At 37.5% G+C, this 72,089-nt stretch overlaps 4 protein-coding genes across 6 annotated transcripts; 2 read left to right on the top strand and 2 right to left on the bottom strand.

The window, feature by feature from the left end:
* Positions 1-15,945: 15,945 nt before the first annotated feature.
* LOC113298307 (protein CHROMATIN REMODELING 19-like) lies at positions 15,946-23,767 on the bottom strand. The gene is made up of 12 exons (XM_026547009.1): positions 23,116-23,767; positions 22,920-23,037; positions 20,594-20,634; positions 20,247-20,497; positions 19,979-20,159; positions 19,632-19,817; positions 19,342-19,515; positions 19,089-19,247; positions 18,523-18,600; positions 17,838-17,974; positions 17,004-17,222; positions 15,946-16,608 (listed from the first exon to the last, which is right to left on the bottom strand). The coding sequence occupies exons 1-12, from the start codon at positions 23,590-23,592 to the stop codon at positions 16,446-16,448; spliced, it is 2,184 nt and encodes a 727-aa protein (XP_026402794.1). The 5' UTR covers positions 23,593-23,767; the 3' UTR covers positions 15,946-16,445.
* A 521-nt stretch (positions 23,768-24,288) lies between these two features.
* LOC113295152 lies at positions 24,289-25,242 on the top strand. Its single transcript, XM_026543501.1, has one exon. It carries the CDS (start codon positions 24,289-24,291, stop codon positions 25,240-25,242), a length of 954 nt encoding a protein of 317 aa, XP_026399286.1.
* Positions 25,243-33,002: 7,760 nt separating this feature from the next.
* Positions 33,003-34,678, top strand: LOC113295151. The gene is made up of 4 exons (XM_026543499.1): positions 33,003-33,074; positions 33,154-33,234; positions 33,324-33,470; positions 34,265-34,678. The coding sequence occupies exons 1-4, from the start codon at positions 33,003-33,005 to the stop codon at positions 34,676-34,678; spliced, it is 714 nt and encodes a 237-aa protein (XP_026399284.1).
* A 26,992-nt stretch (positions 34,679-61,670) lies between these two features.
* LOC113298306 (protein bfr2-like) lies at positions 61,671-66,187 on the bottom strand. Of its 3 annotated transcripts, none has more exons than XM_026547007.1 (5): positions 65,567-66,187; positions 64,439-64,626; positions 63,139-63,811; positions 62,337-63,055; positions 61,671-61,731 (listed from the first exon to the last, which is right to left on the bottom strand). In XM_026547007.1, the coding sequence occupies exons 2-3, from the start codon at positions 64,576-64,578 to the stop codon at positions 63,358-63,360; spliced, it is 594 nt and encodes a 197-aa protein (XP_026402792.1). In that variant the 5' UTR covers positions 64,579-64,626; positions 65,567-66,187; the 3' UTR covers positions 61,671-61,731; positions 62,337-63,055; positions 63,139-63,357. The 3 variants fall into 3 exon arrangements, with proteins under 3 accessions (XP_026402792.1, XP_026402793.1, XP_026402790.1); XM_026547008.1 differs by having other exon boundaries at positions 64,439-64,560; XM_026547005.1 differs by having other exon boundaries at positions 64,439-66,187.
* Between the last annotated feature and the right edge of the window lie 5,902 nt (positions 66,188-72,089).

Raw genomic sequence — 72,089 nt, 5'->3', positions numbered from 1 at the left:
CCTAATTAGGCGAAATCTCTTACGACCGCTCAGTATAAAGTCTTCTTTGGGATTGAGAAGCTCTATTAGTACCGTTGGTGGGAAACTAGATAATTGCGGTTTATCTTTTTTTTTTCGATTGATTTGATTGACTAATGGTGGTTGAACTTTGATTGCACCTAGTTTGTTTATGCTTGACAATCTTCTCTTCTGTTATAAGATTCACTCAAACTAGATCGAAGTTTCGACGAGGATCTTTAGACTGTTTGTAGATCTAAATACGTCTTGTGATAGTCCATTGTTAACAGACTCCGTTCTGTGCGTGATTGATTACAAGAGATTCAAGTTGATTGTGCGCAGGTGTTTATTGAAGATCTAAGAAGATTTGATGACAAGAAGACTTTGAAGATTTCTGATTTGGGATTCATAATCTTTGGTGTGCACAATACTTGTTTAGGTAAAAGAGGACCCAACTATAATCGATTTATCCTTGTGGTAGATTAGATTGGTTAGTTGTGTATATCGGCATCAATACGATTCTTTATGATTAAAAGTATTGACTGCAAAATCTTAACAATGACTTTGATAGTTGATAATAAGATATATCTAAGAACATGACGAAAGAGTTTATTGAGATAAACAGAAGAGCCTTTGTCGAACTAATATCACTTGGTTGAAAAGAGTTGATACCAAACAGTTGTTGTTCCTTTACTGTTTGGAATACGAACTAAAGGAATTGTTCCAAGTACGTAACTTATTACAGGTCGGAGGCGTGGTTATACAGACGAAACTAGGTGAACTATAGGTTTAGTTGCTTGGTCTCAACTATACGAAGTTGGTTTGATTTTGTATAGAGGCTTAGTCCTGAGAGTATTCAATTCTGGACAAGGTCCCGGGGTTTTTCTGCATTTGCGGTTTCGTCGTTAACAAAATCTTGCTGTGTCATTTACTTTTATTTTCCGTAATTATAATTGTTGTTATTATAATTTAAAGTAAATTACACAAAGTTTAATTCCTATTTACTTGATAAGCAATCATATTGTGTTTGGTTAAGTCCGAACCTTTTATCAAGTAAACATACTTCGTTGTTGTATTGTCTCGATCTCGTATCCATAGACGATCACACGAAGTGTGAATCGATTTGTTGTATTGCCTATACTCAGTCCATAGACAATCACTTTCTGAGAAAGGACTTATAGGTGGAACAGTTTTAGATTGAGGTATATTTGGGTACCCTCGTCTTTTCAGTACGCATACTGGAGGAAGTTTTCGAACTGAAAATATCTGCTGGGTTTGGGAATTACAAACTCCTAAACTAGTCACCTTAAGTATGCGTACCCGTATGCATACTAGCGGAAGTTTTCGAACCGAAAATTTCTGCTGAGTTTGGAAACTTAACAAACTCAAATCTGGTTACTTAAGTACGCATACCCGTACGCATAATTAAGCTGGTTACTTTGTCAAATCGGTTAGTTCATGAACTTAAATATTTAAATCATAAGGAATGCAATCTTAGCAAACCGTGTCTATAATGTTCATGATTGATTCAAGTGAATCAAACCGATTTGGTTTCAACTGTGTTTTCTATAACAATTGAACAACTCTTTAACTAGTTTCATTTGAGTCATTTGAACTAGTTATGGTTGAGATGAATAAGGTTGATATGAGAGTAATCATATGGATAACCTCGGTGAACTATTTGAGAACCAACATGGTGTACACATTTAGGTACGGTTACATAAACCCAAATGAGGGTACATTTCATTTGTGTGTAACAAGCTAAGTTCGATAATGGTTGAAAGATATTAGCTTGGTTGAATCAGGTTTTCATCTAACAGTGATTATTGAATGCTTTGTTAACAAGGTAACTTGGATTGCAAACCCAGATTTGAAAACTATATAAAGAAGAACTCTAGCAACTGGGAAACCTAATCCCCACACCTCCTGTGTGTTACTAGATGCATAACTAGAGTCGATTCTCCTTTAACCTTAGGTTTCTTCTCGAGACCCTGTAGGTTAACGACTTGAAGACTTCATTGGGATTGTGAAGCCAGACCCAACTATTCTCTTTGTAGTTGTGTGATCCGATCTTTTTGTTTCTATCGTGTTGAGTGCAATTGAAATAATTGGCTCGAGATTTAATTTCTCTGATAGGCAAGATAGAAAAGTAATCACAATCGTTTGTGATTTCACAATAACTTGTTTCGCTAGTCGATTAAGTTTATTGTGAGGTGATTGATAATTCTAGGATGTTCTTCGGGAATATAAGTCTGAGTTATCAATTGGTTCATGTTCACCTTCAAGTATTCGACTTTAGGTCGTAGAAAATCTTGGTTGTGGGTGAGATCGGCTAAGGGAATCAAGTGCGTAGTATCCTGCTGGGATCAGAGACGTAAGGAGCGTAACTGTACCTTGAATCAGTGTGAGATTGATTAGGGTTCAACTACAGTCCATTCCGAAGTTAATTGGCAGTAGGCTAGTGTCTGTAGCGGCTTAATACAGTATGGTGTTCAATCTGGACTAGGTCCCGGGGTTTTTCTGCATTTGCGGTTTCCTCGTTAACAAAATTCTGGTGTCTGTGTTATTTATTTTCCGCATTATATTTTGTTATAATTTGAAATATCACAGGTTGTGCGTTAAGATCAATCAATTAGAATATCCAACCTTGGGTTGTTGATTTACATTGATTGACATTTGAACATTAGTCTTTGGTACCGTTCAAGTTACTCCTCTTATTCAATCGGGCTTGCAGATTTCTATTTGCTGATTGCAGATTGAATTAAGAGTTAAAGATATTAAACTCTTTGATATACTTTACTCTAGATTGAGTCTGACTGTCTAGTTGATTATCTAGAAAGTATATTGGAGTAAGTCCTCTCAGATTGCCAAACGAATTGTTGGGTGTGGTTGTTAGACCCCCGCATTTTCAAACTACATAAACAACACTTTAAAATATCAGTTTACCAAACAGAATTTACAGTTTGTTAATTTCTCAATGCTTTTTAAATTATAGTTTACCAAACGTCATGCTTATTTATTTCCACAGCACAACAGAAAAGCACTTTTCTAAAACTCACAGGAATACCAAACTAGCCTATAGTGGAGTCAAAAAAACCTATGTAGCTGGAGTGATTGATCCTGAAGCCGAAAAATGCATGGTTGTGATGGAAGCATTGAGCTGGATCAAGAGTCTAAACATCATTGAGACTCATCTAATAGTTGATATTGAAGTAGTGGTGCAGTTTATTTATCGACATTGTTGGTGTCAAATGGGAGATAATAAGCTTATTAGAGATGTCAAACTTTTATTCAATTCTCGGTTTTTGAAAAATTTCGCAGATTAGAAGAGATGGTAATTATATATCGCTGATGAGGATCACGTTAACTTTCAAATGATAATGGAAAGAGAAAGAGCGCAAATATCTTGACAGAATTTTTTTTTTCGTTTCAATGGAGGCGATAGGAAACACAGAAGGGGACAGAATGGAAGAAAATAAGCAAGGAGGATTTGGATCATGGATTCACTTTTCAACTGAATCAGCGTTTTGGTTACTGGATGTGATGACGGAAGCTATGGAGGTGGATTGTGAAAAACGAAGATGGCCAAGAAGAGAAGGAGAAAACTCATATCTTGTTGAGGTGAAGGATAATGAAGCAGGGAGATATCTTAGGTCATCAAGAGTGAGAAGAGGAGATGGTCCAAGATCGTATGCCTTATGCATTCCTTGTGGAGATAGATCATATTACTGGGGTGTTTTATTCAAGGAGATACATAAAGTTCATAAAGATAATAATTTGCATAGGAGGCGGACCCATACTCCACCTGTTAGATCAGACTTTCTGAACAATATTTCAAAGGGGGTTAAAGAAGAAGTTTGCAGAGGTTTGATCAAAGTAGATGGAGTGGTGAGATGGCAAAGAGTGACTAGGGAGGTGTTGAAGTAGATGCAATGGGAGTCATTTGTGGATCTGGAAATCATTGATGAACAATCAACACATATTATTCTAGTCAAAGACTATTGGTTATACCTTTGGAGGACTAAGAAGCTAATAGTAGATGAGGTGGTGGTTACTTTAACTCAACAGGCTTCTCCTTCTGAAGCTTCAATGCATAATGAGGTTGTTAAGACCAATATATCTCAAGATGTCATTATACCTATACAAGCTATGTCGAGGTATGGGAAATGGCTAAAAATAAGAGGTATTCCACATCAATACTAGAGTTATAATTTGTTCAGGTCAATTGGTGACTCTTTAGGAGGTTGCATGGATGTCGCAGACAACACCTTAAGGAAAGAAAATATGAAATTCTTCAGAATTTCTGTCAACGGGGATTTTTCGAGAATTCCGGCGATTCTCATGGTGGAAGAAGATGACCAGAATTGAGTCGTTTCGATTGAATGGGATTTCAAATTCAACCCAAAGAATAAGGCAAAATTACAGGAGTATCAAATACTTTTAACTGAGTTTGAATGCATGCAGAGCAATTTGAATTCAAAGAAAGATACTTCCATTATTCTTGTGGCGAAATCAGTTCGAGTCGAGGAATCGGTAACAGAGGATTTGACTCAAGTGATTCGTAAAAACAATACTAACTTGTCCTACAAGCCAAATCCGTTGGAGATTTGGAATACTGGTCAATCTTTTTCTTCAGATAGAGAGACACAGGAGGTTGTGCACTCTCAATCTGTTTCTCTTGGTATTAATAAGATAGCAGGGGGGAGTCTTAATCTAAATCATGAGAAAGGTAATGGTAATTCAAGTTCTGGGAATGGATGTGTAGGTGGTGTACCCATGGCTCAAACTAGTTTTATTATTCCTACTAGCAATAAGTTCTTAACTTTATATGATGGTGGATGTCAAAAGAAGTTGCCTACCTCATCTAAGTTGGATCTTATTAATAGTTTTTTAGCTGCAGAGTCTCTGGGTTGGAGGAATGAGGTTGGTTGTGATGTGGGAGATCCCAAGAATTCTAGCAATCAGAGTACTCCAGTCAGCTTGAGTGAGCCTTTAAAGGTGAATGGCATATGTGATGAGGGTGTGCCTGTTGTTACTATAGAGAATCACTCTCTTGTTGATGATGTAGACAATATGTCTTTTTCCTCAGGTACGCCTGACGACCTACAAGTTGTCTTGCATGACAAGGAGTTGTTTGATGGTGCTTCTCTTGAGCTGGTTAAAGACACTTTTCCTCTGCATGTTTCTAACTTAAAAGAGTTGTTCCATGTTATGGAAGACCAAATTTTTATTAATCTTGGAAACCTGCATGATACAGATATAAACTCAAATGAGGTAATCTTCTCAACCTCTAAGATGGTGTTTGAGTTATGCTGTAATTTAGGAGGTATTTCAAATAAGGATGAAGGAAAGACAAAGGCTGTGATTGATGAGATTGTCTTCAAATATAGAGACAAATATAGAGCTCTTGATGAAGGGAAACATATTCAAGATAGTTGTGAATCACAAGACAAAGAAAATGACATGGAAGAAGTTAGCTCAAGGGAATTGGTAATGGCAGATGGGTTCCAAAATCATCAGCTGGAATATAAGGGGTTTGAATGCTTATAACAAGCAAATTGCTGTTAAGGATTTAATTTTGTCTCACAATGCTTGGCTTGTGTTATTCAAGAAACAAAATTGGTAAATATTTCAAGCTGGTTTGTAAGGAAACTTTGGTTTCATGCAGATTTTGGATGGGAGTTCATTCCATCTCAAGGGAATTCTGGTAATAGTGGTGAATTGTTAACTATTGGGACAATTCTTTACTGGAGCTGTTAGACAAAAGATTGGGTGTTAATTCCATATCTTGTTTATTTAGATTCAGAAGTAATGGATTTAAATTCATTCTCACTAATTTTTACTCACCATGTGATTACAATTTGAGAGAACTGTTTTGGAGAGATTTGGTGGAAGTGAGACAGTGGTGTTCTGAAGCTTGGTGTTGTGCTGGTGATCTAAATGCAATCAGGAGTGATGCAGAAAGAAATAAAGTTGGTGGTGATACAATAAATATGAATTTTCTTAATGAGTTTATTCTGGAGCAGGAGATGATTGATCTTCCTTTGCATGGTGGAGTTTATACTTGGAGTAACAAGCATGATGAACCTTTGCTTTGTAGACTTGAAATATTTTTGGTATGTACTGCTTTTGATGCAAAGTTTGTTAATGCTACTCAAACTGCTTTAGTTAGAACTCTGTCAGATCATAATGCTTTAATGCTGGATTTGTTCACTAATGTCAAGCATAACTCAAGTTTTAAGATTGAGAATCATTGGCTTAAGCATCCAGATTTTATTCAGTTAGTGGAGCAGTGGTGGATAGCAATGAAGTTTGAGGGTTCTCCTGATTATATTCTTTTCAGAAAACTTCAAACTTTGAAATTCTTTATTAAGAAATGGAGTAGAGAAACTTTTGGTAATGTGAGGAAGGAAGAGGAAGATTTAACTAGTAAGATTCAGACTTTAAATCTAGCTGAGGAAGCTGCTAATCTTTCAGCTCAGATTGAAGAGAGAGCTAGTCTTCTAGTTGATCTTAATATTGTTAAAATAACTAGTGCAAGAATGGATCATCAAAGAGCAAAAGTCATGGGTTTCAGAGAGGGTGATAAAAACACAAAATTCTTTCACAAAATGGCTAACGCAAAAAGGAGAAGGAACTGCATTACCAAACTGGAGGCGGCAGGTGTTGATGTTTTCAATCAGGATGTTACTAAGCAAGAAATTCAACAATATTATATTTCTCTTTTTACAGCAAATGCAGCAGTAACTCCTTCTTTTGATAATCTGGATTTCAGAAGTATTGATGCAGTTCAACAAGATTGGTTAGAAAGACCTTTTGATGAGGACGAAGTGGTTGGTGCTATCAAGAATTGTGGTGCAAATAAATCCCCTGGACCAGATGGCTATAATATGGAATTCTACAAAGCTTGATGGAGCTTTTTAAAGGTGGAGGTAATGGCTGCTATGAATGAGTTTCACTGCAAGGAAAAACTAGATTGGAGATTGAATATGTCCTTCATGAAGCTAATTCCTAAAAAAGAAGATTCTGCAACTATAAATGATTTCAGGCCTTTGAGTCTAATCAGTAGCTTCTATAAAATTATCTCTAAGGTGCTGGCTAAGAGAATTAAGGTGGTGATACCAAATCTAATATCAAATGCTCAAGGAGATTTTATAAAGCATAAGCAAATTCTAGATGGAATTCTTATTGCTAATGAGTGCATTGATAGTAGATTAAGACAGAAAAAACCTGGAATTTTATGCAAAATTGATATGGAAAAGGCTTTTGACAATGTCAACTGGCCTTCTCTTTTTACTATCTTGAGGAAGAATGGTTTTGTAGAGAAGTGGATAAAATGGATAGAATGGTGTGTCAAAGGAGCTCAGTTTTCTATATTGGTAAATGGGGAGGCTACAAATATCATTAGACCTTCTAAAAGAATTAGACAAGATGACCCTTTGCCACCCTTTTTGTTTCTTCTTGTGGTTGAAGTGCTTTTAATGTTACTAGATGAAGTTGTAGCAGTCAACAGAATTGGTGGATTTCAGGTTGTGGAAGGTGGTACTGTGGTTTCTCATCTGCAATTTGCTGATGATACAATTATAATGCTTAATGGTTCAACTGCGGAGGTAAGGAGATTGCTTATTATTTTGTTGTTGTTTGAACTGATGACTGGTTTGAAGTTGAATTTGAATAAAAGATCAATGACAAGTATAGGTGCAGATGAGTATATTCAAGAGTTGGCTTTAGAATTAGGCTGTAAGATTGATTCATTGCCTATTACTTATTTGGGAATGCCAATTGGTGCTACTAGAAGAAGTGTGGCAATCTGGGATGTGATAATAGAAAGAATGAAGAAGAAATTGTCTCCTTGGAAGAGAAAATTCCTCAATAAGGCGGGTAGATTAACACTTATCAGAACTTCTCTTGAGAGCATTGCAACTTATTTTATCTCTGTATATCAGCTGCCTGTGTCAGTGGAGAAGAAACTAAACAGTATAAAGGAATTTTTTTATGGGGTGAGGATGAGGAGAAGAGAAAAATGAGTTGGGTGTCTTGGAAAAAGATATGCAAGTCTAGAAAGCAGGGAGGACTGGGGATCATAAATCTAAGACATATCAATAGATCACTACTAGCAAAATGGCATGGGAGATACTGTAAAGAAAAAACAGCATGGTGGAGAAAAATTGTTTGTCAAAAAACAAATTATGATGAGCATTGTTTAGTTCTATTGCAAACTAAGGATTCGTGGGAAGAATTATGTGGTTTGACATTCTGAGAGCTAATAAAGATTTCTATATGGCAGGCACAATTCAAGTTAAGAATGGCAGGAGTATCAGATTCTGGCACGACTGGTGGAAAGAAAAATATTCTTTCAAGGATAAATATCCAAGATTGTACAAGCTTAGTAAGCAAAAATTTGACACAGTAGAGGGTATGGAAGACAACACATGGAACTTTGTGTTCTCAAGAGAACGGGATCCAGCGGAACGTATTAATTTGTTGGAGATAAAGTTTGAGCTAAGAGATGTTAGGTTGTCACCTGGAGAAGAAGATACACTTGAAGGTTTATGCACTTATAAAACTTTATATGCAAAGATTGTAGAAACTAAAGAAGAATGGGATTATAAGAATGTAGTGACAAGCAAATTAGCGCCGCCAAAGGCACTTTTTTATTTTGTGGGATGCAATGCATGAATCAGTTCCAACAAGAGTTATGTTACAAAACGAGGAGTGGAGATTGCTTCAAATCGTTGTTTGCTGTGTAACAGCCAGGTTGAATCACAGGATCATCTTTTTTTACAATGCGATTGGGAAAAATACTGCTGGGACTTATTCATTAACTCTCTACAAGTGAAGTGGGTATTGCAGGATACTTTAAAAAGATCTTTACAGAGCTGGAGCATTCACGGTTTGTCAAAGAAAATTAAGACGATATGGCATCTAATTCCTATAGTTGTTTGTTGGGAATTGTGGTTAGAAAGGAATCGAAGGGTGCATGGGGGAAGGCACAAAACAAAATATGAGCTGATATGTGCTATGAAGTTGGACATTCACTTATGGAGCTCAAGTAAAGATATCTTTAGAGGGTATTCAATGAATCATATTCTTTTTCATTGGGAAGAAATTATGATATGAGATAGGAATTCTTGTTAGATTTTGTTGGTTTTGTAGCCTATGGCTGCTCTGATTTTTTACATAGCCTTTAAATACTTTTTTTCTTAATATATATCCTGGCGTTTTTAGGGGCCACTCAAAAGGATTTAGGGGCCATCAATTTATACCCAGCCAAAGACTCTAGTTAAGGGGTACCCTATATGATATTGAAGTTACATAAATGCCCTTCTGGTAAAACTGTATAAAAACCAAATCAAAAACAATTCTACTCATTTCAACTCTTCTTCTTCCAGTTTCATATTATCTTCCGATTGTGGAAGAAATTTTTTTTTTCCTCGTTCAACCGAAACATCGCCGCGAATCGTAAAATCAAAACATCGTCGATTCGATTATAAAACAATGGATAAGAGAAATGAAACCCACAGACCTAGAACCAAAAATGTTGCTCGGGGCATCGATCCAAACATTGGAATTTTAGCAAGAAATAAAGAAATTCTTGCTGCAAATGAAGAAGAACACGAAGAACGCGAAGAACAAGTACCCGGCAATGTAGTCGGTGGTGGCGATTCCGAGACTCAAACACTTCGTCAACTTCAAATGCCCCAATTAGGTAAGAATCTATCATTTTTGGGGTTTATTTCGCTTTAATTCGTCGAATCGAGAAAAAAATTTTCTAGGGTTTTCGGTTATTTATCCAGATTCGGACGATATGCATGCTCATTTACTTCCGAATGTAGTCGTGTTCTTCATTTTTCAAGAAAATCGACAGTATTCGGGAGAAAGATTTGATGATTATCTGCCGAATATTGGTGACCATATCTTCCTGGATACAAACTGCTAATAATCGGTAGTTTAATGAATTTTTTGGCTACCGAATATATTTAAGTAGACACAAAGTATTCGGAAGAACACTCACTACCGAATGTATATATTGAAAAAATCTCAAAATTTATGATATAGGAAAAATCCCATTTTGGGGCCAGTATTTATTCGGAAGACAATATAATGTTTTATACCTCCGATTGTGTAGGATAAAATTTTAGAGTTTCTGAACTCCAGTTGATGAATATTCGGTTGTAAACGTGTTTAGTTATATTCCGATTGTTTTTCATTCGGAAAAAATATGTGTCTTCTTACTTCCGAATTTGTACATTCGGGTTATAGAGGTGCACTTTTTCTTCCGATTGTGTAGGATGAAAAATTTACAGCTTCTGAACTCCAATTGATGTATATTCGGTTGCAAATATGTTTAGTTAGCTTCCGATTGTTTTGTATTCGGGAACAATATGTGTCTTCTTACGTCCGAATGTGTATATTCGGGTTATATTTCCATACTTTGTCTTCCGATTGTATAGTTTGTAAATATTGTTACTTTCTTTGTTGTTTAGACAAAGTCGAGAAGGGAGGAAGAAAGTGACAGCTAGTGCTAGGAGGGAAAGGAGTGCCAAAGATAATTCAGATGCTCAACAAAGCGAACAAGAACAAAGCAGTCAACAAGGAGTGCAACCAACTGTTGAACAACAAGGCAGTGAACAAGGGGTGCGACCAAGTGTTGAACAACAAGGAAGTGAACAAGGGGTGCGACCAAGTGTTGAACAAGACGCTCAACAAAGTGCAGGACCAAGTGTTGAACCAGTTGATCCAGTGGCAAGAGTAGAAGAAGAAGGACAACCAAGTGGTACCCAAAAAGCCAAAAAAGGAAAAGATGTTGTAAGGAAGGATATTGCTAAGAAAGCATCACATCTTGTCCCTCAGCACTTGAAGAAGAAGGGTATTCCAGCAGGCACAATCCTTGGACTACCAGCGGATGGAGGAAAATTGCTATTTGGATACAAAGACTCATGGGTCAGAGAAATATATGAAACCGAGGTAATAAAATTACTATTTTTTATTAATGTATTGTCTATGTGTTATATCGTAATACTTGTATTAATAGGATCATCAAGATGCGGTCCGTCTACTCAAACCTACCGCCGCACCAACAAAAATGCTTGCGTGGCCTTTATCCGGTGAATGTGAAAGGTTCAAGACAATTGTTGCCAACTCGGGGTTAGCTAATGCCGCCGAGAATTCATTGTTGGAACATGATCGTGTGGCCATATCGGCGTTCGTGGAGAGAATGTATCCTGAGACCGATACTTTCCATATGCCGTTTGGGGAGATGACGATCACCCCGGATGTTGTTGTGCAGATTCTTAACCTTCCCGACCAAGGCACAACTGTGAAGTTTAACTACACAAAGCAGTTAAGTTGGGCACAACTTTATTCTCTAACTAACAAGTTCTTAGGTTGGGATGAAGAGACAACAACAGCAGAGTTTAGGAGGCATGCAAGTTACAGAACAAGACAGATCAACATTACAGCTTTGATGAATATGTTTCGAGGCACCTTGGAGAAGGAAAAGAATGGAACGTTAACTGATGAGCAAGTGAACCACGCTGCCACCGCATATCTCCTTTGTGTATTGGGATGTGTCATATTCCCCAATACTTCTGGCAACCGGATCGACGCCAACCTTATACAACTTTTGGATCCTCTCCATGAAGTCGGTGACTATTCTTGGGGCACGGCATGCCTAGCATTCTTGATGGAAGAGTTGAGAAAGGATTCGAGGCTAGGAACCTGCCAAGTTTCCGAGAATGTGGCTCTATTGCAGGTTTTTTCTTTAACTCTATAACTCACTCTATAGTTATTCAGTAGACAATACATATGATGCATATCCATAACTCCAAATGACGCATATTCGGTAGGAAATTATCCATCTCTTTTCCCGAATGTTGGTTATTCGGTGGTTAAGTACTTACTTTGTTTTCCGATTATATACAATCGGAAATATTCTTTTGATATTAGAACCGAATATACAGGCCAGAAAAGCTATAGGTTACTGAACTCCAAATGACGCATATTCGGTAGGAATTGATCCATATATATTTTCGAATGTTGTGTATTCGGTGGATAGCTACTCAGTTTTGTTTCCGATTATATATAATCGGAAATTATGTTTGGAAATTACTACCGAATATACACAATCTATTTACTAAAACTTGGTTTCTTATGTATATAGGCATGGATCTATGACCACTTCCCTATCCTGAAGTTGGCCGGAGAGAACCCGGGGTGGTGCAAAGATACTCCTAGAGGAACAAAGTATATATTTGAAGACAATCGTTCTAGGACAAAGGAGCAGCAGCTGATTCGCATGAGGGAGATTTTGGACCAATTGAAGGCCTCAGACGTATGCTTTGATCCATACAAGGAAAATTGAGTCAGTGGGCATATAAATGTTCGGTCGGACTTGTCCCTTTATTTTGGACCATTGTGGCACCCCACAGGATATGTGATGTATAACCCCTCTAGGGTGATGCGACAACACGGGTATATACAACATCAACCTCTGGAGAAAATGGGGGATTACTACAAATTGGAGTTGGAGTTGTGTTCTTCTAGTGGTGACAATCTCACGATTGTTCACACAGGCCCACCTACTGTTCTTGATAACTGGGATAAGAGGAATGACTTCATTATCGACACTGGTAGACGAACCATCCGAGGTGATGAAAATTCTCCAGACTATATGAGTTGGTATAACAAGGTATCACATCCTTTGGTTATTCGTGAAATCAAATCCAACACTACTGCGGCGGGTTCAAGTTATAATTGTATCATCAAAGACAAACCAGCTGGTTATGATAGACTGGTGCGTGTTCTTATATTTTTGTTCATTTTATATTATTCCTATAAATCATAGGTAATTACCGTTTGATGTTATGTCATTACGTATAAAAAACAGGTGAATAGGTTCAAGCGTGTTTCCAAAATGTTAACTGCATGCTTGAAGAGCGGAGATCCCATGCCAGCTGAGAAGATCAAAGAGGCTAGAGATCTAGTTGATAATATGGATAACGAAGATTATGCTTCCCAGTTTGGGGAGAAAGTCACGAAGAGGCATCAGCCCAAGGTGGCAGTATCAAAGACGGGTAAAAGAACTCGAGCTTCATCGAGCGCTGAAGCTGCTCCAACTGAAGCTGCTCCAACTGAAGGTGCTCAAACTGAAGGTGCTCAAACCCGTGGTCGTGCAGCACTGGGAGGTAGTCACGGTCGTAAAGTAAAGAAGAGCAGATAAATGACAATGATTTTTGTTGTACATTCGGAAATTTGTTTGGGTAACTAAGTTAGACAAGTTCAAATGACAATGATTTGTGTGGTATATTCGGAAGTTTTGGTAACTAATTTAACTTCCGATTATTTCAAAGACAAAATTTGAAAAGTATAAGTTTTTCCAAATTCTGATTTTTGGGCCATCGTACATTCAGAACTTTATAAAAAACCTATCCTCCGAATATCACAAGTTCAAAACAAACCACGCCATGGCTCCAGGTGGTTCCAAGGGCCAATATTGAAGGTTAGACATCCCATATTCGGAAGTTTTGGTAACTAATTTAACGTCCGATTATTTCAAAGATAAAATTTGAAAAGTATATGTTTTTCCAAATTCTGATTTTTGGGCCATCGTACATTCAGAACTTTATAAAAAACCTATCCTCCGAATATCACAAGTTCAAAACAAACCACGCCATGGCTCCAGGTGGTTCCAAGGACCCATATTGAAGGTTAGACATCCCATATTCGGAAGTTTTGGTAACTAATTTAACGTCCGATTATTTCAAAGACAAAATTTGAAAAGTATAAGTTTTTCCAAATTCTGATTTTTGGGCCATCGTACATTCGGAACTTTACAAAAACATTATCCTCCGAATATTACAAGTTCAAAAAAAACTGTTTCCTGGAACCAAACAACACCATAATCGGAAAGAAAGTTGACTCATAAAATAACCGAATATTACAATCGGTAGGTTGTTTAACAAAATAATCTACCGATTTCGTATAGTCGGCTAGTTTTTATATTAATAATACTCCGATTACATCCATTACATAAAGTTCAAACGGCCTTAAGCTTACAATTTCGTCAAAAGCACCTAAATCCATACTCCTAATTGACCATAAAAGTATTAAAACAGATCATAACTTCCAGTGACCATAGAAATTGTCCCTCTTGATTTTGTAGCATCCTTCATGTTCAAATCGTTTCCCGTAGAGGTCCACATACCGGCGATCCGCAAGATTTCTCTGAAATTACGAATGAGTAACAAGTTAGTACTAACTTTTGTTAATGTGAATTGGAGTTACAGAGATACTTACTCGTTTTTCATACGTCCACCAAGGAAAAGCGTTCCTAACAAACCGTTCCTCATCTTCAAGTTTGTCAATCTCCTTATCTAGCGCATTCTTTCTCATCTTAATGTCATTGGATGATCTTCGAATTCGATTACCATCTAAGGCCTCAAATACCATTAAGATACGGTTCCATATCTGCTCTTCGGATTCCGATTTGTGGAGCTTGTGAACACGATCATGAGTAGTTACCACAACCCACGCTCTATAAATAGCACAATCTTCTTCTTCGGCAAAAGCAATATCCATGTTTTTTTTTATGAAAATTAAAACTGAAGAGAGGAAAGAGTTTGGTGCAATTGGGGTGATAGATATGAGTTTCTTTATATAGGTTTAGGGTCCAACGGCTCTTTTTGTTTTTCCCAAAAACTCCAACGGCTAATTTGACGAAAGTTGAATGTGGAGAAACTAATAATCGGTAGGTATTGGATTTAGCATATCTACCGATTATGGTAGCTTTCAAAATTTGAATTTGCGGCAACTTATAATCGGTAGGTTTTGTAATATATTTAACTCCCGATTAACGCTGAATCCAAAACACGAACCAAGAAATACTGCACCTCATATAATCGGACGTCTGGCAAATATTTTGGCCTCCGATTACATTCGGAGGGTAACAATGTTATCATATGCTCCGAATATATAAGGATAATTTCGCCATTACGAATTACGCGAGATAAGGGCTGGCTACATTTTCCCTTTAGATGACCTTTTTTGTTTTATTGTTGGCCCCTCCAAATTTAAATCCTTCTTCCTTCAAAAAAATAAATAAAAATATATGGCTGATGACATCTCTAAGAAGTTAGGAGGGGAAAACTTGTTATTGAGTACATATGACTTCGGTCCTTTAATTACTTTTTCTATAAAATTATTTTTACTTCGGTCCTTTAATTACTTTTTTTATAAAATTCTTTTTATCTAAGAAAAGGAATCACACCCCTGGAATTATCATTCCTTTCTCATCGACCAAACACGCACGAGGGAATAACCATATCTTGTAGTGGTGTGGCGCCTTAAAAGGACGAGGGAATAAGCGTAAGTTATCTTGTAACAATAGCCAACCTTAACAAGGAACTAACAAGTCCGAGAAAGGAAGGATACTGTCCTAATGATATTTCATCTTTTGAGACACCCCTGATTTTAACCTGATTGAGACAATGAGGCCAGAAACTGCTCCAGAACCCCTCAGTCTCGTCGAGGGGATTCTACAATTGGTGTTACAAGCACTCCATAGCATGCCGGACATACGGCTTATGGGATTTGTACGTCCAAACTCCAATTATACCTATTGGCGAATGAAGGAAAACATAAATCAAGAAAGTCTGTTAAAAACCCCATTTTGCCACCCATGGTATTATTTGTGTGAAACTTACTCTGAGGTAACACTATCAGGAACTACCCACCCATGGAATAGATAGAAAAAAAAAATTCAATCATGCACAGCTGCAATATCCATATCGATTGTAAAACTCCACAGATCTCAACAAGCTAAGTGCGGAGGCTTGATTTTGGTTGATGAATTGACGGTAGCAAAAACACATTAATGCAGTACGAAGACAGCAAGGCCCCAATGAAAGCAAATTGGCATGTAAAAGTCATCAGCATCAATTGTTAAAATTAATCATGAATGGCAACTAAATTAGTGAAAGCATGTAACTTATACACGGCTTCCATCTTTGTATTGAATTGAATACAACTGTACTTAAAGTTACACATTACCTGGCACGCATAAATCTATCTACCACAATCAAAAATTCAAGCTTAAACCCCTAGTGTCTTTTATCAGTACAATATCAGCAATTTTGTAACTGTACTTAGAAAAATACCTTAACAGTTACCTTTTGATCTTTCCATCTCTGATTGACTTTGCAACATTGGAGGATTCTCTTTCCTTCCTGGACAGCTGACCCAGTTTTTTGTCGGAAGAAAGAAAACCATCCTCCTCGCTAAGTTTATGCATACCATTTCATAACCCAGTTGCACTGTAAGTTGTTAAACTTTTGCGATAGAAAAATCGGCTTGTCCTAACCTAGGCTTAGTTTGAACCACCATGATGAACCAGTAACATAGTGACATAGCCTTTATCATCTTTAGATAAAAATGATCTTACTTCCCCATTAGCCCAGCAACAGTGCGGATAATATCTCTCCCATAGTCTTCTCAGGCATATCAGTTTCATCATCCACTTCAATGTCAGACTCGAGCACTGCAGCATCAAGCACCAGTTTCCTCTTTGCAATCTCATATATGTTCTCATCTACTGTTCCCTTTGTCACAAGCCTACAGAAAATTTTCAGTTGCAGGTTAAAATTGCTTTGAGATGCAAATGTTAAAATTTAATACAGAAGCTATACATACCTGTTTAACTATATTAGTATCTAACATTTTTTCATACCAAGGATTTACATAGATCTGCATCTTCAGTTGGATTTCTGTTGTTATCACGATATTATTGATTTCTACATATTCTCATTTTTTTTCTCTGAACTTATAATTTCAGCTTCTACAAAATTCTCACATCCCTTTCAACAAACAAGAAGTTTAGGAACCTAACTAGCATGTATTTATCAAACACCACAAAAAAAATCACCATAGACCAAGCAGGGTAAAAATGCAAGAACTGGGCAAGCCCATGCATTACAACAGTACGTGTTAACAGTTTAAAAGAAGCATACCTAATAACGGTAACAGGTTTTGTTTGCCCAATGCGATGGCAGCGATCTTCGGCTTGTCGGTCCATCTGTGGGTTGAAATCCATGTCATGTATAACTACAGTGTCAGCTCCTGTTAAGTTCAAGCCTTGCCCTCCAGCCCGTGTAGATAGCAAACAAGCAAATATCGATGTGTCATTATTGAACGCATCGACTATATTTTGCCTTTCGGTGACCTGAGTACTGCCATAAAGAGAAAGTTTAAGAATACGTACAACAATAGTAGTTCTTGTTCGTATTTACAGTTACAAAACAACAGTAAACGCAATGTCTCAGTCTGACACAGGTTACCAACATTTGCAGACCAGTGCCACAACTCTTTCTTGGAATGAAACAAAACACTCAAATTCATGTGGGTCCTTCTCATAATAATTATCTCTTTAACCATTTCCACTTCAGGTGCACTTGTTCATTGAACACGCTTAGGGATCAAAAGTAACCTTCTCCTATTCAGGTGCAACTGCTCATTAGACACGCTTAAAGAATGTTGATGTTGATTTTATAATGAAGTTTAATGAATCTACCCCTCAATTAGTCATATATATTGATGAATGTAGACTTGATTATAAGACAAAAAGCAGATAATACATTAGTGATTCCCGCAGCTACTTAGGAATAAATACTCAAAGACCGTGCAAGATGCATACTCGTGTTTTGCAATCGGTAGGATTGTGATAGTACAAGATAAACCACACATTCCCTACTTGTAAGTGAGTAACAGGGATAAAATATACCAATACCCCCAAAACAGCTATCACAGGTATCTGTAATATTTAGCATACAGAAGTACAATAATACCTTCCATCAAGGCGCCGATATGTAACACCAATTACATCCAAAGTCCACTCTAAAATATCAAGCATTGAGGTCCATTGGCTAAAAATCAAAACTCTATGCCCATCTCTTTTTAATGAAGGGAGAAGATCAGCTAACGCCTGCAACACAAACATAGAGAAACAAACTTGACTGTAAGTAGAAATGGCAAGTTTCCTTTCCGCTGTTGCTTTGAGCCGTGTTGTGTGTGAATAGGATGTAGTGGTTTCCCTATCCAGTGAAAGGCTAAATTAGCCTATCTGTTCCATGTTTTGCTAAATATGGACCTATGAATGATAAACCATACAGAGTGAAACCTAGAAACCACTTTCCTACAGTAATTTATTGCTTTCGTGGAGTATTTGGAGTTAAAGAGCTTCCTTTTTTCTCCTTTACCCAATTAATGTTTTCTTCAACTCCCTTTTTCTTGTTTTCACATAACAAAAGGAGAGGAGGTTCCACTTGTTATTTTTCCCAAACATACCAAGCACAAAGAGATTCTAATTTACCGGTTCCTTTTTTTCTTATTATCATGGAAAAAATTATCTTTCTAAAATAAATACTATTTAATTTCCTCAACTAAATGCACAAGACAATATTTCTTGGAGCTTCATAAATAAGAAGTGCGACTCCAGGTAAAATAAGATTTTTGTTCATCAAGTAGAATTACCTGACATTTTGCAGAAAGGAAAACATGATTATCTTCAAGAGCCCCTTTAGATTCGGAGCCGAAATATGACTCTAGAAGCTGCAGAGATTCCGTTGGTACAATAAGAAATCATCAGCATAACCCGAGTGATGCATGAATGTTTGCTAATTCTACGTCCTGGTTGGATCCCAGACTGAAGTTTGAGCTCAGATTGATCTTCTAAAATCTAATAAGGGTGTAAACTCTAGATGGTCATCTTTGCTGCAGCTGAACTAAGAAGTTCACTAAACCACAACTTGAGATCAATTAGCGAAGTCCAGATAATATAAAATACACTCAGAATTAAGGAATATTTTTCCCTAGATAGAGGACAATGGTTTGCACCCAATTGTCAAAGTGAGGTATATGAAAGGGAAGTACATTTCGTTACACGTGTTTAGAGTCTGTAGATCAAGGCAGATAAATTGACAAAAACAAGTGAAATACCTTAAAATCAACATGAAACTTGTTCAATAAAAAAACTTGTCGGCTATCAAACTAAGAAAAGCATGCAAGTGAAGGTTAAGTAACAACAAACAAAGAATTACCTGATGAATAGAGAAATCGTTATAACTCTTAAGTTCTTCAATAACCCTTTCCAAGGTACATTCAAAGCCAAATGCACCTTTTGAGTACAGCTTTCTTGCATGATAAACGACATCCTCATCGTTGTAAATACGTCTCACCAGTAAAGGATGATTAGCTATCTGAGGTAAGCATAAACAGAGGAGTCAGATCAGAAGGATTTCAGAGCATTACACAGTAATTATTTGTACTGGTAAACAATTCAGATATCAGCACCTTACGGAGTTCAACAAAATAGTTGGATATTTGGCGTCGCGGAATAAATTCAGTTATACTCTTGGGAGTAGACGCTGACGACTTCTCCAACCGAGCAAGAGAGGATGCACGATACTCTTCAATTGCTTCTTTATAAGCATCCTCTTGCATCCTTTCCATAGACACATGTCGAACCTAAAAAAAAATATTATTTATCCTCAAAAATTGGCAGTTCAACAAATCTCTAAAAGAAGGTAACTATGAGAACCTTAAGAAACATAAAACAAACTGCGGAGAAAAGTTGTACAGACCTGTTGAATCTTCGGGACCAGTTGCTGCATTACATCAGATTTCATGCGTCTCAAAATAAACGGTCCCAGGATGGATTTTATACGAGCAATCAACTCCTTATCTTCGGAATTCAAAAGCTTTTTCAGGTCTACATCTCCAGTTGCAAAGAGGTCCGGCATCATGAACTCCAACAATGACCACAGTTCCTGCAAACGTTATAATTGTCTCACAGCGGCTAAATTGGGAGGTAATGGTAGATACATAGAAGATTGCTATCAAGCTTTAAACTCTAGATCTCATCCTGACCATATGTTTCATGGTTAGTGGAAAAAATACTGACACATGATAAAACATTTCCAAAACATACATGCAAATCATTTTGGAGAGGTGTCCCTGTCAGCATAAGACGCTCTTTTGCATTTTGTGCTACACCCATTAGGTTTTTCCATCTATAGCTGCTTTTATCCTTTAAAGCATGAGCTTCATCCATTAGCACACAGCTCCAGTGCCAGCGCTTCAGTACCTTGCGGTCATCTTTCTGCTGTGCACTGCAAAAGAGTGTCTCTACCCAATAAATGTACATCCACATCAAAAATATATTACAAGATCATGGAAGGAAGATAAGTTGAGCAAACCTGTGACGCTCAAAGAGTGAGTAGCAAACTAAAAGAACATTAAAAGGAGGTGGCAACCCAGCCTTAGCTAAAGAGTTCAACTCCTTCGAATACATCGCTCGCCCTGCCCCGTGATACTGTAACACAGTAAATGAAGGGCACCACTTTTTTAACTCTCTTTCCCAGTTCTCCAAGAGAGAAGCAGGGCAGACAATTAAATGGGGTCCAGGATCATTGTCCAAGTATTTCAGCATAGTTAAGTATGTGATAGCCTGTCAGATTATAACATCATTACAAACTTATAGATATAAAAAGTATTTGACATCCACATGTTAAAAAGTGCAAGTGTATGATATTGTACAACGTACCTGAATGGTCTTACCAAGACCCATCTCATCTGCCAAAATGGCTGCATAAGATAAAACGGTAAAATTGATTAAGAACCAATCAATTTTAAAAGTATACTTGGTTAGTACCAAGTATACTAACCAAGTATACTGAGTAAAACTAATAAACATTGAATATGAGCATGTTCCTACATGCTGGCTCTGTAAAAGATATGCAAAACAATGGAGAAATGTGTGCATTAAACATATTTTGCATCAAAAGTCAAGAATAAAATTATAAGTACATACATGCTTTATTCTTAAAAGCCTGCATTTATAGTTCCATAACTTCGAGATGCATATGGACCAACATGCACCAAGGGGATATTTGTCCATCTTTTCTTATACATCCCTGGACATGCATACTTGAGTATTTTATACTTCTTTTATCATTTTATTTCTTTATCACTATGTAATAGTTAACCAGTTGCCACTCCTCACCTAATGTGGCCTACCTAGGCTTACCCACATTAGGTTTCATCTCATTCAGGTCATACCTTATGTCAGATGGCACTCTTTTCTCCGCAATATTAGTTAAAAATGGAAAGTGAAAAGAGATTCAATAGCTATACAATTTATCAGCTAATAGATTGGTGGTCATTTAAATATTTATGGCAACAGTGCTTTCTGTGGTCGAACCAACACCTCACAAATTGTGGTTGTGAGAGAACAAAAAATAATTCTGCAAGATGCAAAATTACTGAGGATACGCGATACATATTGAACACCGCAAGATAAATTTTATGTCTTCTGCAACAGACCCTAGGCTTCTAATTTTTAATTCACAATATCTCCAGAAATAAGAAAATCTATTATTCAGAGTACTGGTTTGTTAATGTGTGGAACTAGTCTTTTCAACCAAAGATGGGCAGAAACTGAAAAAACGAAGAAAATAAACACATAAAAAGTAATAATAAAAGAATGAACGGGAACATATAGTTACATAGACACCAGTTATGCAAAGTGACACATGTATGCAACTAACGACACAGACTTTGATCCCCTATACCCCTTGATTCATATCACTTACTAACCCATTTTTTTAACAAACAGGAAAGGAACCCCTAAAACTTTCTCACAAGTTAACATAGTTAAAATAAAGCACATTGTAGAAGGAAAGAAGGCTCAAAGAATTTACACACAGAAAGTAACCATAAATCGCAGGGAACAGTTACCAGATATCAGATTTTTATGCATACAAAACGAAGTAGCTTAAGCCGAAGAAAAGTAGTGAATCAATTTCAAGGATGACAGAACATTGACAGACAATCGTAGAAATGATAAACAACAGAGTTCAAGAGGAAATACGAATGAAGAAGAGAAAACATGGGACCTGGAGTTAGTAGCGAAATTCTGCACAAAGATATTGATATCCTCTTGCTCGAATATATTAAATAGTCTTGATACACCTTCACGTATGTTTTTTAGCAAAACACCGGAGAAGAAAATGGAACTGGTGAGGGTTTTAAAATATTGAGTTTCATTCTTAATGAGCTAAGTTCACGATGAAAGTTGATGTCACATACAATACTTATCGACATCAGTAGTTTAATCAAATCTAGCGCTCTGCTATGTAGAACACTTCACAACATCAGTGATTTAATCAAAGCTAGCGCTGAAACACAGAAGAAAATACTTGAAATGCCAATTAAAGTCTCTCACTTGTTGACTTCAAACCTTCATATTTGCAGTACAATTGGCCCTGAGATGACTTGATTCTCTAGTTAAATCTGCTTAGAATTTAGTTCCGACAGAAAAATAATTAAGAACGAGCCACACAACAAGAAGGACAGGTTTGCAATGAAGAGATGGATACTCCTGCATAGTTGCATTGGCAAGTGTAACCAATTCAATGAGATGGATAAGAAGAATAGAATTTGATTTAGAGAACCATTGCATCTCATCTGAAAACGCAATTATCTTCTCGAGAAAAAACCTGGTTCTGTTTATGTGGTGTCTTCCATTATTTTTTACTGCTCGACTTGATAGACTACATTAAACATGTTGGAGTTCTTTCTATTGGATATTCAATGCTACTGTCAACTGACACATTACAGTGATTCACATGTTAGCACTGAGCCTCCACTTATGCTTATCAACCTAACATGCTTTCTATTGCAGGAGTTAATATAAAACAGCGAACAGTAGCATTGAGCCTCCAGAAATAATACAAACGCTTTTTCAAAGCTTCAAATGTCATAGCATCTGAGAGTTACCTTTATTTTGCATTGTAGATATGGAAATTAAGTGATGTATGAGAAGAAAAAAAATGGTTGATGTCAAGAGAAAACAAAGCAAAAAATCTTACCTCCAGCAATATTCTTCTTATGCAACAGAAGAAGAAAATTGACACCAACTAGTTGGTAAGGTTTAAGGATGGGTTGAAAATCTGATTCTTCAGTTGCACAAGCGGCATTAATATCATCCTGTGTAGATATAACTGAACCTAATTAGTACCCAAAACCAACCCAAACTAAATTTAAATGATAATGTAATAGTTTTACCTGTGTAACAATCCTCACAGAAGACGTTTCAACCTCAGAATATCTATCACAGGCTGACATTGATGAACCATATAACTCTTTTTTTAAAACTGCTGATATTTTGGAACATTTCTGTAAAGCTTTGCCAACAACATCAACCTCTTCTACTTCCTCCTCGTCATCATCATCTAAGAAAATCGGTCCAGTATCTTCTTCAACAACAAAATCTTCGTCACTATCTTCATCAACAACAAATCTTCGAGCTCTATTAGTTTGAGGTCGAACTTCTGCTACATCTGCATCATCATCCTCCAAACTGTCGTTAGTAATTTCCAATAAATCATCACTACTTCCTTCCGAGATTTCGATTTTCTTAGACTGGTAAGAAAAAGATTCAATCAATGGCAGAGATGAAGATTCTTTCTTCGGGAATCTCGGTTTGAACGATGAGTGTTTCTCCCACTCATCGTCGGAAATTTCTTCAAAATCGCGCTTCATTTCAGATATTCAAGTTATGAAACCCTAGAAATTTGCAGATAAAGAACAAATGATAAACCCTAGCAAATTCCTAGGGTTTTGTGCGGATGAAGAAATCCAAATTTTGAGGATTTTATGGGGGGAGAAATAAAAGTAGTAAAATTCTTGTTTCTTAAATTTGAGTTGTCAGGGGAGAGCAACATCCCGTCATATAAAAGACACAGTAGAGATTCTTGACCGTCAGGGTAGAGAGAGAAAAAGGTACGGGCGTCGGGCACTCGGCCCTAACATTTGGTTCGGGTCTTGTAAATCGTTTGCGCGTCAGCAGTTGGGCATCTGTTTGCTAGACGTAAGCAAATATTTCAAGTGGAAGGAGGCAAGGAGCCCGTGAATTTCGGGGGTTCCTTCAACAACAAAAAAAAAAAAGAAAAAAAAAACGTTGAATCACTGGAGCTGCAAGTTCAAATTTGTGTAATCTTATCGTTATCTTTTTCGGTCAATGTTGGCCATCGCCATTCTGACTTAGTCAAGGCGATTTCATTTCATCTTCTTGATGGTTTTATTTCACCATTAGGGTGCTTTTTCTATCACTATCTGTGATTGCTCTCTCTGATGTTAGGTTGGATCATAGGTTTTTGTGAGTTCGAGTGTTTTTCTTTTCTGTCTTGTGTTATTCAGATCTTTTGATTTCCCGGTCGGTTGAGGTTTTGCTCAAGTATGGAATCAACATCAAAGAACAAAGAAGACGGTTTAGATGCAGAAAATACCTTAAACAACTTATTAGTTGAAGACCCGATTACTTATGTTTTTGAAGATGATGACGAGTCAAGTGAAAGAGGTGTAGAGCACAGCAAGAATCTTTTGTTCAAATTTGTTTCAGGAAGAGAGTATAACGTCAACCTTTTACATCAGATTTTAACCAAAGCCTGGAAACCCTCAGGAGCGTTCACGATTTTAGAGCTTGGAAGTGGTATCTACAATGTCAGATTTACACTATTGTGTGATTTGCTAGCAGTTCAACAAGGTACCCCTTGGTCTGTGAAAGAAGACCTCATGTTAATTGAAAAAGGAAATGAAGATTCTTTATTGGAAGATTATGAGTTTAGATATGAGGTCTTCAGTTTACACATATATGGGCTTCCATTAAGTATGTTAAACGCTGAGAAAGTTGCCAGTATTGTTAGTATCTTTGGAACCCCTGAATCTATTCAAAAATCTTTGGCTGCAAAATGGGGAAAATTTGCCAAGCTAAGAGTTAAGATCGATATAACGAAACCCCTCCCCAAGGATATGGAGATTACTTTGAAGTCCAAGAGGAAGATTAAGATAACTTTTAGATATGAAAAGGTCCCCAGATTATGTTTTCATTGTGGTTTCTTCGGGCATTTGATGAAACAATGCCCTCATCTTTCAAAAAAACTGGAAGAGGATAGATCGGTGAGTACTGAAGATATCATGCTCAGAATGAATGATAGCGCTTATGCAAGATACAGTGAAGAGATACGTGCTTTCCACAAGACCTCTGAAGAAGAGATGAATCAATGTATTGATGGAGTGGGGAAGATGAATATGGAGACTCAACAACCGTTGATGAAGGAGATTGATCTGGACGGTGATAAAAGCGACACGCGGCTTCTCAATATGGACTTGGAGGCACTGATAATGAACTAACGGTGAGAACGAAATCAAATGCAGGTCAAGTAAGACAAAAATGCAGCAGGCGAACGGTTACCAGGAAAAGGAAGTGATTGCAGGTGACACAAGAACAGGTGGTCGAACTGGCAGAGAAAATATGGTAAATGACAATACGTTAGCAGATCCAAGGAAATTGTCTGGCTCAGATGGAAAATGTGTGGCAGAGAAGAAGCTGGTGGAGCAGGTTTTTTCGGAGTTGGCACGGTGGGGTTTGATGATGCAGTTGGTGAGACAGGTGTTGGAGATGTACCACAGCCACGTATAAATGACGTGGTATCCACGTATGCAGTAAAAAACCAAAATACGGGAAGCCCAACGGGTATGGATATCACTAAACCAACGGGTAAAGTTAAAACATCAGCTAACTACATAGTCAATAGAAACAAAACAATACAGAATCCCTCTTCTCATTCAAACCCTAATATCCCAATTTCAAGAAACTTCACCACTCAATCTAATCAAAATCAGCAATTCAAGATACATAAGATGATGATTTCAGCTCTTCTTCAATATCCACGAAGGAAAAAGGCGAAAAAGAAGGAGAAAGGATGGAAAAGACAAGCAAGAAATACTAGGGTTGTTCAACATACTGGAAATGAAGAAGAAATAATGAGTGAATTGAAGAGGACAGCTTGTCCTATGGAAATTGATCAAACAGTTAAGAAATTTAACACGTCAATGTATCCTACAATGGGTGTGGTGGCTGCCCAGAATCAGCCACAAGATCAATGTTAGTCTTCTCATGGAACTGTCAAGGTCTGGGAAACACCTCGACAGTCCAAACTCTAAAAAAAAATCTCAGGGCTTGCAACCCTCAAATTGCTTTCTTGACGAAGACATTAATGGGTGAGGCGAATTCAGTTAGATTGTTTAATTCTCTTAATTTCGATTGTTATAAGTATGTTCCTGCAGTAGGGAAAAGTGGAGGAAATGTGTTATTATGGAAAGACTCTGTTGATCTGGAAGTGTTGTGTGCGGATAAGAATGTCATTCATTATGGAATCCATCATATCATTGAGGGGGACTGGGACTTATTATGTGTGTATGGGCCTCCACAACAACAATCCAGAAACAAATTTTGGTATGATATTTCTCATTACACTGCTCAAATTCATAATCCTTGGTGTATTGTTGGAGATCTTAATGTTATCTATTCTATTAATGAGAAGAAGGAAGGAAGCTAGACTCTGCACTATGCTAACAATGGTTTTAAGAACTTTATAAAACATAGAGGACTGATAGATATAGGTTTTTTGGGTCCTGCCTTTACTTGGTCTAATGGAGCAGTAGTGCAAGACCTAATTTTTGAAAGATTGGATAGGGCAATGTGCAATGCCGATTGGTTCTTCAAGTTTCAAGCCAATGGAGTACTTCATTTACCCAGATTATGCAGTGACCATGCTCCAATTCTTGTTAATACCAATATAACAAGTAAGAGGAAATTAAAGTATGCTAATAGGTTTGAATTTTATTGGATTGAACACCCAGCTTTTCAAGATGTAGTCCATAAGGTATGGCTGTCAAACTCTAATGAGACTACTAGGAAGATTATGGAAGTGGGAGCTCAGTTAAACAAATGGAGCAGGAAGACCTTTGGAAATATCTTCAGAGTTGGAGAAGACTTAAAAGCAAAACTCTTGAAGCTACAAATGGAAGCTCATATTAGAGATACTAGAAGGTAAGAGAAGGAGTTGTGTATGGAGATTGAAAAGATAAATGACTTGCAAAGAAGATACTTTGAGTAGAGGAGCAAGGTTAAATGGATCCCTAATGTTGATAAGAATACTAAGACTTTTCATATGTCAGTTCTGCAGAGAAAGAAAGAAGAAGAATCAGATAGCTGCTCTTAGACTGCCAAATGAAATGTGGATAACTGATGATAAGGCTATTGTCCAGTATCTAGTGGAGCACTTCACTAACCTGTTCAAGAGAGATCCAGCTGAGATGGAGAACCCAATTCAGTTCCAAGCCAATGCTAAAATTGACAGCTCAAGTAATATTAACATTTCTATGGTGCCTGTGAAGGAGGAAATATGGAACACAATAAAAAGAATGAAAAGTCTGAAAGCACCTGGACCAGATGGTATGACTGCCTTATTCTACAAGCAATGCTGGGAGCTGATAGGTGATGAGGTAACAAAATCTATCCAACATTGTTATTCTTCAACTAATCTTCCCCTAAGACTAAACCATACCAACATTGTGTTAATACCCAAAATCAAAAACCCCTCAATTCCCTCTGATTTTAGACCTCTTGCTTTAACTAACATCATGTACAAGGTGATTACCAAAATCTTAGCTCAAAGAATTAGAATTCATCTTGATAGATTAGTGGATAAAGTTCAATCAGCTTTTATACCTGGCAGATCTATTATTGACAATATTGTAACTGCTAAGGAGATAATGTACTTTATGTCAAACTCTAAGTATATATTAGGGTCTTTTGCCTTAAAAATAGATATTAGTAAGGCTTATGATAAGATTAGCTGGAGGTTTCTGAGTCACTGCCTAAGAATGTTTGGATTTGAAGGGAAAACCTATGATCTGATCATGCACTGTGTTACCACAGCAAGTTTTGCTATTGTTGTTAATGGACAGGTTGAGGGATACTTCAGAAGTGAAAGAGGTTTGGGCCAGGGGTGTCCATTATCACCATATCTTTATATTCTGTATTCTCAAGGACTTACTTGGCTCATGCGCACAATGAAGAGTAATGCACTTTACAATGGCTACAAAATCTGCAAAGGAGCTCCAGTTGTATATCATCTCATGTTTGCAGATGACTTGATGCTATTTGGGACACTTGACAACAGAACTGTGGACACTCTCATGAAGATTCTACTCATTTATGCTGGATGGTCTGGTCAAGAGGCAAACATGAAGAAATCGGCAATATTTTTCAGCAAAGGAGTACAAGATGAGAGAAGAACAAATATAGTTAATCTACTGGGTGCAAATAATGGAAAACACAGATAAGTACTTGGGCCATCATCTCTTCAAACCATCTCATTTAATATCCTCTCACGACGGTCTTGAGGAAAAGTTTGACACCAAGACAGCAGGGTGGAAGAGAGTTTTCTTGTCTCATGCTGGAAGGACAATGTTGATCAAGACTGAGCTGGGACTCATTCCTACTTACTACATGCCTGTGTCAATAATACCAAAGAAGGTTCTAGCAAAGCTGACAAGAATAATAAGGAATTTTCGGTGGGGGCACGACAAGGATGTAAAGAAGATGCACTTCATAAACTGGAACATCTTTGAGATGGAAAAGGAGGAGGGAGGGTTGGGGGTGAGATCACTGCAGCAATTGAATATGGCAATGACTGCTAAATTAGTTTGGAAATTCTTGGTGGATGAAGACTGTATTTGGGGTCAGATCATGAAAGCTAAATATGTGAGGAATGGGAATTTCTGGGAAGTGAAGAAACAAAATGGATGCTCAGCCACATGGACAACAATGATGAAGGTTAGAGAAGACATGAGAGTGGGTTGTTGTTGGACTGTTGTGAATGGTGAAAATATAGATATATGGAATGACCCTTGGATTCCAGGCATTCCTACAATGAAACCAGAGAGAAGGGAGAATGAAGATTCCAGATCAAAGAAGGTGAAAGATCTCATAGTACAAGGAGAATGGAAGTGGAATGAACTCAAGATGCAGCAGCTATTCAGCCCAACTGAAGTGTCCAAAATTATGGAGATACACATACCTGAGGAGCCAGAGGAGAGGAATACTGATAAAATGTTGTGGATTCACCATCCAAGAGGTGATTTCTGTACTAAATCCTTCCTTAAAACCTTACATGACAGAATCCCCTCAACTTCAACAAATGATGAGTTTTCTTGGAAAAAGTATTGGAAAGTGAAAAATATTCCTCCGAAAATACACATATTTGGCTGGAGAATACTCAAAGATGGACTCCCGGTAGCTGGCAACATAAAGAAACATATTCAGGGCATAAATGATGACTGCAGGTTATGTGATAGAAGTATTGAGTATTTGGAGCATTTTTTATTGTACTGCCAACTGAGTCAGGCTGTCCAAATATTTCAGTTAAAGACATCATCAGAGAGTGGATGGAGGAAGGGGGGGACTATGCCAAATTGAGAATGGGTCTGTGTGTGTTTTGGGAAATTTGGAAAGGGAGGAATGATGTGGTCTTTAGTAAGAAGGAATTCAATGTGAGGGAGGTTCTTCATGAGGCTATGTACTGGTACAATATGAAGTTAGAAGTGGAGATTGATGAAGTGCAGCCAAATGAAAATGACATGCTGGAGGCTCAAAGGAGTATTGGGAACCACCTGAAGGAGAGAAAATTAAGCTCAATTTTGATGGAGCTGCAGGACCAAGAGGCTTTGCATGTGGGGTTATTACCAGAAATAGAATTTCCAAAGTGCAGGGTTGTCAAAACAAGACTCTGGATTATTGCACAACAGTTGAAGCGGAGGCATACAGTGCAAGCTTGGCAGTGGAGCTGGGGATTAGTAAAGGCTTCAAAGACATTATTCAGGAAGGAGACTCTCTGAATGTCATCAATGCTCTGAGGTACAAGCACTATCAACATAACTGGAGGATTCACAACACTGTTAGAAGATCGGAGATGATCTGAAACGTTTTAACTCGGTGGAGTTTAGATTTGTTAGAAAAAATGCCAACAATGTGGCACATAGTCTTGCATCTTTAGCTGCAGATACTCACACTTCAAATGTGTGGCTTTCTTCCCCCCTAGACATTGTTCACCTCATCGAGAGTGAGCAGTACGATCTAGGCTAGGTTGTTTTGTTTTTCTTTTCCCCTTTCCAAAAAAAAAAAGTTCAAATTTGTGCACTATTCTAACCTTGTTTAATTGGGGCCCCTAAAAAAAATTAGGGGTCCTGCACTACAGGACAAAAAAAGGTCATGAAATAGCAATATGGGTTATCCCTTATCCCATTTTTTTGAAATGGCTAAATTACCCCTAAGTCATTAGTGTTAATTAAGTTGTTAATTATTTTAGTTAGATTAAAATCAGATTTAGGGAAAAAAATTGATAAAGGAAAAATTGTGTTTTTGTGTTGTGGAGAAGGAGAAGTTGAGTTTTGGGGGGAAAAGTTAGGGTTTTTTGAATGAGTGATTCTAGTGGAGGAAATGATGTTGGTGAAGCTTCAAATAACAAACATGATTGTGTTGATAGTGAGATTGTCTCAACTAATCATATGGATCGGATGTTTGATGAAGAGATGTTAATAGAGGAAGCCATCAATAATGGTGCAAATGAAGATCTCATTGCTCAAAATGAAGGAACCAACTCTCAAAATGAGGAACCCGAAGCTCAAAAAAATCACGTAAACATCTTATACCCTTCGATTTGTCTGTTTGTTGCTCCAAGTGGTCGAATCATCACCACTATGGAACAACTCAGTGTCAGAGTCGTTATTGTCGGGGCTTTATACCCAAACGACTCTATGGAGTCGTCATTTTATTAAAACCAACAATGGCGACTCAAACCTGCAACTTTTCCAGGTTATGAAAAATCGTCAGGTTGGTGTGATAAACAATGACGACTCCGGATAGCTAGGCCAGTTGGAGGCGTTAATTTGGTTTGTTTATACCCAAACGACTCTAAAACCCAAAACTTCTGTAAATATAACTCTTAGAGTCGTCATTTGTGTATTCCCATTAAATGACGACCCTAACCAACCATTTAAAGTATACCTTAGAGTCGTCATATATGTAGTGATACTCAATGACGACCCTATCAAACAAATTTTTATAATTTTTGATTTCATAGAATCATTTGATTGAATCGTAAAAGGCATACATCTTGCATATCGTTGCATTGAAGGAAATGAAAAACAACAGATAATAACGGTGCACTTAAACACTTAACCATAAAGGTTGTAATTATAGGTAGTGCCTTCCAAGATGAAGTAGCAATCGTCGAACTCAAACTTTTTTCCACGAAACACCTCGTATCGGGCATACGCCTTCCCCAACTGAAAATGCAAAACAAAAACTTAGTTAGTATTTTTCAAAGCTTTTGATAAGTTTTACCTCTTGTTTAAATACTTACTCTTATAGCACGCATGGCTTCCCTTACGGCCTTGATTTCTCTTTTGAAAGCATCACATTTCAATTTTATCTCCTCGAACCGTTCCTTGACGAGTTTCAAAGACCTTGAGTTACAATTTCCGTCTAATGCCACAAAAACGATGAATACACGGTTCCACCAAGCATTCGATGTTTGATCATTGTCTTTTCCTAGATCTTCAAAGTGGTTTGTGACTGTCAACCAATCTCTTGCAATGGCGCAATTCTCTTCGGAAGTGTAGGGAGTAGTCATGGTGTTTCCTCTTCTTTTTCCCCTTGGATGAATATATAATGAGTGAGAATGAATGTGAAGGTTGATAATTATGGCTTGGGTGAGGAATTGGTGATATATGAGTCTCTATTTATAGGAATTAACGACCCAACAGTCATTTTTTTGAATTTATAACCGTTGCTCGACTCAACCACATTGGTTGAATTCAAAATTTGCAATAACTGCTAAATGGGTCGTTAGAAGATATATTAACAAAGTGACGACTCTTGCACATCAAAAGAGTCGTCTTTCTGTTATGTTTATTGGCTGACGACTTTACCAAATATTTAAAATAAAATTTAGAGTCGTCATTGATATATTTAAAACCTCTGACGACCCTTGTTGGGAATATTTACTGAACAAATATTTGAACTCATTTTATTGAATCGGAAAAAAACATACATGTACTATGAAATAAAATAGAAGGAAAAGACATAAAATATTTCAATACATTGCGCTTGAAAACCTAAACGAGTTTAATTATATGCGGCGAATTGCCATTCGCTTTCCTCCAAGAGATTATAGCAGTCCTCGTACAAAAACTCATGGTTGTACTTTAATTCGTATTGGCTCCGACCCAAAGAGTACTGGAAAAATAATTTTTTTATAAGTTAGCATTGTTGAATAAACATAACCAAAGAAATAATTTTTTATGAACGGCCTATTGATTCACAAACTTAATTTATCCATTCAAGGTTCGCTGGGAAGAGCGTCAGCCCGAGCTTCCAATTCGTCTCTCAGCAATACGCATTCATTGTATAAATAATCGTACCTTTCCTTTATCTGCTGGAGCGTCCTTCTATAACGATTTCCGTTTAGTGCTTTAAAAACCTTAAATACACGTTTCCACCAAGCATTGGATGTTTGATCCATGTTAAGGTACGGATTTATGGTTGGGTCTTGGTTACTGGAAACCCATTGTGCTCTTTCAAAGTCGTGCTTCGTGAAAGTGGTGTGTGCTCTAACAATAACAACATCTTCTTGATTATTGAACGGAGTTGGAGCCATTTGTAGTGTTTGAAAGTGATGGGTGACTGATTTGGGAAGATGGAAAGTGATGGGTGAATAAGTTTGGAAGAGGTAAGTCTCTATTTATAGGAAAAATGTATCCAACGGCTAGTTTATTTTGAATAAAACCGTTACTTTTTTTCAAAAAAAAAGCAATAACTGCTCATAGGAATCAAACATAAATTTGATTTTCAAATTCTGCAATAACTGCATGTAGAGTCGTCATTGGCGATATTTATAACCTAACGACTGTCTAAAAAAACTGAACATAATTGTGTGGCTTTGTATGTAAAGAGTCGTTATCATACTGTTAGGGTCGTCATTTTGTACCAGATTAGTCGTTCGCCTGCAAAAACAACCCTGACGACCCTAGTCAATATAAGAATGTCCAGAATTTCTAGGCTACTGAGTCGTCAATCTGCAAGTTCCACAAGTGATGACTCTAGAGTTGCCAAGGTTAATTGACAGAAAAGTCGTCATGGTGTTATTTTAAATAGTGACGACCCTATAATTAAGTTTTTGTGTTATGTTGTAGTTGGTGGTGCAACCAAGCTCTCAACCAGAACCAGTCTCTACTATGGGTCCAGATACCTCCCAACACTATATGACTGATTTGGTACGTTTCCCTTAACCGTTTAGTTATATTTAATTTTAAATTATTTAATTAGTGATCTCATGGATGTGTAATTTCTTTGGTGAATGTAGACATGGAAACACAAGGCTCAGGCCAAGGAATGGCTTATCTCAAAGGCAAAAGAGAAGATGTGTGTGGCTTTTCAAAGCAAACACGTCGATTTTAAGAAGATGGAGATGGTATGCGAGAGAGGGGGGAAAAGGGAGAAAGTCACAAAGGTAAGAATTACAAATATGAGAAGAAGACGACTAGGGTCTACAAAACTGCGTCGAAGAAATGTGGATGCCCGTTCAGGATTTATTTCAAAAGGCATCACGAAACTGATCCATGGAGATTGGATAGTATTCCGGACGGTCGTCACAACCGTCCTCCACCTAAAAGTTTATATGGACACCTTGCATATGCCCGGTTGAAACCGCATCAAATGGAGAAGGTTCGACAGATGAAGGGATGTAGGCCTCTTAAGATCCTAAATTCAATAAGGGCGGAAGATAAGGATAACTTGTCTACCATTTCCATAATCTACGCTTCCAAAGCAACAATCAAGAAAACCGAATGGGATGGTAGATTAATTATGCAACAATCTGAGTGGTTAGCAGAAAAACTTAACTACGCCATGCAAACAAAAGTTGGTCTGGGAGACAAAGCGACTCATATTTTTCTTGCGCACCCAAGGATGGTGGATTTGGCTCAGTGTTTTTACCAGGTTCTATTCATAGATTCCACCTACAAGACAAACAGGTATAACATGCCCATGTTGAACGCGGTGAGTCATACTTCGGATAAACAATCATTCATTGTGGCATGGTGCTTTATGGAAAAATAAGAAATAGAGGACTATGTTTGAGCGTTGGAACAAGTGAGGTTGATTTACCGTGGCCAAGAGACACCGCAGGTTATATTTACGGATAAGGATTTTGCAATCATGAGTGTCGCCCGTCAAGTTTTTCCACTAGCTCAAAATTTTCTTTGTACGTGGCACATCCAAACCAATCTTTTTTCTAATTGCAAGAATCAAATCCAAAATATCCATACTAAGAAGGGTAATCAACATTCGAAGGAGGAAGACGAGCGTCTAAGTCAACTTTCCAAAAATGAGCGAGCGGAAGAGAAAAGGAAAGAAAAGGAAAAATACGATGAAGAGAGGGATCTATGGAAAGATTTTTTGAAAGATCGGGACCATTTGGATCATTCGAAGACCGAGGTTAAGTATTATTCTAACTTGCAGAAGTTTATTGATGATTGGAGCACAGATCATAAGAAGGTTGTCGAGTATTTCCTGAATACATGGTTGAATCCTTGGAAGGAGAAGTTTGTTTATGCATGGACCAATAGATACAAGCACTTCAAAAATGAGTCTATAAGTATTGCAAAGCAGTCTCATGGACGTTTGAAAAAATTATGGAAGAGAATAATAGTGGGGTAGTTACGGTACAAGAAGCTATTCACGAGCACACGGAGAATGATTTAAGAAAATTAGTGGGCCAGATGGAGATAAGTAAAGACCGTTTTCTAATGCAATACATTGAAGACAAAGATTTTTTACGGGGGTAGCACACCAAGTATCATGGTGCGCAATAATCCATATGATGGAAGAACTTATAAATTTAAGAGCCAATACGGCCGCTGGAAAGGTGATGAAGTGTTATTGTACAAACGAGACATGGCTCGGGCTCCCGTGTAAACATAAACTTGGTAGGTACAAAGATATCATTCCTCTTGGAGATGTCGATTAATTCTGGCAGCAACTTTCATTCACCCCAAATCCTACAGGAGACGCTGAGCAAGAATTCAGAGACTTGGAGATTGGCAAGTACATCAACGAAAAATACCGAAATATGAATTGTGCATGAAGACAAATATCGGTTTCTAACTTGTGGTCGGCGTCCTGTAAGAGCTTGGGGGTATAACAAGATCCAATAAAACAAAAACCACCAGGGCGTCCGACAACTAAAATGTCATTTAGGGAAACTATGAATAAAGACAAAAGTTGCACAAGAGACCCGTGTCGCCATGAGTATGTCCAGGAGGAAATTAATGAGTATGAGAACTCTTTCATTCCCAAGAAAGGGGGTCGGCCAAAAAAAAAATTAGTCGCCCAAAGTCATATACAAGTGAAAGAAAAGGAGCATATGGATGTTGTTGAGCATACAGTCGGTACCCAGCAAATCCAAACGAGCGGAATGGTGACGATAAGAGGAGTAAAGGGTTACCCGTACACCCCTAGAGATTCCCAAGGAAGACCACATCGTGTTGCTTACACTTTGATTAAAGAGTATACCGATAAACTTCCTTACGTCATCTTGGATCACCTTTATCCAGACGACGTTGACGGAGATGGCAATTGTGGTTACCATGATGCAACGGACAGTTAGGGCATTTCGATGAGGCTGACAAACTAAAACTCACCCAAATCGAATTTGCAAGAAAAAAAAATGTCCGCAAAACTCGTTGAGGACAAGCAAATCTATCTAACAATGATCATGGAAGGAGATTCAAAAAAGAAATAAATGAAGTTCAAGGAGTTGGTTTCCAACGTCAAATGGCGAAAGGGGACGAAGACGGCCGGTTATAAGTTTTGGATGCAAATTCCTTTTGGTGCCCAACTTATAGCGGACAAATTTGAAAAAGTGGGGGTACAACAACCACACCCAATATTTCGCTTAGCAATCTGTATGGACAAACTCCAATATACTTTCTAGAGAATCAACTAGACAGTCAAACTCAATCTAGATAAAAAGTATATCAAAGAGTTTGTATCTCAATATCTCGATTTGATATATACTCAAGCAAATAGAAATCTGCAAGTCTTTATCAAATACTAGAGAGATAACTTGGATGGTACCAAAGACCAATATCCAAGTGTCAATCAATTTAAAACAGCAACCAAAAGGTCGGATATTCTAATTGATTGAACAATGCACAACCTGTGATATTTCAATTACATAACAAAATATAATGCGGAAAAGAAATAACACAGACACCAGAATTTTGTTAACGAGGAAGCCGCAAATGCAGAAAAACTCCAGGACCAAGTCCAGATTGAACACACACTGTATTAAGCCGCTACAGACACTAGCCTACTCCAAATTAACTTCGGTCTGGACTGTAGTTGAACCCCAATCAATCTCACACTGATCCAAGGTATAGTTATGCTCCTACATCTCTGATCCCAGCAGGATGCTACGTACTTGATTCCCTTAGCTGATCTCACCCACAACCAAGAGTTGCTACGACCTAAAGTCGAAGACTTTAATAAACAAATCTGCATCACACAGAAATGTCTATGGTAATAGATAAATCCGTCTCCCACGAATATACCTACGAGTTTTGTTCCGTCTTTTGATAAATCAAGGTGAACAACAACCAATTGATAAACCAGACTTATATTCCCGAAGAACAGCCTAGTATTATCAATCACCTCACAATAATCTTAATCGACGCAGCGAAAAAAGATATTGTGGAATCACAAACGATGAGACGAAGTGTTTGTGATTTCTTTTATATCTTGCCTATCGGAGATATCAATCTCAAGCCAATTATTACAATTGTACTCGTATGATAGAAATAGCAAGATCAGATCACACAACTACAAGAAAGTAGTATCGGTCTGGCTTCACAATCCCAATGAATCCTTTAAGTCGTTAACCTGGTTTAGAAGAAGAAACCAAAGGTTAAAGGAGAATCGACTCTAGCTTAGCACAACTAGTATCACACAGAAGGTGTGGGGATTAGACTTCCCAGTTGCTAGAGTTCTCCCTTATATAGTCTTTCAAATTAGGTTTTGCAATCAATGTTGGCTTGGTAACAAAGTATTCAATATTCACCGTTATATGAAAACATGATTAGATTCAAGCTAATATCTTTCAACCGTTAGATCGAAAACTAGCTTGTTATACACAAATGAAATGCACGTTTCTAGGCTTGTGTAACCGTACCCAAACTTGTACATTTGTTGGTTCAACAATAGTCAACCAAATGGTTAGCCATATGATCACTTTCATATCAACCATATTCTTCTTCACCATAACTAGTTCAAGTGACTCAAATGAACTAGTAAGAGAGTTGTTCAATTGCAAGGAAATCTTATGTAACTACACAGGACACAATTGAAGCAAAAACGATTTGATTCACTCGAATCGGTTCATGAACTATATAGCCACGGTTTGCAATTTGCATTCCTTAGTTTATATAAGAATAAGTTCACAAACATCGTTTTTAGATATAACCTACTCAAGTTCACGGACTGGGTTCGTGGACTTAAGTTCCCGGACGGAGTTCACAAACTACATCATAATTTCTCGGGTCGAGAACTTCCACCAGTTCGCGGACTTGGCTCACGCCACCATTCCAGTTCTCTTGATCAACAAAGTTCGCAAACTTCGGTTCAAGGAATAAGGACTTACACATATATGTGTTTCCACAACAATGCTTATATCCTCCAATGGTTATATAATCTAAACTCTCATTTCAATTATTGAAACATTCTTAGAGGACGTTGATATTCTATAGTTGTTATTCAGAAACTATTTTTCGTCAAAGTAAGCAATTTTCAAAGTGATTGAAACTTGTCATGAATTTTGTCACTAGGTAAAGATGAACTTGGCTAAAGCGAAAGCTTACCAACACATATTTCGAGAAATAGATAGCCGAGATAAACTCGGCTCGAAATAGCAAATGTGTATAATCTAAATCTATATAGCAAAACGACTTTTTTCTCAAGATAGGAGATAAATAGACTTTTGAGTGGTAGATAAGTTCAAGTCTCCACATACCTTTTAGTCGATGAAGATCGCCCGGTTCCTTGAGTAGTCCTTCGTCTTGTATGATGATTGTCATGGAGTTCTTGAGATCAACTACACTTTCTATCCTAGTCCGAGACCTTAGCTATAGTAGACTAGAAATCAAGACTTATAGTTTTGATCTCTAACATTGACAAACATGCTTGAGATAGCAGCGCATGCGAGTTCGACCGACCAATGCTCTAACAATCTCCCCCTTTGTCAATTTTAGTGACAAAACTATCAATACATATGGAATGCAAAAAATAAATAAGTTAACTTTTGTAGCTCCTATTCCACATGTCTAATCTTCAACATTACTCAAAATCTTCGTCACTTCCAAGTACTCCAATGATCCCAAAGGTTGTAAGTTCAGCATCATCGTTGTTGAAAATCCGTAGCTATAACAACGAGAAAACAAGAGTTCTCAATCATTGTTATACAGTATCATAGTATCATTACACAGCGTCAAAGTTCAATTGTATCACAAATTCAACAAAAATACTATGGTGATATGTATCACTCCCCCTTAGTCAATACTCCATCTCACATGGAAACCACTCCCCCTTACATAATGATCCGAAAATCATATGTATTTGTAGTGTGAACTACATATTAATCCTCCCACTTTTTGTCAATAAAATTGGCAAAGGTACAAGAACGGGATCCTAATGAAATTTTCGAAAGAGACATTTCATGACCAAAAGAAAGAAACACATATCATCTTATTTAGATGCAATCATATAGCCAAAACTAAATGCATTCATCAAGGAGTTTATAAAGATACGAGATAATCCCTATAATATTCCACAGCCGCACTCCCCACAAAGATTTGACAATTAAGCATAAGTTCAGTTAAGAACTCTCCCCCATAAAATGTCATTCCCGAAAGAACAACAAAAGCGACCTTAATTTCGAAAGAAAAGAAGGATTTCTTTGGACATAACAAATCACATACAAGTATGAATTTGAATCCAAAATACTCAATTAAATTAACCACAAGAGAACCCATGATTAATTTAATCGAAAATGCTCAACATAAGTGAACTTATGGAGACTCAAAAATATACAATTAGATTAATCACAAGAGAACCCATAATTAATCTAATCGAAATACACAACCAAACTAATCACAAAAGTAATCAATTTAATTGGTCATGCTCATCATAAGAAAACTTACAGAGCAACAATTAAATAACCAAACAAGATGATTAATTTAGTTGAATGTGCTCGACATAAAGTATCTCACGGAACAACAACTAAGCTAATCATAAAAATAATCAACTTGGCCGTTTAGCGCTCAACATAAGACACTTTACGGAGCCTCACAGTAATACATAAAATATGGATCGGGGAAGATCAATACTGCGGAATACACAAGGATTCATTCTATTTTCCATCACTATTCGCATAACGACATTCAATAGACATAATCCTTGAAAACAAAAGATTTTAACCTATCTTCCATCAATAATTGACACAATAGGCTTAACTTTTGTATTTGTCAAAAGTCTATTCATTCTTTTATCAATACATGCATATTGACATACGAAAGACTTTACTTTTGACAAGGTATGGGACAATCATAGTTCACGGACGCAAACACACATATCCCATAACAATATTGCAATATATAAACCAAAAAGATTAATACTGCAAAAATCATCTTCCAAACAAATTTAGAATTTAAACCAATAAATCTAAACACATGAAGATGAAAACGTTGGACATAGCTATGTGTAATCACAATAATGGCTATTCCAAACTCTAGTTATTCTTCTAACAAAAACAAGAAAACATAATTCTTATTCGAAGACTTACTAGTCGTTGTAGATCTTTCTTAGAGCCTCTACAGAGAATTCCTTCTCTTTATTGAAAAACCCATTGATTATGGGATCTTTCAATTCCTCCAAATCTTCAGAAATATCACTCAACTCACTAAGTTCTCTCTTTAGCTCACACAAGGTGTTCTTTGAAAGAGACAACATTTGTTCATAGTGAGCTATCTCTTCTAAAGACGAAACAATTTGAGATTTTAAATTGTTTCTTATGTTGATGAAGTCTTTCACCAAACACCTGAAGTTATCATCAAGATGATAAAAAGACAAGAGGTAGTTGGAGAAAGAACCTTCTCTACAATTTGTAGTCTTCACCTTCTTCACCCTTGAGGAAGAGATTCCCTTACAAAGATACACATTGATTGCTTCAACTGCATCTCTGCTTGTGATGCCTCTAGTTACAGGAGCCATGAAACTGTATCTTTTTAGGGAAGAAAGGAAAAAGTCTACAAATGAAATAAATAGACTAGTGAGCGTATAAACCCTAGAAGAACAAGTCTTCCGTAGTTTAGAGAATTAATATTTATATTGTTAGGAGAAAATTTTCTTAACAACGATAAATACACAACTTGAGCCACAAATACGCAGAACCCCATTTTCTCAAGTTAAAGATGAGGATGCTAACGTCTCTAGCATTAGATGGAGACGTTGTGAGCCAAACGCTCTCCTTGTTTATCACATAGTGATTTACCAAGGTTTGTCGTGTAAACAGAATTCCTACCTCTTTTGATTCTGGAAACACTGGTTTTATGGGAGCCACGATGATTATCCAGACTCATCTTTTGCATGTTCTTCTGCAGTTTAGAGAGATTATTATTGCTCCTTCTGAATCTCCAGCACATAGTTTGAGCATGATTTGCGTGTCCACAAAACGAACAGATCAAGGCTCCTTTGTCTTGTTGAGGTGCCTTCTGTTTAACACAATAGTCAACCTTTATTTTTCCCTGATCAATAGAAGCAACGGGGTTAACAATGTCTGCACACTTGCTTTTAAATCCTAAACCATTAATGTTTCCAAAGGACTTCTGATCAAATAACATTGTTGAGATCTTGTCAGAGATTCCAGACATCTTTATAGATCATCTTTAAGAGTATTAATCTCTTTTTCCTTTAGAGCAATGGTTCTGGTGAATTTATCATTAAGACAGTCTATCTCAATATTTTTCACCTAGATTAATGATTCTAGTTTCTTCAACAAAGCTTTTAATTTAATATTTTCTTGAAGAATCTCTTTATTCAAGAATTCGAAAATCTTTGTGTCAGACTCAAACTCTGAATCAGAACTTGAGTATGTGGATGTTTCCGCTGTAAGAGCTGAGGATTCATCACATCCATCAATCGTATTCAAACGGTTGACACTAAGAGATCTTTCTTTCACGGAATCATTAGCATTGAAGGCAGACAAAAGATGTTTGTCACGTCTAATGCTTCTTTTTACAAATTCTTTGATCTTTTCTGTTATCAATGGTTTTTCAAACCAGATACCATCTGAACAACATTCATCATCCCAAGACATGGTAGAGGATTTACTTGTGTCGAAAACAACATTGAATTCAACAGTTTGAACAAAATTTTGATCAGGAATTCTTACTTTTCCAAAAGGAATATTTTCGGAAAGAGTGTTGAGGTTATTTCCTCCATCGATGGTATACTTCTTAGAAACGTATCTGTTGACTTCAAAGGTAGTTTCTAAGATATCCCAGACATCTTTAGACTTAGTGCAAGTAGACACATAGTGCTGAAGTTCTGGAGTAATGGCCTGTCTGATAGCATTTAAGCCTTCAGAATTTTGCTTTGCAGCAAGAATTTCTTCTGTACTATAACTACCAACATCCATAGGTATAGATACATCACCTTCTGTATTAACCGGAGGATCATAGCCATTAATAACATGTACCCACACTCGAAAGTCGTGATCTTGAAGAAAAACGTGCATAACAACTTTTCACTATGGGTAGTTTGAACCATCGAAGACTGGTGGTACGTTAACTGAGATAGCACCTCTGTCCATAGAGTCAGATCGCTACAAACACAGACTTGTAAGGTCTTGAACGTGTTTGCCTGCTCTGATACCAATTGAAAAAGTGGGGGTACAACAACCACGCCCAATATTTCTCTTAGTAATCTATATGGACAAACTCCAATATACTTTCTAAAGAATCAACAAGACAGTTAGACTCAATCTAGATAAAAAGTATATCAAAGAGTTTATATCTCAATCTCTCGATTTGATATACACTCAAGCAAATAGAAATCTGTGAGTCTTTATCAAATACTAGAGAGATAACTTGGATGGTACCAAAGACCAACATCCAAGTGCCAATCAATTTAAATCAACAACCAAAAGGTCGGATTTTCTAATTGATTGAACAACGCACAACCTGTGATATTTCAATTATATAACAAAATATAATGCAGAAAAGAAATAACACAGACACCAGAATTTTGTTAACGAGGAAACCGCAAATGCAGAAAAACCCCGGGACCTAGTCCAGATTGAACATACACTATATTAAGCCGCTACAGACACTAGCCTACTCCAAATTAACTTCGGTCTGGACTGTAGTTGAACCTCAATCAATCTCACACTGATCCAAGGTACAGTTATGCTCCTACGTCTCTGATCCCAGCAGGATGCTACGTACTTGATTTCCTTAGCTGATCTCACCCACAACTAAGAGTTGTTACGACCCAAAGTCGAAGACTTTAATAAACAAATCTGTATCACACAGAAAAGTCTAGGGTATAAGATAAATACGTCTCCCACGAATATACCTACGAGTTTTGTTCCGTCTTTTGATAAATCAAGGTGAATAGGAACCAATTGATAAACCGAACTTATATTCCCGAAGAACAACCTAGTATTATCAATCACCTCACAATAATCTTAATCGACACAGCGAAAAAAGATATTGTGGAATCACAAACGATAAGACGAAGTGTTTGTGATTTCTTTTATATCTTTCCTATCGGAGATATCAATCTTAAGCCAATTATTATAATTGTACTCGTACGATAGAAATAACAAGATCAGATCACACAACTACAAGAAAGTAGTATCGGTCTGGCTTCACAATCTCAATGAAGTCTTTAAGTCGTTAACCTGGTCTAGAAGAAGAAACCAAAGGTTAAAGGAGAATCGACTCTAGATTAACACAACTAATATCACACAGAAGGTAAGGGGATTAGGTTTCCCAGTTTCTAGAGTTCTCCCTTATATAGTCTTTCAAATCAGGGTTTGCAATCAATGTTAGCTTGGTAACAAAGCATTCAATATTCACTGTTATATGAAAACCTGATTAGATTCATGCTAATATCTTTCAACCGTTAGATCAAAAACTAGCTTGTTATACACAAATGAAATGCACGTTTCTAGGCTTGTGTAACCGTACCCAAACTTGTACATTTGTTGGTTCAACAATAGTCAACCAAATGGTTAGCCATATGATCACTTTCATATCAACCATATTTTTCTTCACCATAACTAGTTCAAGTGACTCAAATGAACTAGTAAGAGAGTTGTTCAATTGCAAGGAAATCTTATGTAACTACACAAGACACAATTGAAGCAAAAACGATTTGATTCACTCGAATCGGTTCATGAACTATATAGCCACGATTTGAAATTTGCATTCCTTAGTTTATATAAGAATAAGTTCACAAACATCGTTTTTAGATATAACCTACTCAAGTTCGCGGACTGGGTTCGTGGACTTAAGTTCCCGGACGGAGTTCACAAACTCCGACAGAATTTCTCGGGTCGAGAACTTTCGCCAGTTCGCGGACTTGGCTCACGCCACCATTCCGGTTCTCTTGATCAACAAAGTTCGCAAACTTCGGTTCAAGGAATAAGGACTCATACATATATGTGTTTCCACAATAATGCTTATATCCTCCAATGGTTATATAATCTAAACTCTCATTTCAATCATTGAAACATTCTTAGAGGACATTGATATTCTATAGTTGTTATTCACAAACTATTTTTTGTCAAAGTAAGCAATTTTCAAAGTGATTGAAACTTGTCATGACTTTCCTCACTAGGTAAAGATGAACTTGGCTAATGCGAAAGCTTACCAACACATATTTCGAGAAATAGATAGGCGAGATAAACTCGGCTCGAAATAGCAAATGTGTATAATCTAAGTCTATATAGCAAAACGACTTTTGTCTCAAGATAGGAGATAAATAGACTTTTGAGTGATAGATAAGTTCAAGTCTCCACATACCTTTTAGTCGATGAAGATCTACCGGTTCCTTGAGTAGTCCTTCGTCTTGTATGATGATTGCCATGGAGTTCTTAAGCCCAACTACACTTTCTATCCTAGTCTGAGACCTTAGTTATAGTAGACTAGAAATCAAGACTTATAGTTTTGATCACTAACATTGACAAACATGCTTGAGATAGCACCATGCAAGTTCGACCGAGCAATGCTCTAACAACATTCACTTGTGTCGTTCATGTATTCAGCAAAGGGTTCCCCGGCAGCTCTTGTAAGTATGTACCCTCAAGAACTAGGTATGATCCGGTGCTAAAGAAAATAAGAATTGTAATGGCACATGTCAACATGAACCATTATATAGGCTTAAAGATAACTGATGAATGTCCTTTGCCACGGGTGGTCTATGGTCACTGGGAGAGTTCACTAAGGAGTGGACAAACCAGTACGAGTACAACATGAACTTGTGGAATGCTTTGGACCCGATGCCGGATTTTGTTGACATGGGTGATGAAATGAAAGAATGAACGAGTGTTTAATGGTTTGAACATGTTTATTTTGAGCTTTGTATTTTGAAGCATACTTTTGGAAGATGGTTGTATCTAGAACATTGATATTTATATTTTGAAGAATGCATAGTGAATACAATGTGTTTTATCTTTCCGAACAAATGTTTTTTACTGTTATGTTTAATCATTAACAACTACTGTCGTTAATGTTTAACAACTACTGCTTAACTACCAGTACCTGCCATTAATTTGTTACTTAGAGTCGTTATTGTCGATATACATATACATGTATGACTCTAAAGATCCATATTAGTTGTATCTCCTGGATGTTTTTGTCTGTTAGAGTCGTCATTGCTTTAAAATAAATAATAACGACTCTATGGCACAGAAAATTGTTCATCTCCTGGATGTTTTTTTGTTTACAGTCGTTATTGGTATAATTACAGACAAACAACCCTCACTTGGTTTGCATTCAACGACTATCTGTGAATACACTTTTCTCAAAAAAAAAGAGTCGTTGGGAAATTTTGTATATATAAATACGGTGATCAACTAACAAATACAACTGAAAGCGATCAAAGTAAATTATTTTGTCAATGTCAGTTCCATCATCAAATGAAAATTCAATGGAAAACATACTTAGAAGATGCAAGCGACCAACCAAATCAATATTAGCAATGGAAGAAGAAATACGCAAAAGAAGCATGCGACCTACTAAAAAAACATTCACTCCATCAACTTATCCTACGAAGGAAGAAGAAGAGATGCGCGCAGCCGAAAAACGAGGCAAAGAACAAGCCCATCTCCGGTAAGTATTCAAGCAAGTCGAGGAAGAGACCGAATGGGTTAAAAATTATTACATCGTCAAAGATCTTCCCGAAGAACATCAACATGAGGATATATTTTGGAGTCAAGTTGATTGGAGTCCTTTCGTTAATTACAACAAGAAACTACGCTATGATTATCTATCGGCCCACATTCATGATAGGACGATTCACGTTATGAGATTATGCACCAAGTACAACGAGTTTTTCGCCAGGAATAAAGGGGATAGGCGTGCGGCCCAGGATGCATATACCAAATGGAGAGGAGAGCCGTTTTATCACATCGAAGCCGCAATGGTAGTTAAATCTCGCACCAGGAAAATGGGTAACATGTATTTGTTGAGTAAGATTTATGTTATACTTGATGTACTGTAGTTTCAACTAAATGAAGTTTCTTTTTATTCTGATTAAGGGTCGTTTACCATTTAGAAGTAGCACATTGACGACACCAGAGTCGTCAATGTGTTAATTTACAACCTAACGATAATTGTTGTGGTTTTCAAAAAATATGACCGCTGGGGTTTCCTTCTATAAAATACAACCCCCTCCTCTTGAGAAAATGACCCAAAACATTTCATTTTCTACCAAAATACTTCAAATTTTAGTGACAATGGCGGAATGGGAACCGTATGACGATTTGTGTCTCGTTGAATCATTTGCTAATACGTTTCGTGAACGTCCAAATGAAATCTATTCCATGTTTTGGAAGAGAGTTAAAAAGTTCTTTAACAGGCGAACCGGGAATCCCAATAACCGCAAGTGGAGAGACTTGGCTTTTCGATTCAACTACATGAAAAGTTCAATGCGAGAGTATGTTAAAGTTAGGAATATGGTGTACGAACATCATCCACAAGCTCCTCTTAGGGAAAAAGTAAGTAATCCGATAATATTCATCGTTAAAAGTTCGCATACTAAAGTTTAAGAATTCATTGAATTTCAGCTTGAACGTTTCAATGGGATATGGAGAATTCGTAATGGGGAAAGTAAGTTCATTCACCACAAAGAATATACCACGTTGTACCGACGTGCTAAGAGGTTCATCGACGAACGTTGGATGTGTCGGATTCTAGAATACCCATATTAACTCTTATGTAATGCGAGATTGATGTAATGTTATTTTCTAAATGAAATCAAAATCCATTTCCGTTCCAATATAAAGTTTCAAAACTGGATCGTCCACTTATAAAATATAACTAATAACAACTCTAATCCTAATTTCCAAAATAACCCTCATTTTTTAAAAGGTCGTTAATTAATGTAGTACGTGTAAGAAGAAGGAAATACGAAGATTGCAAGGGATGAGAAGAGAAGAAAATGATGAGATTTGACGATAATAAAGAGATAAGAGAAAGGATAAAAGAGATAGAGAATCGTATTAAACGATAATAATATTGATTGATTGATAATAAGATTGTTTTTTCTAAACAAGAAGGCTTAGCCTTTATATAGGCTAGCATGACCGATTAAAAAGATAATAAAAGGAATTCTACCTAAACTAGGAAAGTAAAGGATTTGCAAAGCAAGTAAACTAAAGAAGACGCAAGGGATCAACAGTCATTGTTGACACAGGCGTAAGGGATCAACAATGATTGTTGATACAGACGCAGATGTCCTACATCAGTCCCCCTTCTTGAAAGAAACTCGCCTTCGAGTTAGCTAGTAAAAAGAAATTGATTCTCTCCAGATATTGCTTTTGGCCTTGAGCTGTCATCACAGAATATGAATCGTCGATTACTGGCTTACCACGATCGAAAATAATACTCGTAGCTTTAGAAATCATAAATCGAAGCATCCAAGAAAAACATTATAAGAGTTGTGCTTAAATTTTCCTCGGTCAAACACAATATTCACGTTACCAAAGATGATAATGTTAACTATGCATACAGCGACTATAAAGAGTACAACATGTGCATCTCTCAAATTCTGGGCTACACTTTTGACAACACATTCAAATGATTCGTGGTTGGGCTGTTCCAAAACTTGGAATAATTCCAGTAATTCAGTATTTGCATTTCTGATTTGGCATGGAATCGACCAACCAAGTCTTCCATCTTCGACATACCGTCTGCCGTCAATTGTGTTATCTAGCAAATTGTGTACCTCCACTGTGACTGTCCCCTTATGAACAAAAGAGAGATCAAAAATATAAATCTGACAGGGCACATAGCAAAGTAAGATGTCCTCCTCGACCTTGTCGTGAACCAGGACTAATGTATCCCTCTCGTCTAGAGCTTTGAACCCCCATGAAGTACATACACTCTGAAATAAATAGTTTCCATCAGTTGACTATATGCCGAGAACAGCTACTGCAAAATGATGCCCAAATTAATGTGTAAAATAGGTAACCACATGTTATGCCTCTGTATGCTGCTAAAGTCGGTGATGTTTACGTAGTACCCTCTGAAAGTATCAACTCCAAAGTGGTCTTTGTCACAAACTTCATCACTTTTTAGAGATTTAATGTTAAACCCTTGGGATAAGGAACTAATTATTTCTTTAACGGACTTGATAGGAGATTCCAAGAGAGCAAAAGAATTACTTACACCTTGGTTATCAACATGATTCAAAACTTGCATTCCAAACAGCTTCTTACTTGAATTGATCATGGTTGGCAGATATATAATAATTCCAGTATGAATTACATACGTCCTTCCACGGAGAAGAGCAAATTTCTCGCAGCTTCCAAAATCCAAATTGTTACCGGAACTGTATGCATCACTTTGTGTGGATAGTCCCGTCTCGAAAAGAGATGAAAAATTCCATATGTAACGTCATGCGTAATATGCGCAACTGTCCATCCTGTGCTTTTTGTGTTGTTGTTTGTATGACACTGTGATGCTGTTCTTCTAACACGCCTACCTAACCAAATCTCATCACTTTGTTCGGCATATGAATGTGATACAAATCCTCGCTCAAAACTACAAATTGTATTGTAACGAACGAAAGGGACAATTTCACAGAAAGTAGCACATCCTGTATCGTTATAGTCAGGCCAATCTCTTTGTACAAGCATCCCATCAGGTTCCAAAACAAACCTAGTGAAAGAAGTCTTATTTATAAACTTTGCTTCTAAATCTTTTGCCAACGATACTCTCTCGGCGTTTGAGAATATTCGATCACGGATTCTTCCGGAATAATTATCAATAGTAATATCTTCAAGAGATCGAAAACAATATCCATAGAGGACCGAATAAAACAATGGCAGATGATTTATTGTTCTCGTCGACGGGTAGAACTCAACATAATTTCCATGAGTTAACTCAACAGTCTTACTAGGGTTTACGCAAGAGTCCATATGTGCATTTTCATGAATAAAAACTTGAGTATTTTCAACCGTAGCTAAAGCACATAATTCACAATCATGAATAACTGAATTTTGATGTATAACAAGTTTTGAAAACTCACCATTAAGCTCTAACGGATCATCCAACGAATCATGTAAAACTTTCTTCAGTTGATTTTCTTCCTCCTTTTGCAAAGTTTCCACTGTATTCTCCTCGCCAACTGATGTGGTCGAAACAGCTGTAGAATCACTAGAAAGCGATAACTCCTCTTGAGTTGATAACAAAACATCTTTACCGTTATGTGATATCTCCTCTTCGTCGACCAGATTTTCTGCTTTCTTTTCTTCTTCAAGAACAGTTTTAGTCAAAATATCTTTAACACTCACAGATGATAATGAAACCTCTAGAGTTGAAGACGAAACTTGTTTATCCTGAAGTTTATCTTTCTCTTCAGAAATAGCTTTAATCCCTTCCACGGGAAGGCCAACTTCCATCTTCTTTGTGTTAACTGAGGTTGTTGAAACACCTATAGAAGTATTAGAAGATGATGATATCTTTGGAACTGCTTTACCCGAAAGTTTAGCCATAGCAAGGTCATATTCACGTTTAGCTAAAGCAAGCTTTTTACGTTCAGCTTCAGCCAAAGCAAACTTTTCACGTTTTTTACGTTCAATTTCAGCCCTTTCACGTTTAGCGGTAGTAATCAGGTACTCTTCAAGCTTCTCCAATCTTTCTTTTGCATCTTCTCTGACACAATAAAGTCTATTTAGTTTCCTTTCATCTTCTACACGGCGATAAACTATACGACGATTCTTCATTATTTCCTCCTTATATTTATGAATACTTGTTGATAACTCTAGTCTAAGCTGCAAAAGATCCTCCATATTTACTTTTCCATGATCAAAAACGAGAATAAGAAAACTATTTTTTTTTTTTGGTATAGGGATATGGTTTTGAATTTGCGGAAGCGGGTTTATGGATCTGTTTCTAGATAAAAATCTAAAAACTCTGTATTTGATACCAACTAATGTAGTACGTGTAAGAAGAAGGCAATACGGAGATTGCAAGGGATGAGAAGAGAATAAAAGGATGAGAATTAACGATAATAAAGAGATGAGAGAAAAGATAAAAGAGATAGAGAATCGTATTAAACAATAATAATATTGATTGATTGATAATAAGATTGGTTTTTCTAAACAAGAAGGATTAGCCTTTATATAGGCTAGCATGACCGATTAAAAAGATAATAAAAGAAATTCTACCTAAACTAGGAAAGTAAAGGACTTGCAAAGCAAGTAAACTAAAGCAGATGCAAGGGATCAACAGTCATTGTTGATACAGACGTAAGGTATCAACAATGATTGTTGATACAAACGTAGATGTCCTACATCATTAATCCACCAGATTAACGTATGAAGACTCTTTAATCTTGGATAACAAAAATATTAACGACTCTAAGAGGTCATTTTCTTGTTCATCTCCTGGATGTTTTGTACTAGATGATTCGTTAGTTTACAAGTTTAATATGATGACGACACTTTCTATATTGTTAGAGTCGTTAATCTGCAAAATATTACACTGACGACTTTACAAATCACCAAATTATATCAATTTGTGTGTATTAGGGTCGTCAACCTGCTCAGCTTAATAATGACGACTCTTACATTGGGATCATGTCAGCACTGGGGTCTTTAAACATCCTTCTAAATTCTTAACAAAGCAAAAGTGTTTTAACAAACCATCCAAACCAAACACATAGTATATAAGAAACATGAGTTCAAGTCGACAATCCTAAAAGAAAAATAAAACAAAGTTCATCCATTCAAACTATTAAACATCTCCTCACCCATGAGTACTACCTCGACCTCTCTGACTGTCCTGACTTGATGATGACTTGGTTCTCTTAGAAGGACCCTGTGTTGGGCTGCCACTTGGAGAACCACCTTCTTCTTGGATAACTTGTTCATCATCATTTTTTTCCCTTCCTTCACCCCGTTTAGCACGTTCTTGTCTTAGTTGGCTAGTTGTTTTCCTTGTCCTCTTACATTGCTTAGCCAGATCAGCAAACATTTTCTTCGCTTGTGGATTTTCAATGTGATTGAAGTAATCAGCGTACTTACGATGTCGCTCAGGTTCTATCACTTCTCATTTGTCGTCCGAGCAACAAAATGCCTTGATAAGAATCTTCATTCGTTCCCTCTATCTGCATTCAAATACCAATGCATATTAACAAGCTTATATTTGTAGGTAAATGAATAACAAAATTACAAAGCAGAATACTTACCACAAGCTTAAGAATGGTAGAATCATCTCTAGTGTCGGATGTTGAAGCCAGGGAGGATGCTTTATTGCTCCTCTTACCGGTAGTAGTATCTATACTTATCACTCGTGGATGAGAGAAGCCTTCGTGCCATGGCATGTAATCTTCACTTACCTCGTGACCTTCATTCACATGCTCCCCAAAAGATATGTCTACCCTGCTCTTATCCTTATGCCTATCATTCCAATGCTTGGCCTCAGGCTTAGGTTCATAAACAACATTCAACGTTTTTTCGTCCGCCTTGCATTTGTCTAATTTATGTTTGAATGGTGGTACATAATCGTCATCTGGTGAATCTTGAATATACCCAAGCTGACGCATTATTATATTTGGATTATACATTGAACATCCATAAGGGTAAAACAAAGGGCCATGGTAATATACGAGATCTTGGATTCCTCCATCTCTATCTCCCTTATACGGATCAAAGTTTACCTCTTTGGCTGTCATGTTGTCCAATTTATGGCGCATGGCTATCAAGTCTTCCTTTTGCGATTCCTCCTTATCCTGAGACCTACTGAACTTGTATCGGGTTCCTCTTGGTTTATTATTGTCCCATGTTGACTCCAATTCGACGTCTTCATCGTCTTTGATCAATGAAGGGAAATGCTCGTAAATCCACACCTAAAATAACACCAAAACAATAAAAAAATACAATAAATCTTAAAATACGGGACAAAATATAATACACTGTAGATGGGGAAAAATGAGTCGCTAGTTTTTTAGGGAAGTGAAGAGACGAGCGTGTTGTCGAGACTCCTCAACCGAGCAGACTGCCTAACCTTACACAGATGCACTGCAAAGGGAGTGCTTAGATTCGAGAGATCAATCCCTAGGACTTCGGCCTAAACCAAGTCAATGGTCGTTCCAGAGTCAATTCGGTCGTAAAGAGGGTGATGGGTTGGTCTGTAGGAGGGAAGCTGAGAATTGTGTGAGATCAATGATGATCAAGGATTGTGGATGTGTTGAAGGTTTCTGCAATAATTGGTGAACTAGTAAGTTCGAATAAGTTCTGGTAGATTGACGAATTCTTGAGAGTAGTTACTCGAGAAATTCTGTATGAATGATTACTGATGATGTAATTCTTTTTTTTTCAATCATGGATTTAGAGACTTATTTATATTGTCAGAGTAGTGAACACATTGATCCCTGTAAGTGTGACGGTTTCTTGAGTGAAAGAGTGGGAAAGTGGGAAATCGTGGTAAAGTCAGTTCCATGTCGTGTGGAGACTTGACTGATCGTGCACCCACTACTTTGCTAACTCCTTCAACCGTTTGCACGACTTACGCACATTTCTCGTCGTGGATGAATCCACGTGCCGTTGACCGCCAGACCAAAACCTAAGTGATATCCCCCCATTTGTGACGTGATTGATGTCTCACAAATCGTGGAGTCTACAAGGCAGACGTGTTTTAATTAGTCAGTTATTGACTGATTAGACAGTGAGTCTAAGTTTTGTTGAATCGAGCATGATTGACGAATGCTCAGTGATTCATGAGTATTAATGTTGCTCGTGTGAGCAAATATTGTAAATTTGACGAGTTGTTGAATATTGATGAGTTACTGAATATACATGGATTATTCGAGCAACTGAGCAAGTATTGCTCGATTTGACGAATTACTGATAAATTACTGAATATTGATAGTTGGATCAATATTCGAGCAACTGAGCAAGTATTGCTCAATTCGACGAATTATTTATTGGTGACGTGACCCAATAAAATATTAATTAAAAATATTTGTAGATTACCGAATATTATATAATTAATTTAGATGTTGATTGCTGGATCAACATAAATTTATTAGTGTTTGAACTTGCTCAAAAATGATGATTTCGTGGAGCGTTTGTTCGAAACCCTAATTTTCGATCAATCCTTCATCAATTTGACGAATTGCTGAAAATTGGTCGAAGAGGGACCGACCACATGGGATGATGGACGACCATGTGGTTCCCGAATGCTCGAGTGAGCGTGCACCAGGGTCTTGAGTCGACCAGTTGGTAAAAGAATGATGATTAAATGCCGATTTCATCATTTACTGATATATTGCTGGGTTCAACATTAGGTGATAAAACCTAGGTATGAAAGATGGGGACCGACCAAGAGAGCACGGAACCGGCTCTTGGTGGTCACGGGACTAGTTGTTGGCCGTTTGAGCAATCCCCAGGTTGGTTGGACAAGGTTTGGGCCCAATATGAGCAATTGAGCAAATTAGGTCAGAATTATGAAAACGTGTGGGACCGGCTTTGTGCAAGCCCTAGGGATGACTCTGGTCGGTCACGAAGGCATGCACGTGTTGTCGTGGTGTCCGTGTCTCCGTACTGAAAGTTTCAGCATTTTTTGATGTGCGTTCGAGCAACATTGTGAATTTTCAGAAGAGTTTCATCTTGACTGAAATTCTTGATTTTTGTTGGAATGAGCATGTATGCTCAATTAATCAACATTTTGTAAATAGTAAAATAATAGTATTTTAACATTTAAAATTTCCGCGAGAGGCTAGCCGGTCATGTGACCATGTTGGCTTTTAGTTTTTCATGATTCGAGCAAAATTTGAGAAAATATGAAGGAATTATGAATTTTGCTCAAACCAAGGAGTTTCATGAATTGAGGAAAATAATAATTATAAAAGACTAGGGATTGCAAGGTGCGGGGCCGGCCACAACTAGGGCATGGCCGGCCAGCTATGTTGCCCGGTCCGGCACGCCTTTCTCTAATTTTATATTATTTTTTTTTCATGAAACCGTGATATTATGGAGAATCCATGAGTTTTCGTTGAAACAGAGAAGTTTCATGAGTTTAGGGAATAATAATTATAAAAATCTAGGGATTGTGAGGTGTGGGACCGGCCACGGCTTGGGCATGGCCGGCCGGCTAGGTTGCCTGGCCCCACACACCTTTCCTTATTTTATAATATTATTTTTCACGAATCCATGAAGTTATGGAGAATTCATGAGTTTTGCTCAAACAAGGAAAGTTGCTAAAATCTAGGAGTTTTCATGAGTTCATGAAAATAACAAAATAGGGAAAAATAATGGAAGAGGCATGGGACTGGCCACGGCCGGCCGGCCGGTGGGCTCGGCCCCTGGGCGCCTCTTATTATTTTATTATTATTTGTTATTTTTCTCCTGTTTTGCGTAGGATTCCTCATTTGTCCATATTTTTGAATGCTCATTTGTGCATCCGGGTGCTCAGTCGTGCATCATTGTCGAGTACACTTGCACCATTTTATGGGGATTACTCGGTGATGATCCAGATGCCCGATTGTTGAGTATTTATTACTAATTTATGAAATTCAGTGGAGAATGATTCATGAAACAGAGTAATAAAAGTGAGTAGTTGTTTATTATCAATCCATAGGATCAGCCGTGTATTCAACCATGAATTCGGAATAATAGAGTCGAATATTACCATTCCATGGGATCGCGGATTCGACCATAGAATCAGAGTAATTAAATATTACCATTTCATGAGACCACCCGTGGATTCGATCATGAAATCGGAGTAATAAAATTATCTATTATCATTCCATGAGATTAGCCGTAAATGCGATCATGAAATCGGAATAATAAGATGATACAATTGTTTATTTCCATTCCATGGGATCATGCCGTGGATTCGACCATGGAATAGGAGCAATAGTTATTTCCATTCCATGGGATCAGGTCGTGGATTCGATCATGGAATATGAGAAATTTTTATTGCCATTCCATGGGATCAGGCCATTGATTCGACCACGGAATAGGAGCAATAGTTATTTCCATTCCATGGGATCAGGTCGTGGATTCGACCATGGAATAGGAGCAATAATAGATCATTATGGGAATTCAGTGGTAAATGTCACGGCATAATTAATCTATTACAGAAGGGATATTATCCAGTTAAAGCGTCATACCCATTCCGAAGGTGTATGGTCAGAAGACAGCGAGTTGCCGAAGTCTTGAAGACGTTGTTTCTTGGTAGGTTTCTAAAAGACCTACAAACTAATACCGCAAGTGCACGGTGTCGAGGTGTAGAACAATGCAAATACGGGTCGAATCCACAGAGACTAGGGTGTGTAAGTTGAAGTTTCCTAAACTGTTTTCTAAGCTTAACAGAGAACAAAGGCAGTAGCCAAAGGCAAGGCAGTGAAGTAAAATAAAGACAATGAAGCAAAGGTAACAGTCGCAGTGAAACAAAGGCAGTGAGCCTAAGGCAGAGAAGCTAAGCAGTAAATGCACTAGGGGATTTGAATTCACCTTGTGGCCTAGATAGGCCGTATCAATCTAGTTTATGCTCTTGTCCCTAATGGACAAAGGTGGAGGCTCATGCCTTCCTATAATCCAGGGCATACATAGATAGAGAGTTAATTAGCTAAGATCACTAGCATCACCCCTAGCATTGAGTGTCTTCTTACAGCACACTCAATCACAGGTGATGTTTGATCCCTAAGCTTCATAACTTCCCTACTTTAGTTAAATGTGGATGGTTAAGTCCCTAAATTCTCTAGTTCACCCCTAGCATTGAGTGTCTTCTTACAGCACACTCAATCACAGGTGACTTCAATCACCAAGAACACTAACATCCTAATTCAGTTAAACCTACAAGAGTGTTCACTAAGATTTTGCTACCCAACAAGGTCTTCAGGCTTCATCTAAGCCCTAGCAAGAGTAATTAGAACATATTGACAGTAATTGTAAACATGATAAACATAAAGAGTAATTGAAATTGAAACTTGGAATTAAAACAGAAGATTACAAAACCTAACAGTGGAGAGCACTGGCTAATCCAGGCCTCCAAAGGGTGCTCTGGCTAATCCAGGCATGCCCACAACAGCACAAAACACCTTCTATTTATACCCAAATTAATCAATTAGGGTTCCTACACAAAAATCCCCAAATTCCCCCAAATCAGGGCAGTTAGGGTTTCGAAATCTTATCCATACTTCTCGAATTTCACTCATACGCTTCTACCCACTTGCGTCTGCCTCTCCTAGACTTCCTCCATGCGTCAATTTCAGCTCTAGGTTACCTACTTCATCAATCTCCCACGCTTAGGGTTTCAGGGAGAGAAACGTGAGAGAGTGATGGAATAGGGAGCTACATGGAAAGGGGGGGTGATGGGTTTTAGTGGTTGGAGTGGTTGTGATGTTTTGGTGGAATTTGGTGGCTGGCAGAGACGAGGGTGTGGTGGCGATGGAGTTGGTGGATCTGTTGCAGAGGGATGGGGGAGAAGATGGAGAAGAAGGTGGTCGATGGAAACTTGGGTAAGGTCTGTTTGGCTGACGGGTATAGGTGTTAGGTGCTCGGGTGCTGAGCGGGGACAACAAGTTGGATGTACAGCGAGGATGAGACGTTGGATGTGGAGGTGATGGATCGATCTAATGGCGATATGGAAGGAAGCTTAAAGCGACCGTTGGATGCGGAAGTACAACGAAACTGACGGCTCAAGATGGAGTTAGGTGCTATAGTGTTTGACAAGAGCTTCATATTTCGATGCACGAAGATGATGCGACCGTTGGATGCTGAGATGATCCAATATGACGTCTAAAAAGGGAAACGGGTATGGATATTGGAAATGGGTTTGGGGCCTTGGGTATGCCAAGCCCATATCTTCTTTAAGAACAATTCTTCCTTGTTAAGCCCATTTCTAGCCTTTTGGTCTTGTGCACAACATTCCTCGCGGCTTCCTTGCGTAATTCCTCTCGGCTTCCACCACTTTTCTGCTATTTTCGCTCCGTAATTCCATCCAAACTTTATTTAGAACCTAAAAATACAAAATTAATTAAGAAAAGTATTTATTCTTGAAAACAATGAAAATACAGAATATGGGATAAAATGGAGAATTAGAGCACAAAAGATGAGTTAATTGCCAAGAAAAAGATATAGAAATATGCACTTTTTAGCACTCATCAAATACCCCCAAACCTGAATTTTACTTGTTATCAAGTAAAACAAAACTAAGGAAATCCTACCTATACCACTGTCGCTGGTCTCTCGAATGCATTTAGCGTATGCACTAAGCCTTTTAAACCACTAAGTGTCCCTAGTGGACGAGTTGAAGTCTCGTGAAGGTTTGCTTAGAACGTACCTACAAAGTTCTAGGACAAAATATAAGCTCAGATTCCATGAAATGTGACATGTGCAAGACAGTTTAAGCTCACAGCAAAATGGAGATGTCAATCTAGCTATCAAAGGCACAATCCTAGCACTGATAACAACTAAAGACACGTGATAAGAGTGTAAAGTGTATCTACACATGTTTCTAGAATGACCTGAAGTTATGACTACTAATCACCAAGAGATAGTTTTTAGGCTAAGAACCGAATTCTAAGCCAAGCTAGCTGTCCGGCTTTACGAGAATTGTGAATGTTCACCCAATGAGTTGGTGATATTTCAGTTTACCCGCGTTATACATCGATGGCTGCACCCTCCTTCCTTATTACAAGACTATTTACAACAAAAAGATGACTCTTTACATGACTCTTATTTACATTGATTACTCTCTTTTATTTTTGGAACAAGAGAGAACTATTGTCTTTAACATGAAAAAACATGGAATAAATACTTGATTTTTTTTTCTGATATTTTTTTGATTTTTCTGAATTTACTGATTTTTATTATTTTTTTTTATTTTTTAAGAAATAACTTTGATCTTTACAACATAGTGACACTTTTGATACATGAACAAAAAGAAAAACATAATTACATGACTCTTAGCAAGAGGTGGCCCTTATCGAATGCATCCGGTCAAATTCTATGGTTGCTTTTCTTAACGTATCCTCCAACTTCTATCCCAGCCAACCAAAGAACAATCTAGTCAAGTCTCATTCAGTATTCTAAAGTGATTGGCAATCTAACTTCCTATCAAACACCTTGAAGATCGAGGCTATACATGTATTGGTAGATCGTGCGCGTGCAAGTTTCTTATCACATGTGAATTGTGCTAGAATCAGGGTGCCTAAATATCTAGACTAAGAATCCTTATGTTTACATACATGCACAAGAGTCAACATTTCAAGGTAAATGAGCTCCATTTTTATGATTTTTATTTTTTTATTTTTTTTTTAAAAAGGAAGAGTTCAATTTTTCGATTATGGCATATTATCATGGTATCTACTCTATACCCTCAAACCTAAACTAAACATTGTCCTCAATGTTTCAAAAGATGAATAAAATTATAATACAACATACGAATAGGACCATGCTGAGCAGGGAAAAAGGAAAGAGAATACCCGGATGTCGGCGAAAGCAAGATTAGAACTCCGTTATTCAAGGCAAAAATCCAACATATTTCAGTTAAGAGTCACATTGGATTAGCAAAATATGTACAAAAGAAACAAAAGATTTAACTAAGAAACTATCTACTAGACTCTATACAAGAAAATTTGGTTTTTAATGGGATTGGACTTTTTGGGAAAAATTTGGTTTTTAAGGGAATGAACAACATTTGGTTTTTATGGGAAAAAGCCTTTTGGTTTTAATGGGAAAAAACTTTTTGGTTTTTAGGGAAAAAGCCCAGCTAATGGGCTTAGAGATCTTTGGCTTTTACTTTGTTTGAGGCCCAGAATTCAGTTAAACTTGGCCCAGAATCAAGCCCAAAGAAAATTTAAACAAGCCCACAAACTGGGTTCAGGGGCCCAGTTGGGTTTTCAAACAGAGTGAGAGTGGTGCAATTGGGTTGTGTTTTGAAGCCCAAAGTTTAGTTAAGTACCAAGCCCAGCTTCTGGTTTAAACAAGCCCACTATTCAGTTAAATTACAAGCCCTCAGAACTAAAACAGAAACACACACTAATTCATACAAGCCCACAAAACTGTTTTGAGTTTAGGCTTACTGTTTTGCTCCTTCCCTCAGCTTGTGCAGCCCAGCTTGGGCCTTGGTCTACCAGCAGCAGTAGCAGCAACATGTGTGCAGCAGCTAGCAGTAATTCCACAGCAGCAACAGCAGCACAACAGCTATTCCACAGCAGCAAAAGCAGCACAGCAGCAGCTAAACAACAACAGCCTTTGGTTCTCAGTGCTGCTAGCAACAGCTTTTCAGGTACTGTTCAGTTGAAGCCTAGCCACACCATGATTTTCTCTTCTTCTCTTTTGCTTTCTCTTCTTCTCTTCCAGTTCTTAGGCTTGCTGTCCAGTTAAGCAACATCACCATCTACCTGCACACTTAAATGTGTGTGATCAGTACACAGAAAAAGGAAGGGAATTGTGTAAGTGGAATGAAGAACTGCATAAAGCAGTGCAGTTCAGGTGAAGAGTGCAGTTGAATATCAAAGTGAGCAAAATTGAAGAACTGCAATGCTGCAGTGGCAAAGTATCCAAATGCACTCAACAATATTGTTACAGTTGCAGAACAGAATGATATCAACTACACTAGCATGCTAGCACAGGGAAAAGATACAAGAACAATGATGCAAATATGCAATGATGTATGTGGTGCAGCAGATGCAGATGCTGATGCTAAAATGCTAAAAACTACAGATGCAGATGCAGATGCAGTGAAATGGAATGAAATGCAGATGCAGATGCTAAGATGCAAAAATACAGGACAGACATGCAATGATTAAATGGAATGAATGCAGGTGCAGTTGCAACAAAACTAACAAGCTAATGAGCACAAGCTACATGGCAAAGCTAAAAATGTAGAGATGCAGACTAAGTAAACAGAGCAAGATATAACTAAATGATGCACAAGTTATAGAACAAAAGTTACAGATGGACTGAATGACTACTGATTATGTACTAAAATGCTACAGGACAACTGGGTTACAACTACAGGGCTAAGTGAAGACAGTTACACTAATATAGCTAAGTTAAGTTACAGCAAAATTTGAAAACACAAAACAAGAGCAAATTTTTTTTGTTTTTTTGTTTTGATTTTTTTTTTTTTCAACTACACAGCACCAGTCCCCGGCAGCGGCGCCAAAAACTTGGTAGGTTTCTAAAAGACCTACAAACTAATACCGCAAGTGCACGGTGTCGAGGTGTAGAACAATGCAAATACGGGTCGAATCCACAGAGACTAGGGTGTGTAAGTTGAAGTTTCCTAAACTGTTTTCTAAGCTTAACAGAGAACAAAGGCAGTAGCCAAAGGCAAGGCAGTGAAGTAAAATAAAGACAATGAAGCAAAGGTAACAGTCGCAGTGAAACAAAGGCAGTGAACCTAAGGCAGAGAAGCTAAGCAGTAAATGCACTAGGGGATTTGAATTCACCTTATGGCCTAGCTAGGCAGCATCAATCTAGTTTATGCTCTTGTCCCTAATGGACAAAGGTGGAGGCTCATGCCTTCCTATAATACAGGGCATACATAGATAGAGAGTTAATTAACTAAGCTCACTAGCATCACCCCTAGCATTGAGTGTCTTCTTACAGCACACTCAATCACAGGTGATGTTTGATCCCTAAGCTTCATAACTTCCCTACTTTAGTTAAATGTGGATGGTTAAGTCCCTAAATTCTCTAGTTCACCCCTAGCATTGAGTGTCTTCTTACAGCACACTCAATCACAGGTGACTTCAATCACCAAGAACACTAACATCCTAATTCAGTTAAACCTACAAGAGTGTTCACTAAGATTTTGCTACCCAACAAGGTCTCCAGGCTTCATCTAAGCCCTAGCAAGAGTAATTAGAACATATTGACAATAATTGTAAACATGATAAACATAAAGAGTAATTGAAATTGAAACTTGGAATTAAAACAGAAGATTACAAAACCTAACAGTGGAGAGCACTGGCTAATCCAGGCCTCCAAAGGGTGCTCTGGCTAATCCAGGCATGCCCACAACAGCACAAAACACCTTCTATTTATACTCAAATTAATCAATTAGGGTTCCTACACAAAAATCCCAAAATTCCCCCAAATCAGGGCAGTTAGGGTTTCGAAATCTTACCCATACTTCTCGAATTTCACTCATACACTTCTACCCACTTGCGTCTGCCTCTCCTAGACTTCCTCCATGCGTCAATTTCAGCTCTAGGTTACCTACTTCATCAATCTCCCACGCTTAGGGTTTCAGGGAGAGAAACGTGAGAGAGTGATGGAATAGGGAGCTAGATGGAAAGGGGGGGGTGATGGGTTTTAGTGGTTGGAGTAGTTGTGATGTTTTGGTGGAATTTGGTGGCTGGCAGAGACGAGGGTGTGGTGGCGATGGAGTTGGTGGATCTGTTGCAGAGGGATGGGGGAGAAGATGGAGAAGAAGGTGGTCGATGGAAAATTGGGTAAGGTCTGTTTGGCTGACGGGTATAGGTGTTAGGTGCTCGGGTGCTGAGCGGGGACATCAAGTTGGATGTACAGCGAGGATGAGACTTTGGATGTGGAGGTGATGGATCGATCTAACGGCGAGATGGAAGGAAGCTTAAAGCGACCGTTGGATGCGGAAGTACAACGAAACTTACGGCTCAAGATGGAGTTAGGTGCTATAGTGTTTGACAGGAGCTTCAGATTTCGATGCACGAAGATGATGCGACCGTTGGATGCTGAGATGATCCAATCTGACGTCTAAAAAGGGAAACGGGTATGGATATTGGAAATGGGTTTGGGTGAGGGTTTGGGGCCTTGGGTATGCCAAGCCCATATCTTCTTTAAGAACAATTCTTCCTTGTTAAGCCCATTTCTAGCCTTTTGGTCTTGTGCACAACATTCCTCGCGGCTTCCTTGCGTAATTCCTCTCGGCTTCCACCACTTTTCTGCTCTTTTCGCTCCGTAATTCCATCCAAACTTTATTTAGAACCTAAAAATACAAAATTAATTAAGAAAAGTATTTATTCTTGAAAACAATGAAAATACAGAATATGGGATAAAATGGAGAATTAGAGCACAAAAGATGAGTTAATTGCCAAGAAAAAGATATAGAAATATGCACTTTTTAGCACTCATCATTGCTCTCAATCTACGGAGAACCGCCTGGATCTGTACACGGTCTCTCTACATAGTCAGGGAAAAGTGAGTGTCACCGACGTCCTGCAGGCGTTGTTGCTCTCAATATATGGAGAACCGCCCAATCGTTCTTCTATGTAGAGGCGGGTCTCTCTCATGTAGTCAGGGAACAGTGAGTGTCACCGACGTCCTGAAGGCGTTGTTGCTCTCAATCTTACGGAGAACCGCCTTACTACATTATTCTACATAGAGGACATGATGAAATGCGTGGCACTGAACGCTCAGCTAGTGGAGGCCTTTCAGGAAACGTATTCATCATGCTTTGTAAAATATGAATCGTCACATGCCTGAAGCCAACTCAGAAACATGCAATATCATGATTTTACGGTTTTGTCCTTTGTTGAAAATCCACCATCAACATACACACATGCACCAAACAATTCTAATGACTCCAATTACCTGAAGTAGAGCCAAATTCCCGTTAATTTGAGAAGTTCGTTCCCGGGCTTTGCTAGATGTGCATTCAAATGTGCCACTATGGCAGTCCCCCGCGAGTACCTACTCACCTCGTCCAATGGATCCAAAGGCTGAAGAAGGTTGACGCTGAATCTGTTTCCTTTATTATCGGGAAATATAACAGAACCAAGGGCGTACAACAGATATGCGGCCGCCGTAGCACGAACTTCCAAATCAGAGAGGAGATTATTGTCTCCGCCTTTCTTAAGTGAACCAACATACATCTTTCTAAGGGGCTTAAGCTTGAATTCTTTCTTTGGGTACTTCTTTCCCGGGACGAATTGCGCATATGTCGTCGCTTCATCCCAACCAAACAACTTCAAGGTGAGTACATAAATTTCTTTCCAAGGTAGGTTTTTCTTGAACTTGTCACCGGTTGATTTTCCTTCCATTTGCAACCCTAAAATATGTTCTGCATCATCTGGAGTCACTGCCATCTTGCCAAAAAGAAATAGGAATGTATCGGTTTCACCATAAAACCTCTCGGTGAAACATGATACTTCCACCTTGTCATACATAATGATGGATTTCTCAACCCCAGCATACAAACCTGACTTTTCAACAATCTCTCTCACTCTTGCACATTCACCTTCTAGTGGCCATTTTGACATTATTACATATGAAGATTGGCGTCTAAAAAGACGTGTGACATTCTTATGATCCTACAAAAGAGAAACAATTAATATTCATAAATAAGAAACTTAATATCAACAAATCATATGAAAAGCAAAGTTTCGGTTGTTACGATTATCTCATAGATGGTACGAGCCCAACTGCTCTTATATCCAAATAGAAATTCGCAGACATCTTTAGGTTCTCCTCTAGCTTTCCCACCACGAAGACGTTCCAGCTGCAAATGTTGGGCAGGAATGTGTCTCGACCTGGGTGCATTTGGACCTGACTTCTTCTTCTTAGCTTGTACATCCGGATGTTGCTGCTGCTCCTCCTCCTCCTCTTCCTCCTCCTACTCATCACCACCATCACCTTTACCATCATCACCATCATCCTCCTCATCACCACTACCACCACCATTTCCATCATCCTCCTCATCATCCTCCTCCTCTGCATCATCATTACCTTCATCCTCCTCCTCCTCAGTCTCCAAATCCTCCTTACCATCACCTTGACCATCACCACCTTTACGATCAATACCATCTTCATCATCCTCATCAACAGCATATTCACCTCTCATAAGAATTTCTTCTTGTTCTTCTTCCTCATCGCTGCCAGAAGCAGACACAACAGGAGAGGATGAAGTCGACGAATCCGAAGACTCATTACCTTTATCTCTGGGTTCACGGATAGAGAAGGCTACCTCACTTGGACGTTTTCCGTGTAATGGACCGGCAAGTAAGTATTTATCATGGCGGGAAGGTCTTGAAGGAGGAGTTATCAGGGGATTCTTATCTTTCGTCTTGCTACAATAGTCCAAAGACAAAAAAAGATAAACCAATAAGACATCATTTTCATTGTCTCAGATTTAGGGTCGTCAATCAAAATATGATAAATATGAACGACCCTTCAACACATATGACGACTCTAATGGTTCTAGATGACGACCCTGATGGTTCTAGATGACGACCATATCAATTTTTTGGACAGAGAGGAAGTTTTTTTTAGTACATAGTCGTTAGGATATAAAAAAAGGTCGTCATGCCATGAAATCGTTAATGGTTTATATATAAAACTTAACGACCATGTAATTATTTTGGACAGAAAGGTAGTTTTGCATAGCATAGGGTCGTTGAGTTATAAAACGAGTCGTCATCAAGAGTCGTCAACATTGTACATACTAAAAGGACGACTCTAATCTAGGGAAATTTTTTTGCAAAACAAGCTCTAGGGTCGTTATCCCCTTCAGCCTATACATTAACGATTTTTCATAAGAGCAACATGCAGATGAAAAATCGTCAGGGAATAAACACATCGTGAGTAACGACCCTTGAACTGTAACTGCAATTTTCCGGTTGAAAACCTAATTTTTCAATCAACATATCAAATCTAATGCAAACCCGAGTTAGATTATGGGATTTTAGTTCACATACCTTCTGATTGGAGCCATATGTTTCTCCGATTCCGCCTTTTTTGATTTCGTCCCTCCTTTTACATAAACCCTAGTGTTTACTGCCTCCACCAAATTAGGGATCTGAAGAGCTTCCCTAGCAGTCTGCTTAGTACGTGCCATGTTTGTAGAAGAAGTTAATCGTCGATTAAAGTTTTCGCATCGCGATTACTACGATGAATCGGTTGGAAGAAAAAAAATTGGGTCGTTAATGGAGGAGGAGAGAGCAGAGAGCAGAGAGAGGAATATGGGAGGAGAGGAACAGTTTTTAGTTTTGATAGGAAATGAAATTGGGGGCCTTAGATTAAGGGTTAATACGATTTTTAGTTTAGTTATTAGAGAAGGGTATAATAGTATTTTCGCCACCTTTTAGAACGCCCCTATAATTTTTGGTGTGGGAAACATATTGGTCAGGGCCCCTAATTATTTTTAGGGGCTCCCAATTAAACGACGTATTCTAAAAACCGGGTATACTGCAAGATAATTTTGACATAAAACGAGATACAAAAAATAGTTTGTGGCACCCAGTTTCTTGTACCCAGTGTTAACGTGCCATCGCTATTTATATCCCAAATTACCGGACAACACTGAGTTATTTTTGACTTTTACTCAATAATTTATGAGCTATTAATCAGAATCGACCTCTTACATTAGACACAGACTCCTAGGTATCTAAAAAAATTAATAAACTAGGTATCAGAATCTTTCACAAAAGAAGAAAAAAACGAAGAGGAATTTAGGATACAACACTATGGAAGACAATGAGCTTGGATTTTCTAACTCAAATCCGAAAAAGTTGCGAAATTAATCATCATCTAAATCTCTTGTTGAATTAGCAAGGTTAAAAGTGAGTCGCAAAATTTAGAGTGTGTTTGGTTATGGAAGGGATTGTGATTCCTGGGAATGTAACTTATGGAATGTGATTCTCAAGGAATGTCACTCCCTCACTTCATGTTTGGTTACGACATGATTAGGAATGGGACATAATCTAATTATATTAAAACCAATCGTATTTTATTCATAATATCCTTATTAAAATAGATATCTTAATTTATCTCATCCAAGATATAAAATATGTATTATAAATTAAAATAGGCGGAATTTGCGTTACCTCCCCTGCCGAAGATCATAATTTGAGTTGCCTCCCCTACAGAAATAAAATTAGTGAAATCTCCTCTGGTTATATATTCTGTTGGTTTTCCAGTTAGGTGACATGGCAGTACTACACACGTGGCAAAAAAGTAAAAAAATTTGGTGAAATGTCCAAGTTATCCTCGTCTTTCTCTTTTCTTTCTCATCAGTTGCTGCTGGTGAAGAAGGGGATCTGTAGCTGTTTTCAATTGAGACAGGGTGATGAACACTTGAGAGTTCGAAGGTCAGATGGGTTGGGAGATGAAGAATAAGATTGCATATTAGAGAGCTAAGAAGGAAATACAGATTGGGTTGAAATCGGGCTCGTTTGTCGGCTGAAATTTAGGCAATTGACAACAACAAATTAGGGATCTAGGCTCACTGTTGTTTTGGTTCGTTCGAAATTCAATTGAGAAACACACAACAACTTTGAGAAGAAAAGGTGATCGACGGTGGCTGTACGAGAGAAAAAGGAAATTAATTGAGGTTTTTCATATGATCTTAAATACTAGTATTAACTGAGATAAAGTCGACCAAGTTTTCATGGAATTCGATTATTTAACCTACAAAGGTGTCGGTGGTTGTAGATCTGCTGGTATCAAGAGCAGATGGGTATGTGTTGCCATGGCCATAGCTTCGAATAAAGATGGATTTGAGTTTTCAGCAAGGCAGAAATTGGGGATATGGGGAAGTAATGGATTGATGACTCGGGGGATTTGATCAAGAAACAGAAGTAATAAGAGATGTTGCTGGGAAATTGAGATGGGTATTAGCAAAAAAACAAGAGCATGGATCTGGGATTAAAGGTGTTGATTTCTGGTGATCTCGGGAAGTTGATGGAATTAATGGCGGCCACAATTGTCAAGCAGTAAGATTGTTTTTTTTCTTCTTTCTGTTTGATTTCTCCCCATCGGATTTCTTCGACCGTGAGAGCGGCGGTTATGTGGCCGGGTGTTTTTTGTTTTGGGTTTAAAGAACCGGAGAAACTGAGAATATTTTGGGTAGTTTGATTTTTTCATTTTTTTTTCGGCGGCATATATAAAATTGGTGACTCAGCTAACTGGTATTGGATGAAATACGTAACGAGAGGAGGTTTTATTCATTTTATTTCTGTAGCGGAGGTAACTCAAATTATGATCTTCGACAGGGAAGGTAACGCAAATTTCCCCATTAAAATAATTTTATGTAGTACAAATATATTATATAAAATCGTTAGAAAGAAATTAAGATAAGTGAAAACTCTACCTAAAATTAAGATTAGTAACACAATATATGTTGAAAACTTGATTTAAGTGTGTAAATTTGAAAAATAACTGAATTTATGGTTGAAATATCCGTAAATAATAAATATCCATATAATAGGTAAAATTCTCATTTTAAATAAAAGTTTCAATTCCCCGAGAACGGGAATCATAAACCCACCTCCAACATGGGTTTCCTATTCCTCCATTTTGGGGGAATCTAAATCCAACATGGGTTTCCTATTCCTCCATTTTGGGGGAATCTAAATCCTAGGGAAATCATATTCCTGCGGTTATTTTTTTCCCAAATGTAGTTTGGAATCAGTTACCTCGGAATAGCATTTCATACCCTTGAAACAAACACGCTATTAAATTTATCTTTTTTTCTCCTTTACGATTGTGTATAGATAAGTCTTACTCCCTCTGTTTCAAAACAATAGGTTGGTTTTATATGCAATTTGTACGTGAAACCAGCCTTCTTCTTTTTTTGAAGCGGATGTAGTATGTGAAAAGACGAGGGTACCCAAATACACCACAATCCTTTTATTTCAACCGATAAGTCCTCTACAGAATTCAGTTCACACTTCGTGTGATCATCTATGGATACGAGATCGAGACAATACGACAACAAGATAACTTGTATGATTGACTATGGATAAAAGATCGAGACAATACAACAACAAAGTGTGTTACTTGATAATAGGTTCGGAAATCACCAAACTCTATAGGATCACTATCAAGTATCACGAAGTTAACGTACAAGTGTAATTTACTTTTAATTATAATAAAAAATAATTATAATTGTGGAATAGAAAAGTAAATGACACAACAAGATTTTGTTAACGAGGAAACCGCAAATGCATAAAAACCCTGGGACCTAGTGTAGTTTTGAATACTCGCAGAATTAAGCTGTTATACAAAATCTAATACCAACTTCGTATAGTTGAGACCAAGCAGAGTACCCCTAGCTACTTACTTCGCTCAGTATCCCCGCGCCTTCGACTTTTAAAGTTACGCACGTGAATAGCAAGTCCTTTGGATCATATTCCAAACATCAAAGGAAGAATACGTTTGGTAACCACTCTAATCAATCTTTCTACAAGATATAGATGAGTCGTTGACAAAGGCTCTTATGTTTAATCTAATAAAATGCTTTGTCTGGTTAGATCAATCTATTCAATAACTACCGAAGTAGTCAAGTTTAGATTCACACTCAATCTATATAGATCTCAAAGAGAAATATAGAGAGTGTCGATCTCTCGCAACTAATCAATCGAATCTATCAAAGATAAATCGATTCTAGTTGGATCCCAACCGATCAAGTTTTGTGCACACAATTCACAACATAGGAAGACTAATATGAAATCTTCTTCGTTTTCAAATCTTCTTTTATCTTCAAAACCTGCGACACCACTTGAATCTCTTGTGATCAATCAAGCACATACGGAGTCTGTTAACAATGTATTATCACAATATGTCTTTAGATCTAACAACAATTCTAAAGATCCCGTTGATACTTCGATCTAGTTTGAGTGAATCTTATATCAGAAGAGAAGATTCTCAAGCATAAACAAACTAGGTGCTGGAAGGTTTATTAAAAATTCAAAATTTTCAAATAAAACCTAATTATGGAAGATCATGATACACATGAACAATTTTTTTCTGACAAGATGGATTCGCAGTTTATCCAAAAATTATCACAGATTTTTCAAATATAAAAAACATGTGCTCTCGTTTTATGTGCTTCCTCATCCCAAAATTTATGAGCACGAACTTGGATGAGGGTGCACATTCTCCATATAACTAGGTTGTATCGGAGTAAGCATTATCTTGCTTACAATGAGTATCAGAAAAAAAGTTCATGTTTCTCTTTGGAAATTTCTGCCCAACATATTTTCTCCCAGAAAGTTGACCTTTCTTAATCGCAATGAGATTTGGATCATGAGAAGAAAGTGAACTGATGTAAGAATTTTCAGAGATAGATATATCTCTCTTAATTCTGTTAATGAGATTTTCATAAGATTTTCTCATTATAAGGATTTCCTTATTATGCACATCATCTTGATCATCGGAAATAATTATTGGAAATCTTCCCTAATTGTTTTGTTTGACAGAAATTATTTCCTTCCCTTTATCCTGGAAACATTCAGCAGGGGAACTACCTTTTTGTAAACAGAGATTGTTTTGACATGAATGAGGTGGAACCTTTTTCCAGAAGTGATCATCAACTCTTTTATCTGATTTTTTTGAGTTGATTTCATTGGGTTGGAGTGTATTTTTGTTTATACTGAGAAATGATCTTTCAGTTTTTAAGATAAGAAACTTCTTTTAATACTTTTACAATAGTATTTTGAAGAAGTATAAGTTTCCTGTCAAGTGACTGAAATATGTATTCTTTAAGATCTTTCTCACGGAATCGGTTTAAAGTTTCCTTTGGAAAAGATTCGTTTGATCATCCGTAGTTGTAAAAGATGGTTTTTCATTCTCTTCTTGAAAAAGTGGGGGTCTAACAACCACACCCAATATTTCTTTCGGAAATCTGAATAGAGAAACTTCAATATACTTTCAAGAGAATCAACTAGACAGTCAGACTCAATTTATAGAAAAGTATACCAAAGAGTTATATCTCAATTTATCAATTCAATCTGCAATCAAACAAATAGGAACTTGCAAGCCCGATTGAATAAGAGAAATAACTTGGACGGTATCACAAACCAATATCCAAGTGTCAATCAACTCAATCAACAACCCAAAGGTCGGATTCAAGAACTTATTGAACTGAACACACAACCTGTGATATTTCTATTATATAAAAAATATAATGCGGAAAAGAAATAACACAAACACCAGAAATTTTGTTAACGAGGAAATCGCAAATGCAGAAAAACCCCGGGACCTAGTCCAGCTTTGAACACCACACTGTATTAAGCCGCTACAGACACTAGCCTACTACCAATGAACTTCAGACTGGAATGTAATTGAGACCTAATCAATCTCACACTGATCAAGGTACATTTGTGCTCCTTACATCTCTGAACCCCAGCAGGATTCTACGCACTTGATTCCCTTAGCTGATCTCATCCACAACCAAGAGTTTCTACGACCCAAATTCGAAGACTTGATAAACAAATCTGTCTCACACAGAAAAGTCTATTGAAATAGATAAATCTGTCTCCCACAGAAATACCTACGAGTTTTGTTCAGTCTTTTGATAAATCAAGGTACACAAGAACCAATTGATAAACCGAACTTATATTCCCGAAAAACAACCTAGTATTATCAATCACCTCACAATAATCTTAATCGTATGGAAGTGAAACAAGATATTGTGGAATCACAAACGATGAGACGAAGATGTTTGTGACTACTTTTAATCTTACCTATCGGAGATAAATCTCAAGTAAATATTAGGAAAGATAATACTCAATCATGATAGTAGAAGTAATATCAGAACACGCAACTACAGAGAAAATAGTTGGGTCTGGCTTCACAATCCCAATGAAGTCTTCAAGTCGTTAACCTACAGAGTTTCGTGAAAAACCTAAGGTTAAAGGAGAATCGACTCTAGTCGCAACTAGTATCACACAGGAGGTGTGGTATTAGGTTTCCCAGTTGCTAGAGTTCTCCCTTATATAGTTTTCAAATCAGGGTTTGCAATCTAAGTTACCTTGGTAACAAAGCATTCAATATTCATCGTTAGATGAAAACCTGATTAGATTCAAGCTAATATCTTTCAACCGTTAGATCGAACTTAATTAGCTTGTTATACACAAATGAAATGTACCTTCATTTAGGTTTGAGTAACCATACCTAAACATGTACACTAGGTTGTCTCAACAGTAGTTAACCGAAGTTAGCTATATGAACACTCTCATATCAACCTTATTCATCTTAATCACAACTAGTTCAAATGACTCAAATGAAAATAGTTATAGAGTTGTTCAATTGCTATATTCTCATAGAAATATACAAGAACACAATTGAAGAAAATCGGTTTGATTCACTCGAATCAATTCATGAACATTATAGCCACGATTTGCAAAGAATTCATTCCTTATTATATAAATGTATTAGTTCATGAACAAACCTATTTTAGAACTTTAACCACTCAAGTATGCAAATGGGTACGCATAGTTAAGTAGCCGGACTGAGTTTGGGTTCGCCAGTATGCGAACGGGTACGCATACCTCCAAACACAGCAGAAAATTCTTGACCCAAACCTTACGCCGGTACGTGTACCGGTATGTGTACTTAGGTACCCGGACTTTCACAAACCAACTGGTACGCGTACGAGTAAGCATACTATGGTTCCCGGACATGGATTACATATATGCGAGTACGCATACCATGCTTATATCCGATTGTTTTAAACTCTATTTCAATCATTGAAATATTCTTAGAGAATGGCAATAGTTGTTTTCACGAACTATTAGCATCAAAGCAATTTTCAAGTTATTGAAATAGTCATAACGAAACATTCCAAGTCTACACCAAATGATTGTATCACACAAACCATGTAAGATGTTACTCGGCGATTTTCACATGATCATCTTTTGACTTTCGTCAAGAATATAAGATGAACTTGGTTGAAGAGAAAGCTTACCAACACATATTTCGAGAAATATGTAAGAGAGTTAAACTCAGCTCAAAATCTCAAATGTGCATAATCGAATACTATATAGTAATACGACTTTTGTCTCAATATAGGATATAAAGTAGAAATAGATTTTCCAAGTGATAGGTGAGTTTTAGTCTCCACATACCTTTTTTTAATGAAATTCCACAAGCTCTCCTTAGTAATTCTTCGTCTTCAATTGATGAACGCCGTGAAGTTTGATGCTCTACTACACAATCGATCCTAGTCCGAGACATCACTATAAGTAGACTAGAAATCAAGGATTATAGTTTTGATCACTAACATTGGCAAACAAGTTTGAGATAGCAACGCTTGCGAGTTCGACCGAGCGGTGCTCTAACAATCTCCCCCTTTGTCAATTTTAGTAACAAAACTATCAATAGATATGGATTACAAAATAACACTTTGTAGCTTCTCATCCAAATGCTTGATCTCCTTGGTTCTTCAACATTACTCGAAATCTTCGTCACTTCCAAGTACTCCAATGATTTTAAATGTGTTCAACTCAGCATCATAGTTGTTGAAAATCCGTAGCAATAACAATGATAAAACAGTTGCTCTCAATCATTGTTATATAGTTGTTGATGGTGGTTTTTAGCCTAGGGTTAAAATTGTAAAACCGCACA

Source organism: Papaver somniferum, chromosome 7 (genome assembly GCF_003573695.1).
Source record: "Papaver somniferum cultivar HN1 chromosome 7, ASM357369v1, whole genome shotgun sequence".
Taxonomy (NCBI): Eukaryota; Viridiplantae; Streptophyta; class Magnoliopsida; order Ranunculales; family Papaveraceae; genus Papaver; species Papaver somniferum.
Note: the sequence above shows the minus strand (reverse complement) of the source record. Positions and strands in the feature narration are given on the sequence as shown.

Bases quoted from the DNA above. Each gene is read 5' to 3' on its own strand.
- LOC113295152 (XM_026543501.1), top strand. From the start codon at position 24,289: ATGGAATCAACATCAAAGAACAAAGAAGACGGTTTAGATGCAGAAAAT.
- LOC113298306 (XM_026547005.1), bottom strand. From the start codon at position 64,578: ATGGCACGTACTAAGCAGACTGCTAGGGAAGCTCTTCAGATCCCTAAT. The intron at 63,812-64,438 runs GTATGTGAACTA...GGACTATTGTAG, and splicing joins CATATGGCTCCAATCAGAAG to CAAGACGAAAGATAAGAATC.
- LOC113298307 (XM_026547009.1), bottom strand. From the start codon at position 23,592: ATGAAGCGCGATTTTGAAGAAATTTCCGACGATGAGTGGGAGAAACAC. The intron at 19,818-19,978 runs GTATGTTTTGGA...TAACGTTTGCAG, and splicing joins CTCTCCAAAATGATTTGCAT to GAACTGTGGTCATTGTTGGA. The intron at 17,975-18,522 runs GTAATTCTACTT...TTTGTGTTGCAG, and splicing joins TCCTTTCTGCAAAATGTCAG to GCGTTAGCTGATCTTCTCCC.
- LOC113295151 (XM_026543499.1), top strand. From the start codon at position 33,003: ATGTCCAGAATTTCTAGGCTACTGAGTCGTCAATCTGCAAGTTCCACA. The intron at 33,075-33,153 runs GTTAATTGACAG...GTTATGTTGTAG, and splicing joins ATGACTCTAGAGTTGCCAAG to TTGGTGGTGCAACCAAGCTC. The intron at 33,235-33,323 runs GTACGTTTCCCT...TGGTGAATGTAG, and splicing joins AACACTATATGACTGATTTG to ACATGGAAACACAAGGCTCA.